Source organism: Lissotriton vulgaris, unplaced genomic scaffold (genome assembly GCF_964263255.1).
Source record: "Lissotriton vulgaris unplaced genomic scaffold, aLisVul1.2 SCAFFOLD_2061, whole genome shotgun sequence".
NCBI classification, from domain to species: domain Eukaryota; kingdom Metazoa; phylum Chordata; class Amphibia; order Caudata; family Salamandridae; genus Lissotriton; species Lissotriton vulgaris.
This window is the reverse complement of record NW_028247843.1, coordinates 96,744-168,832: the sequence shown is the minus strand read 5'-3', so window position 1 is coordinate 168,832 and position 72,089 is coordinate 96,744. Positions and strand designations below refer to the sequence as shown.

At 46.4% G+C, this 72,089-nt stretch overlaps 1 protein-coding gene across 1 annotated transcript; it reads left to right on the top strand.

Moving 5' to 3' along the window:
* Positions 1–15,106: 15,106 nt before the first annotated feature.
* On the top strand, positions 15,107–39,201 carry LOC147665011 (uncharacterized). Its single transcript, XM_086949819.1, has 2 exons — positions 15,107–15,228; positions 35,542–39,201. The coding sequence occupies exon 2, from the start codon at positions 35,552–35,554 to the stop codon at positions 36,575–36,577; it is 1,026 nt and encodes a 341-aa protein (XP_086805945.1). The 5' UTR covers positions 15,107–15,228; positions 35,542–35,551; the 3' UTR covers positions 36,578–39,201.
* Positions 39,202–72,089: the final 32,888 nt, after the last annotated feature.

The window sequence follows — 72,089 nt, the reverse complement described above, 5'->3', positions numbered from 1 at the left end:
CACTGTAATAATAATTACCTCTAGTCTACATACGTTGTTGCCTCGGGGGGAGCTAACTCTCATTTTATAAATCTCCAGTCTGCACTCTGCATGGAGTGCGTGTGCTGAATAATGGACAATTTGTCTTAACAAATGTTTTGACTATGTTAAATACATTCATTTAAATCAATCACATACCCTCCCGTTGGCTCCATCAGCCATCAGTGCAAAGGCAATACATTCCTGGGCAGGCTCTGTCTTAACGTAAACACTGAAGACGGACTGTAAAACAAGAGCTTTAACTGGGACAAAACATATAGCGATGACGGCATCAGGCAGGCCCTCAGAATACAACATTTTCCAGCTATCGCGACAAGAACTTTAGATTCTATTAAGGACACGGAGGTGAGGATCATGCTTCTCTATTTCTTTACTATTCAACAACAGCCAATGAGAAAAAAGTCAACATTACAGTAAACTACGTTTCCCATGAGGCTTTGAACCACGCCTCCTTCATTAACCAATAACAGCAGAGGTTAGCATACAAAATAACGAGGCACCATCTTGACTACCTCTTTCTTTGCCAAAAACAGTCTTTTAAATGTCCAAAAACAAAATAGTACTGGCTCTCAACGGAGAGCAGCAACAGCAGATCCAACTCTCAACAGAGAGCAGGTCCCAACATTCCTTGATACGACAGCTATCCTCCAACGATGAGAGTTCCATACCATGGATCATCGTTGCATTAATTCTTTTTGGAGTCAGTTCCTGAAACAGAAACAAGTTTGAAAATAGGGAACCCAAAAGGTTTGATATCTCGGGTGTGAAAAAAACATTGCATAGGTAATCCTTTAACAACATGGCAGTTGACATCTTACCTGTCCCAATGAGTGGGATAATCTTCACTTCCGTGTCCTTAATAGAATCAAAAATTCTTGTCACGATAGTTGGAGAATTTTATATTCTATGGCAGGACCGGAGGCTCAGATTATGCAGGTTCAAAGCTGACCAACAACAACAGAAGAAACTTGCGTAATAGGTTTATGAAAAAACACTTTAAACATTGAATTCGAAGACCAAAATGTCCTCTTAACAAGACCCAAAAATATATGCCTTAGCGTCTCTGCTGGAGTGCGCACCATAAACAGAAATGTCAATCCGTGCTTCAAACATAACCCACCAGACCCAACGTGCCAAGGTGTGCGCTGAAACTGGACGGAAAGATTTTTGTAATGCCAACAGCAATTGACCCAAGGGATTTGCTCTATGTATGTATGTATTTATTTCTTATATAGCGCAAACCTTTCACCCTACGGGTATCTTGGCGCTCAGATTGTCGCACAAAGCCCCCATTACAGTAACATGGTCAGAGAGAAAGAAAGGAACTGGACTTAGCTGCCTCTAGGAAACAGCCAGGTTTTTAAGCTTTTCCTAAACGAGGTCAATGTGTTAGACTGTCTAATCTGGAGTGGTAGCTCGTTCCAGAGTCGAGCTGCTGACACACTAAAAGCCCGGCCTCCCATCCTTGATCGCTTAAATCTGGACGTCACCGCTAGGTTTAGCGAAGAGGAGCGAAGCGTCCTCTTAAGCTGGTACCAGTTAAACCTGTTAGAAAGCGGCCTTGGGCCTGAATTGTGTAGTCCATTAAACACTATACACATAGATTTAAAGCGAATTCTTTCACAAATTGGCAACCAGTGTAGCTCTTTCAGAGCCAACGAAGTAGAAGAGCGACGCTCCCAGTTCAGGGCTAATTTAGACGCTGTAGACTGGACTCTTTGTAAGCTCTGAATGATATACTGCGGGGCTCCCAAATACAGAGCATTACAATAGTCCAGTCTACTAAGTATCAGACTTCTGACCACCAGGGGGTGAGTCTCACTCGGGAGAAAAGGTAGCACCTGTCGCAGCATTCGTAGGAGGACCATACAGACACTGATTGTCTTGTTGGCTTGGGCCTCCATCTGAAGGTTATCCTCCACCATAACCCCAAGGTTCGGTACCACCTTAACCGGAGTCAGGGGTTCTTCTTCCGATGTAAGTCTGTACTCCAGTGGTAGGTGGCAAGGTAGGGTGTTACCCGGACAGAACATTACCTCCGTTTTACCACCATTAAATTGAAGGTAGTTTTTCCTAAGCCAAACGGAGGTATGACGCATACGGTCGTGAAGGATCCTGTATGAACCAATGTGCGCTCCTCATATGCTTTCAAACATTTTAAAACACATATTTTGGCCTTGTGAGGAAAAGCAGGATACTCCACTGAGTGTGACATAGTCCTCCTAGAGATGATAAAAGACACACCCTGTGGAGAGAACATCCTTCCTGCCAAATCTAAAGCGTGCACATTAGAAACTATTTTACAGGAGATTAAACATAATAACATAGTAAGTTTAGAAGATAATTGTTTTAACAATAAATCTTTGTCATCTGGTCAAGACTCTGCTAAAGACAAAATCTTAGAAACATCCCATAACGTAGTGTATCTGGGACGAGGCGGACGAGCAACTCTGATGCCCTTCAGCAACTTACACACTAGAGGATGTACCCCCACAGGCTTACCATTGATGTGATTGTGTCCAGCCGACAGAGCTGACCTGAAATTATTAACAGACCTATAAGAAAGACCTGATTCGGCACATTCAGATAAAAAGTTCAATGATTCCTTCACATCAGATCTCATGGGATCCACCTGTCGTTGAAGGCACCAACCCACCCATCACTGCCATGATGCAGAATATCGTTTGCGGGTGGATGGAGCCCAAGCTTGTTGTATAAACTCGGCAGCCACTGATGAAACGCCCTCAATTCACTCGTGTCTCCTGAGAACGTCCAAACCATGAGTGATAACTGGTTCTGAGGGACCAGAGGATGAGGGGATCCCACTGGGTCCTGGAGGAGCATCGGAAACACAGATAGTTGAAATGGTAAGTCCACTGACAATTCCAACAGTGTTGGAAACCACGATTGAGTCTTACACAATGGTGCGACCAACACTACTGACGTCTCTTGTCAATGTACCTGACTTTGATGCAGCCCCCTCTCCTATAATATCCAGGGGCTGTAAAAAGGTAAGCCCAGACATTCGCAGTGGGCTGACTTTCATTGCCTGACCCAGGCCCTGCTCGTGCTCCGTACCTGGGACACCCAGCCAGAGAGTTTTAGCATTGGAAGACCAAGGCAATTTATTATAACTTTGAAAAGTAGAGGGGTGTAGCCCCAGTGCCCTAGAACAGAAACCGCCTCTGCCGGATGTAATGGATTGCAGGCCGAATACAGGGAGCATGTAATTCATCTGAAAACATTAGTCTCAAAGTCCAGCGTGAAGAGTCCAGAACTTCATAATTTCTCTTTTCTTGAAGAAGAGTGCACACTGATGCATGGCAAGAGTCTAGTCACTGGTGAGGCACCTCTTGGGGATCAGAAAATCTCTCTAGCAGAGGCCAGCAGAGCTCAGGCAGGTCCAGTTGGTGCTGGACAGTGGGGCAGTTGCAAGGAAGGTCTCTGGAAGCTTGTTATGTCCCTGGTGGTCAAACAGGAGGTCAGCCAACTGACCATTGGATTCACTTAGGAAGCCTGGGATCATTGAACCAGGTCCAGTCTTCCTTCGCAGAGAGCATGTTAAGCCTCCAGCAGCAGGGCACTCCTCTAGGGAACAAGGAAGGCCTCCAGCAGCAGGACCGCCCTCTGGGGAACAATGGAAATTTCATGCAGCAGGGCAGTCCTCTGGGAAACAAGGCAGTCCTTCCTCTGTAATGTCCGTAGGTCCATCAGTGTACTGAAGAGTTGTTCTGAGGTTTCAAAATGTATGCCTGGTGCCTCCCCCAAGAGAACCCTCCGATCCTCCTCAAAAAACCTGTTGTCGGTTCCCAGATTTAAAAAAGCAAAATGGGGAGGAAGAGCCTTTTCCACTCTGGCACCGAAATTGTGGAACAACCTTCCCCCCTGAGCTGTCTAACCAACCTTCCCTGAATACGTTTCGGAAGCTCTTGAAGACTTGGCTCTTCTCCCAGGCCTATCACTGAATCTTTATTCTGCTGTCCGTTTTTTTGTATCTGTAAATTGTCCAGTTATAGTTTATGTTTTAGTTTGCGCCTTGATGCCCTTGGGTTAAGTTTGCGCATTACAAATAATCATTCATTCATTCATTCACAAAAGACTTGTGATAGGTTTCTTTGTGTGTGCTGTAGCAAGTGTCTTTGAAGTGCAAGTGGGGTAGGGAACAGATCCACCCCCACCCATCCTGCCAGAATCAACTATCCTGCCCACATCTACACCCTATTGTCTTACTGTCTCAGAGGAACACATACAGCCTTACAGCAGGGTCATATGACCCAGGACACTGACATCAGGTGCCAAATAAGTAGGACAGGAAAATGACACCTTTCTCAAAGTGGCATTTTCAGAATCATTACCTAAAATCCAAATTTCCCTTTAAAGAGGATTTTAAATTACAGTTAATTTGAGACCACACATATAGTTTCTACCTATTCCCAATCAAAGGTTCAATGTGATAAGGTAACCCAATGTTGTCCTGTGGAAAAGTTAGGCCTTAGACTAATGAAAAATGAATTTAAGAGTTGTTCATTACTGGACATGTAAAACTTAAAAACACATGCCTACTTTTTAAATACAATGTACCCGCCCCCCTCCCATGGGCTGTCTAGGGCCGACTTTTAGGGGTGACATATGTTTTAAAAAGGAAGGTTTAGCCTGGAAAAGACAGGGTATTCTCTCGTAACCTGAATCTGGAAATCCATGTACTTCTTTAAACGGTATAATGTGCCTCAAACCAGAAGTAAAGGGCCCTTCCAACACCACCAAACCACCACAGGATTAAAACTTTAGTTGCAATTAACACATTATTTAATACACCCTTCAGGGGCTGAGGGTGGTTCAATTATTTTAACAAACCTATTCAAAGATGGCGCTGTGGCTTTGAGCACAACCGTGGCGGCCATCCTTGAATGGATTTGTTAAAATAATACAAATCTATTTAATGGCTGCAGCTCCCAACTTCGGAACTGGTGAACCAGGTTCGAATCCCAGCCTTGGATCACCATCCTGTAGTTTTGGGCAATTGACTTACTCTACCAGTGCCTAAACCTGTGTAAAGTAATCAGGTTCTCATGTAAAGCAGTCTAATTTCCTTGTGCCAAGCACAGGCTGTATAACACTGCAGTAGAAAAAAAAGTATAAGTGCGTAGGCAAGCTTATTCATAAGTGGCCATTTTGAAAGGAGCAAAAATACAATTTAAACTTGAAACCCTCAAATAGTGTGTTGGGCATAAAAAACTTTTAAAACAAATTAACAATTATTGGGAAGGGAGTGAAAAGCAGGAAGGAGCAGAGGAGCAACGGAGGAGCAGGGAGTAATATTACAAAAACTCCCAACATGGGGAGGGACGAAGAAAGCAACCAACGAGCTGGGGAGGCAGTGGGGGGGTCCCACACAAAGTGAGGGAGGCCAGGAAAAGAGAACGGCAAAGAGCACACTGGGGAGAGAGCAAGAAAACACAAGCACTTCACTACAGGGTCAAAAGGAAATGAAAAAACAGGTCCCAGAATTTAAACCAGGCCAGCAATGTGTCGGACTGACATGAACAGGAAAGAAGATATCCAATCGGGAGCAAGGACGTGAAACAGACAACACAGCCACCCAATTATGAGCAAAGGACTGACCCAAAGCCCGTTGTATGTATATTGGAAAGAATAGGTCTGACCATATCATATTTTGGGGCAGGTACATTGACGACTGCCTGTTAGTATGGTCAGGTACTCAATCAGAATTGGAACAGTTCAGTGGCTATCTCAACACCAACGACTATGGAATGCAATTCACTATGGAGCACAGTAACACTAACATCAACTTTCTAGATATCGAATTGTATATTAAAGAGGACAAACTTAACAGTTGTCTATATCGGAAAAGCACCTAGTGCAATTCTATCTTACATGCAGAGAGTCATCATCCCATACATCAAATCAGTTCCATCCCTTACGGTGAGTACATCAGAGCCAGACGCAACTGCAGTGATGAGGCTGAATTTCAAAAATGCATTAAGGATATGAAAACAAGATTTCAGAAGAGGGGGTATATGACAGCCCATCTCAATAAAGCTGAGAACAGAATCTCCAAAGTGAGAAGAGAAGACACCTTACAGACTAGGGACAGACAGAGCAAGAAGAACCAGACGATACGTATGGTCACTGATTTCAATGAGCTGAGCCACACCCTACACAAAAGTCTAAAGAAACATTGGGGTATACTCCTGTCAGACATCGCTCTGACCAGTTGCATTACTAGGCAACCACAGATCACTTTCAGACGGGGAAGAACTCTACGCAACAGACTCAGCCGTACGGTACCCAGAACTGGCAAAACTGACACTTGGCTTACCCCCCACTCCAGTGGTTTCCACAAATGTGGTTTCTGTGGTGTGTGCAGGTGGGCCAAACATAAGGTCAGAACATTTAATGGTTGCAACAACGGGAGTTATGAGATCAAATCCAATATTAACTGCACAACGAGGTTTGTAGTTTATGTAATTGAATGCAAATGTGGCAAACAATATGTGGGCAGCACCATCAGGCCTTTAAAAGAGAGAATTGGCGAGCATATTAGGGCCTTACACCAACAAGACGTGAGGTATCCGGTAGCCACACATGCAGCATCATGCATCTCACAAGGCCAACGAAAAGAATTCAGTGGATGTACCATGTTACTTTGGAATTGAACATATACAGCAGAGTCCGCGGGTGGCAATAGGGAATTGCACCTCAGGAGAACAGAAGCCATGTGGATCATGCGCTTGCACACAGTTGAGCATGGCCTGAACTTTGACTCAGAGATGCAACACTTTTTGGGGGGCTAGTTACCCCAAACAATGAACACATACGTATCTTATCTGTAAATACTACTGAAGAATATGTTTTGCCGTGCAATATGGTTGAACATTTTGGTACCATAAGAGGGGCAGGTACAGGTCACTATAGGTGATGTACATGATATCATTTAAGTCAAGCCCCTACATTGGTGAGTATATACGGCGAACTCCAGTATCGATTTTTACTTGCAATTGATCGATCTGACCTAGCCTTCAGACCATTTACATGGGCTTAGTTCTGCAATTACTCAGTAACAATATGTTGGGGAGTGCTTGCATACTTGCCTCATGGTGTAGAGTATATGCTGTAAACTCTCACACGGAATTTTAATGTATGGTCATGTAATGTACAAATTTGATTGAGCAATGATACAGTTATGCCTCACGATGTTTCAACACTAATGATCATGCGAATGTCACATTGATGGCTTCTTCAACCAACGCTTAATTCTTGCGTTCAGACGACTGGTACAGGTTCATTCCTGCAAATATCTTGCAACAATATGTTGGATAATGCGTGCCTATTTACCATAATGGTGTAGAGTATATGTTGTAAACTCTTACACGATTTCTTAACGTACAGTTTATGTTTTGGGACAGTAATAAGTGTGGAACAAGGAATGATACAGTCACACCTTATATTACTCAACTGGAATTTTGACTTTTCAATTGTGGGCATTACTCTGCTATTATTACGCTCATAACATATTTTATGTCTTGTTAATTTTTGTCGATTGCCCCAACATTCCTCTGGTGCATTACTTATTAACAGGGCAAAAGTCCTAAAAAAAGAAGTGGGGGGACGCTGTCACCGGAAGTGACGTCACGACAGGAAGTGACGCCATGAAAGGTGGCTTGCACCATCGGGCTCATTGCCTCCCCTCGCTCACCCCTTAGATGCGATTGCATCTAAGAAGTCAGCGCGTGAGCAGCGTGCTGTGAGCTCCGAGCTCCTTGTCCCAGAGAGGCCAAAGAGTGAAGTCCAGCTGTTTGGCAGGGGGGACGCCGTCCACACGGTAAAATAAGTGGGGGTACGCCATCCACCCGCGTGGTACCCCGACTCGAGCCCTACGTATTAGGAAATGCTCGAGGCACGATACCGTGAAAGGTTTTTTATTATTGGACTACTTTGCACACCACCGCGATTACATTTCTCCACGACGTGTTACTGACATTGGCACTCCTGTTCTTGTCCTTACGCTCGAATACCATTGGAAAGCACGGCCTAAGTGTTTGAGGCTACGTAATGCCAATATATTGACTTCTGGTTTGCCTCAACATCACCCCGGGATTGTACTGCAGACGCCAGGACGCCAACATCTTGACTGGGCAAAGTAAATTGCCGAGTTTCTGCCATGGGCTTATTTTCCCTGTCATCTAGCTGACGCAGCTTAGCACTTTATCCCGTACTTAAGTTCCCTCCCTTTGCCTTTACACCGCAGAGTATCGGAAGGCACATACACGTGCATCACCAGGACCGATCCGGGTTATTTGATCCTTTTCATGTAAGTTACACGATACCGTGCGCGCATAAATTTTAGTTACACGTGGTTAATTGTACTACATCTTTACAGAAATGTCCTTTGTGTATGTGCTTTGCCGCTCAGGTATCATTTGCAGTTGGGAATTTCCCCTTGACCGCTTTTACTGGCGTCTAGATCTACAGCATCTTTTGATTAGGTAAGGTACTTATACTAACAATATGTACCTTTTATTGTGATTTGGCAAGAACATGTGGGACACTGACTTTTGGCTCTTATTTGGAATCCCAGTGTCATGCGCGTGCTACACCGGATCCTCCTGATTCCCCTTTACAGACGATTTCGGGCCTGTTTGGAGACGGGGAAGTACCGGTCAAACAAGGAGCCGCCATCTTGGGAGGGTGCAGGGTCGGCGGGCTAGCTGTCAGGACTCCACCTGACCTAACTACTCCTTTATAAAATGGGTACACCTGCCCGGACGCGTGCAGCGGGCGCGCCAAAGGCAAGCCCGTCTGCGCCCGTCCGTGCCAGAACGCGACAGGAGGCGGGAGTCGCTGCCCTGTTTACTATGAGTGACCAAGCTCCTGAGTTCTATACTTGCTCAGGAGCAGCCCTGCGTGAAATAGGACTCAGCATACCCAGCGGACCTAGCCTGTGAGGTCAGTGTAATCTCTCATTTCCGGCCACGCTGGAGGGTCCTGTATCTTGCCTCTCATGCTGCATTCAAAGCCTACAGGGGGGGCTTCCCACAAGCGACCCATTAACAGAACCCCTACAACACCAGCTGAATCTTACCCATATTCTATGTAATGTCCGCTCTCTTGTAAAACACTCTATAGAGATCTGGGACCCTCTCCCCGGATTTATGCTTTTTTACAGAGACCTGCCTAAATCCCACTAATATACCGGCCATTAATCTCGCCATACCAATGGATTATAAATGTATCCAACTTGACAGAAGGGGAAAGTCAGGAGGTGGAATAGGAATTGCCTTTAAAAACCATCTTAAAGTACAATGGATATCTTCCATTAGCAATGATATAATGGAACTAGGCATCTTTAAAGTGTCAGTGTCCCCAACAATTTCCTGGGATGGGGCCTTGCTCTATCGACCACCTGGTCTCAAATCAAAATCTAATTTCTCCACGGCCCTGACAGAACTCATTGCCATGCAGGCCGTGGCTTTCAGCAATTTCATCCTTTTGGGAGACTTTAATTTTTATGGTGAGGAGGAAAAAAAACAGAGGTAATGAGGCTCTTCTCGAATTTGAGCGATATTGGTCTTAAACAGATGGTGTCCGGACCAACACATTCGGCTGGCCATACCCTGGACCTCATTTTTACCAACTCAGAACAACTGAGAGTATCACAGCCGCTTCCCCTTGTCTGGTCAGACTACTATATTATTTAATTTTCCCTTTGGCTTCAATCAGAACCAAAATATAGGACTAATCCTACGTATAAAACCGGGAAAAGCAAAAGGCCATGGCACAACCTAACTCTGGATAATTTTAACGAAACATTTATCCAATTCTCCCCCAGTATTGAGCTAAATGACCGAGACCCTTCAGCTATGTTATCTAGCTTTAATTCAGCCTTAACGAAAACATTCGATATAGTGATTCCATTAAAACGGTCAACCCCTCATTGAGGAGACCTTCGGCTCCCTGGTACTCAGATGAATTGAAATCCCTAAAATCCACGTGCAAAGAAAATGAGAGAAAATGGAGAAAGGAAAAATCACCCGAGGATAGGAAAGTTTATAAAGCATCCCTATCCAATTATCATCAATCAATAAAAACGGCCCGATGTTTATATTTACATACTCAAATCGAAAAATCCAGAAATTCCACTAAAGCTTTATTTGACATTGTAAAAGACTTTTCCTCTCCCTTAGCATGCAAACAAACACCCCCTGAATCCCAAATATTATGTGACTCTATAGCACACTATTTTTATGCCAAAATTGCCAAAATTTATGTTAACTTTCCTGCCACCGACATCAACAACTCCTGTCCAAACATTAACTTGGAAAACTCCTCCACTTCAACTGTAAGTTCTTTCAATCAGTTCAAGCCCATTTCACTTGCTGATATAAACAAATTATTGCGAACAGCAAAATCCGGCTCACCAATGGACCTATGTCCACCTAGTTTTATGGCTCCTTTATCTCCAACTTGCGCTCCCATTGTCCAAAACATCCTCAATGCCTCTATCTCTACCGGCCTTATTCCGAGCGCATGGAAAGAGGCCTCTGTGCGGCCCATCCTAAAAAAAGCCATCTGCAGATCCCCAGGGGTTAAGTAATTACAGGCCAATATCCCTGTTACCCCTACTGGGGAAACTGCTGGAGTCCACAATAAATACACAACTCAGTCAGTATTTGGAATCCAACGACATACTACATCCCTCCCAGGCGGGCTTTCGCACCGGCTTCAGCAAGAAACAGCCACTTTGGCTGTTACTGATTCGCTGAGATGTACCCTCGATGCCGGAGGATCCTCGATCCTGATCCTCTTAGATCTCTCCGCAGCTTTTGATACGATATCTCATCAGCGGCTAGCGGAGAGACTAATTGAGTGTGGCACCGGGGGCATAGCCTTACAGTGGCTGAGGAATTTCTTAATGGACAGATGGCAAACCACTGCACTTGGACCATTCGTCTAAAAAAAAAATTCCTGTTGTACAAAGGGGTGCCTCAGGGCTCTTGTATTAGCCCCACCCTCTTTAATATATAATTGGCCCTCTGGCCAAGATAGTCCAATTTTTCGGCTTTGAGATAGTCTCGCACGCCGATGACACGCAGCTACTATTTTCAATAGGCAAAAATATTACTGAGGAGAAACTACGCTTTTCGGGCGTTATGCTAGCAATCGCGAACTGGATGAAGGAGGGGTATCTGCAGCTCAACCCGGAAAAAATGGGGCTTATGCTCTTAGGTAAGGACACCCACTTTTGGACTCCTGACTGGTGGCCCCCCCCAATTGGGTGATGCACCAACGCTGTCCTCCTCAGTGAAAAGCCTGGGAATCCAGCTGGATGTTATGCTTAACATGAAAGATAATGTAAAAAATATCGCAGGATCATGTTACTATAACCTGCGTCTTCTATGTAAAATCATTCCTTATCTACCATTGGAACATCGTAGAACTGTAGTACAGGCAATAGTAGTGAGCAGGTTAGATTACGGAAACGCCCTGTTGGCTGAAGTAGGTGCTACCACTCTGGCAAAGTTGCAGGTAATACAGAACACCGCAGCCAGAATGGTTCTAAATTGTCCCCCTGGAACCCCATCCCTCCCCCTGCTCAGACAACTGCACTGGCTTCCGTTGCAAAAAAGATCTTTGTTCAAAATATGCTGTCTCTCCTTTAAAGCTCTTATAGGGGAGGGACCATCCTACCTTCAAAACAAACTGTCCAAACAATCACATGAATGCAATTTAAGATCTAATGCCTTAGCTCTCTTGAAGATCCCTCGTATTCGGTTAACCCGCACAGGTGGCAGAGCTTTCTCGTAAATAGCCCCCAAATACTGGAATTCATTACCAGTGGCCCTGCGAAAATCCAGCACCTATATGTCTTTCAGGAAACAATTAAAAACATTCTTGTTCTAAGCCTGCTTCTTCATAATATAGCTCTTTCTTTGTTCCCCTCTCTGAATTTCCATTGGTAAAGCGCTGATATGCCCCCGGGTGAGTCATGTGCTATATAAAAACTCATAACATAACATGCTAATTGCATGATGATGAAGTTTTATAGGGTTAACTTTGTCACCATGGAGATAATAGACCTATGACGTTGCCGTATCTAATGCGGTAAGGGTTTTAATTGGAGTTGTGTTTTACATCCCTCGTGGCTTCTCCTCTGCCCTAGTGATTGTGCTACATAACCCCCCTCCCCCTTTCCCCCCCCTTCATTGTTTACAGTACACGCCATCTTTGGCGTTTACCGGGAAAGTGTTTACATGCCACCGTACTGAGTGCATGTGCCCTGGCTTATTCCAAATCTCTTGACTTATCTACCCTCTTTGTCTCTCTCTATATAATTTTTGCAGCTCGTATTTCTTATCCTTGAAAAGTAATCATCTCACCGAGAACTATCATACCCTACCGGGTTGGAATTAACACGGCTTTGGGGTAAGGATATGCATTAATGTCTTAGTCTCTCCCTATACCCACCTCTACTTCGAGCTATTGAGTGACCCCTTGGCTTGTTTGTACAGCTAGGACAATTAAACCCCCCCCCCCCACCTTTTCCTTTTATCTCCATTTTTTGTCCCAGATATCACAGACTTTAAGTTCAGCCATAGAGGTACCCCGTTATTTCTGTACTTGTTTGGCCATTTCCTTTAGATATACCATTTGGCACTTTTTATCTTCTTAATACTCATTGTACACATGCACAAACTTGCCTTTCCTCACCCTAGATTCGGTGTCACTATTATGTAGGGCTTCTCCACTGAGTATACTTTTAAGAAAAACAGAAACACCAGCGCACATGACATCTAGTCACTGTAATCCCTGTGTATTCCGCACTCTTCTTCAATGTAAGATTCAATAACCCTTGAACTGTAATGTACCCAACGTATAATTCTATCTGTCCAAAGCTTCACCCGAGTAACAATTGACTTCCTTTAATGTTTACCCGGAGCCATGATAAGTTCCATCACAAACGCCAGAGTTTTCTTGCGCTATTATCTCCGCAGCCACAGTTTAAGTTCAAGGGTTATTGAATCTTACTAGTGTTGATAGACACATTACTGACCATATTGGAAATCTGCCTTGCGGAAGCCCGCAGGGGGCGAAACGCGCGTCGGCTGTGAAGCACTTTATTTTAAAAAAAAAGAAATAAAATCTTAAACTTGTCTACACCACGAGACTCAATTGGACTGAAAAGGAGTATCTGGGCAAAAACTGACATTGAGGAAGAGTGACTAGATGTGCGCTGGTGTTTCTGTTTTTCATGAATGTGACACTCTGTGACACCTTTGGTGGGCAGATTGTCTATGGTTAATGCTTAAGGTGGATAAGCATTTTGACATCAAGGCTGAACTCAATAGTGAACATATATAGATATATGGTATGTTTTATGTATAGGAAAGAGACAATTTGTGATGTGCAGATTTGATATAGCAAATCCGCCCTCTTTTGTAATGTGCATGGGTATACTTTTAACTTAATGCTGAGAATATTACCATCATGGAGGGGTGGTGAATTACTTTTGCATCAACTGTTCATGTTTGAACATTGTTCTGATGACTAAGAAATCATTGGGTAGTTCCCTTCACTATTTGTTGTGGGCTATTTGTCTTTTATTAATTGGTTTCCACGCGTGTTGGGTGATATCATTGGTTTGTTCTTTACTCTCCACTAATATGGGAAGATGTGGTTTGCAGACATTGTGATTCCTTGCCTTGTTCTCAGGTCATCGTTTGTATCATTCCCTGCCCTTTAGAGTCGGAGAACACTGTTTCTCTGATGAAACACGTGTCGGCTGGCTGTATGTCTTTTTGAGCGATGACCTATTAAAGAAATCAAGGACTTCAACGTAGGATTCCGTTGTTCGGAAAACGGCGACCGGGAATTACAGGAGGAGGGATGCCACGTATCTGAACAAACGCCAAGATTTCAATTGATACCTGCTGTATGCTTACGGAAGGTGGATCCCCTCCCGGTACCGACTTAATACCCACACGTATTAAGCGTCAATTAATAGAGCACCCGCTTACCCTGTGTGCTCGAAATCGACAGACGACCACACTTATAGTTTTTATGGAATACTTGACTCTGTAACTGATATACGTACGAATACCATTAAGAACCATTGATTCCTACCTAAAGCGAATCTTTATCCTCCGGACCTACATGCATGTAGGTTGTGCCACAAGCCCTGAAGAGTCGTTGTGATTCATTCCCACACGATGAAACACGTGTCGGCTGGTTGTGGACCCAATTAAACAACCCACGTTAAGAATATATCCGAAAAACTGCATCTGTCTACTTTTTGGCCACATATGTTTTATGTTTACCATTACATGACTACCAGTGTTATACCTTGTGTTTGTGTGCGAGAGTATTGCTGTCTTTATGTACTGTGAGAGTCCTTGCAGACTTTCCAATTGAACGGTTAAGGGCTTTTCCCGTTCACTCTTACGCACCATACCTTCACCTAACCATTGAGACACTCTCATCGTACATACTAGGTAGAGCGCCCTATTTATCTGAGATCCCCTAAAAAAAAACCTGGCAGCTGCATCAACGTAGGATTGGTTCCATTTGCTTTCACACTACGTCAACCCGATGTTTTAATAATAATGTATAATTGCGCGGGACTGCTGCTAAATATATTTTTGCTTGGAATTTCCTTCACAGATTAAGGGGTTGTAGGGTCTCCCCATCCCTGTTAGCACCATACCAAATTGTTTCTACCTTTACACTTAACGTCAATACTTGCAGAGCGCCACCACTTCCTGTCCACAAAAACCCTGTCTACTTTACCATTATCAAAACTCAACTGGAATAGGAATAGAACAAAGTAACCATCAACAAAATGCCACAGCTTTAAAGGACCGTCCTTTCAAGCAATGGCAAATGGTGAAAAACCAATGAAACTCAAACTGATTTTCTGAAATGATAGGACAGAACTCTGCTGCATTCTAGCCAAAGCTCTGTTTACGAATTAGGAAATTTGCTGTTGATTTAGGAAGCCATCCAAGGTCTGCCTGGGGGTGTCATCGCCTGCCTGGTTGCATTGAGGGTCACTGCAGAGTTAGCTTCAGTCGTGTTTACAGTCAGACGGAGATGACACAAAGCCAGCTCTAGACTAGGACAGACCCTGCAACAGCGCAAGCCACGAAATTATCGACGCAAAAACACGAGGCGGTAAGAACGGCGCATTATACGCTGAGCTATCAGCAGACGCTTTGATAGGATATTTTATCACTGCCTATTTAGATGTATGCATGCGCTACAAATACCACCAAGTATGTAGATTCATTTGATGTACCCACCTTATTTATTTATTTTATTTATTTAAATTTTATTCACTTTAGAGGTTTCATATATCGCTGGCTGGACCCGGAGGTATCAGAGTGCTTTACATGATAGAGCTAGTTATGGTAACAAAAACATTACAGCATCATGGAATAACATAAACATCAGAGCGCTTTACACGACAGAGCTAGTAACAGTAAAGCAAAATTACAGAGCTAGTAACAGTAAAGCAAAATTACAGAGCTAGTAACAGTAAAGCAAAATTACAGAGCTAGTAACAGTAAAGCAAAATTACAGAGCTAGTAACAGTAAAGCAAAATTACAGATATTACAACATTATGGAATAACAAAACATCAGAGCGCTTTACACGACAGAGCTAGTAACAGTAAAGCAAAATTACAGAGCTAGTAACAGTAAAGCAAAATTACAACATTATGGAATAACAAAACATCAGAGCGCTTTACACGACAGAGCTAGTAACAGTAAAGCAAAATTACAACATTATGGAATAACATAAACATCAGAGCGCTTTACACGACAGAGCTAGTAACAGTAAAGCAAAATTACAACATTATGGAATAACATAAACATCAGAGCGCTTTACACGACAGAGCTGGTAACAGTAGAGCAAAATTACAACATTATGGAATAACATAAACATCAGAGCGCTTTACACGACAGAGCTGGTAACAGTAAAGCAAAATTACAACATTATGGAATAACATAAACATCAGAGCGCTTTACACGACAGAGCTGGTAACAGTAAAGCAAAATTACAACATTGTGGAATAATATAAACATCAGAGCGCTTTACACGACAGAGCTAGTAACAGTAAAGCAAAATTACAACATTATGGAATAACATAAACATCAGAGCGCTTTACACGACGGAGCTGGTAACAGTAAAGCAAAATTACAACATTATGGAATAACATAAACATCAGAGCGCTTTACACGACGGAGCTGGTAACAGTAAAGCAAAATTACAACATTATGGAATAACATAAACATCAGAGCGCTTTACACGACGGAGCTGGTAACAGTAAAGCAAAATTACAACATTATGGAATAACATAAACATCAGAGCGCTTTACACGACAGAGCTAGTAACAGTAAAGCAAAATTACAACATTATGGAATAACATAAACATCAGAGCGCTTCACACGACAGAGCTAGTAACAGTAAAGCAAAATTATAACATTATGGAATAATATAAACATCAGAGCGCTTTACACGACAGAGCTAGTAACAGTAAAGCAAAATTACAACATTATGGAATAACATAAACATCAGAGCGCTTTACACGACAGAGCTAGTAACAGTAAAGCAAAATTACAACATTATGGAATAACATAAACATCAGAGCGCTTCACACGACAGAGCTAGTAACAGTAAAGCAAAATTACAACATTATGGAATAACATAAACATCAGAGCGCTTTACACGACAGAGCTAGTAACAGTAAAGCAAAATTACAACATTATGGAATAACATAAACATCAGAGCGCTTTACACGACAGAGCTAGTAACAGTAAAGCAAAATTACAACATTATGGAATAACATAAACATCAGAGCGCTTCACACGACAGAGCTAGTAACAGTAAAGCAAAATTACAACATTATGGAATAACATAAACATCAGAGCGCTTTACACGACAGAGCTAGTAACAGTAAAGCAAAATTACAACATTATGGAATAACATAAACATCAGAGCGCTTCACACGACAGAGCTAGTAACAGTAAAGCAAAATTACAACATTATGGAATAACATAAACATCAGAGCGCTTTACACGACAGAGCTAGTAACAGTAAAGCAAAATTACAACATTATGGAATAACATAAACATCAGAGCGCTTTACACGACAGAGCTAGTAACAGTAAAGCAAAATTACAACATTATGGAATAACATAAACATCAGAGCGCTTTACACGACAGAGCTAGTAACAGTAAAGCAAAATTAAAACATTATGGAATAACATAAACATCAGAGCGCTTCACACGACAGAGCTAGTAACAGTAAAGCAAAATTACAACATTATGGAATAACATAAACATCAGAGCGCTTTACACGACAGAGCTAGTAACAGTAAAGCAAAATTACAACATTATGGAATAACATGAACATCAGAGCGCTTTACACGACAGAGCTAGTAACAGTAAAGCAAAATTACAACATTATGGAATAACATAAACATCAGAGCGCTTTACACGACAGAGCTAGTAACAGTAAAGCAAAATTACAACATTATGGAATAACATAAACATCAGAGCGCTTCACACGACAGAGCTAGTAACAGTAAAGCAAAATTACAACATTATGGAATAATATAAACATCAGAGCGCTTTACACGACAGAGCTAGTAACAGTAAAGCAAAATTACAACATTATGGAATAATATAAACATCAGAGCGCTTTACACGACGGAGCTAGTAACAGTAAAGCAAAATTACAACATTATGGAATAACATAAACATCAGAGCGCTTTACACGACGGAGCTAGTAACAGTAAAGCAAAATTACAACATTATGGAATAACATAAACATCAGAGCGCTTTACACGACGGAGCTAGTAACAGTAAAGCAAAATTACAACATTATGGAATAACATAAACATCAGAGCGCTTTACACGACAGAGCCAGTAACAGTAAAGCAAAATTACAACATTATGGAATAACATAAACATCAGCGCGCTTTACACGACAGAGCTAGTAACAGTAAAGCAAAATTACAACATTATGGAATAACATAAACATCAGAGCGCTTTACACGACAGAGCTAGTAACAGTAAAGCAAAATTACAACATTATGGAATAATATAAACATCAGAGCGCTTTACACGACGGAGCTAGTAACAGTAAAGCAAAATTACAACATTATGGAATAACATAAACATCAGAGCGCTTTACACGACAGAGCTAGTAACAGTAAAGCAAAATTACAACATTATGGAATAACATAAACATCAGAGCGCTTTACACGACAGAGCTAGTAACAGTAAAGCAAAATTACAACATTATGGAATAACATAAACATCAGCGCGCTTTACACGACAGAGCTAGTAACAGTAAAGCAAAATTACAACATTATGGAATAACATAAACATCAGCGCGCTTTACACGACAGAGCTAGTAACAGTAAAGCAAAATTACAACATTATGGAATAACATAAACATCAGAGCGCTTCACACGACAGAGCTAGTAACAGTAAAGCAAAATTACAACATTATGGAATAACATAAACATCAGAGCGCTTCACACGACAGAGCTAGTAACAGTAAAGCAAAATTACAACATTATGGAATAATATAAACATCAGAGCGCTTTACACGACAGAGCTAGTAACAGTAAAGCAAAATTACAACATTATGGAATAACATAAACATCAGAGCGCTTTACACGACAGAGCTAGTAACAGTAAAGCAAAATTACAACATTATGGAATAACATAAACATCAGAGCGCTTTACACGACAGAGCTAGTAACAGTAAAGCAAAATTACAACATTATGGAATAATATAAACATCAGAGCGCTTTACACGACAGAGCTGGTAACAGTAAAGCAAAATTACAACATTATGGAATAACATAAACATCAGAGCGCTTTACACGACAGAGCTAGTAACAGTAAAGCAAAATTACAACATTATGGAATAACATAAACATCAGAGCGCTTTACACGACAGAGCTAGTAACAGTAAAGCAAAATTACAACATTATGGAATAACATAAACATCAGAGCGCTTTACACGACAGAGCTAGTAACAGTAAAGCAAAATTACAACATTATGGAATAACATAAACATCAGAGCGCTTTACACGACAGAGCTGGTAACAGTAAAGCAAAATTACAACATTATGGAATAACATAAACATCAGAGCGCTTTACACGACAGAGCTGGTAACAGTAAAGCAAAATTACAACATTATGGAATAACATAAACATCAGAGCGCTTTACACGACAGAGCTGGTAACAGTAAAGCAAAATTACAACATTATGGAATAACATAAACATCAGAGCGCTTTACACGACAGAGCTAGTAACAGTAAAGCAAAATTACAACATTATGGAATAACATAAACATCAGAGCGCTTTACACGACAGAGCTAGTAACAGTAAAGCAAAATTACAACATTATGGAATAACATAAACATCAGAGCGCTTTACACGACAGAGCTAGTAACAGTAAAGCAAAATTACAACATTATGGAATAACATAAACATCAGCGCGCTTTACACGACGGAGCTAGTAACAGTAAAGCAAAATTACAACATTATGGAATAACATAAACATCAGCGCGCTTTACACGACGGAGCTAGTAACAGTAAAGCAAAATTACAACATTATGGAATAACATAAACATCAGAGCGCTTTACACGACGGAGCTAGTAACAGTAAAGCAAAATTACAACATTATGGAATAATATAAACATCAGAGCGCTTTACACGACGGAGCTAGTAACAGTAAAGCAAAATTACAACATTATGGAATAACATAAACATCAGAGCGCTTTACACGACAGAGCTAGTAACAGTAAAGCAAAATTACAACATTATGGAATAACATAAACATCAGAGCGCTTTACACGACAGAGCTAGTAACAGTAAAGCAAAATTACAACATTATGGAATAACATAAACATCAGAGCGCTTTACACGACAGAGCTAGTAACAGTAAAGCAAAATTACAACATTATGGAATAACATAAACATCAGAGCGCTTTACACGACAGAGCTAGTAACAGTAAAGCAAAATTACAACATTATGGAATAACATAAACATCAGAGCGCTTTACACGACAGAGCTAGTAACAGTAAAGCAAAATTACAACATTATGGAATAACATAAACATCAGAGCGCTTTACACGACAGAGCTAGTAACAGTAAAGCAAAATTACAACATTATGGAATAACATAAACATCAGAGCGCTTCACACGACAGAGCTAGTAACAGTAAAGCAAAATTACAACATTATGGAATAACATAAACATCAGAGCGCTTTACACGACAGAGCTAGTAACAGTAAAGCAAAATTACAACATTATGGAATAACATAAACATCAGAGCGCTTTACACGACAGAGCTAGTAACAGTAAAGCAAAATTACAACATTATGGAATAACATAAACATCAGAGCGCTTTACACGACAGAGCTAGTAACAGTAAAGCAAAATTACAACATTATGGAATAACATAAACATCAGAGCGCTTTACACGACAGAGCTAGTAACAGTAAAGCAAAATTACAACATTATGGAATAACATAAACATCAGAGCGCTTCACACGACAGAGCTAGTAACAGTAAAGCAAAATTACAACATTATGGAATAACATAAACATCAGAGCGCTTCACACGACAGAGCTAGTAACAGTAAAGCAAAATTACAACATTATGGAATAACATAAACATCAGAGCGCTTTACACGACAGAGCTAGTAACAGTAAAGCAAAATTACAGAGCTAGTAACAGTAAAGCAAAATTACAGAGCTAGTAACAGTAAAGCAAAATTACAACATTATGGAATAACATAAACATCAGAGCGCTTTACACTACAGAGCTAGTAACAGTAAAGCAAAATTACAACATTATGGAATAACATAAACATCAGAGCGCTTTACACTACAGAGCTAGTAACAGTAAAGCAAAATTACAACATTATGGAATAACATAAACATCAGAGCGCTTTACACGACAGAGCTAGTAACAGTAAAGCAAAATTACAGAGCTAGTAACAGTAAAGCAAAATTACAGAGCTAGTAACAGTAAAGCAAAATTACAACATTATGGAATAACATAAACATCAGAGCGCTTTACACGACAGAGCTAGTAACAGTAAAGCAAAATTACAACATCATGGAACAACAGCAGGTAAAACAGAGAAAGAACGGCTTGAGATCATACATATCATGTAAACAGATTGTCAGAGCAACGAGTTAAATACCTAATAGATATGGCAGATCGAGTTTAAGGCGCAGGTAAAGGCCCCCAATAATTATTGAGGCGCTGAATTTTGATTTCTTTTTTAAAGCTGGAGTAGGAGGGGTTGCATCGTGGGTCTTTGGAGAGGGCATTCCAGATGTAAAGGGCATTTCCGGACAAGGAGCGGGATTGTGTGGACTTCTGTTTATAGCAGGGGTGGGACAAGGAGGAGAACGTTAGTGCTTCTCAGAGGTTGTGTGCTGCCGGCTTTGCAGAGTTTATTGGCGAGGTATGGGGAGCATGTTGGTGGGGGACTGTGTGTGTGATGCACGCAGTTTTGTAGGCAGATCTGCCTTCGGTGGGGAGCCATTTAAGAGTTTTGAGGGCTGGGGAAATGTGTTTGAACCGTTTACAGTCGGTGATGAGCCTGGCTGCAAGGTTGAGCACAGATTTGATATATATATAAAAACAGAAACATGGAACTCTGGATAGTTTTCAAGTTTAGGTGAGGAGCAGCTCCTGTATGGAGCACCCTCAACACCACCAACACCAACACTTATACTGGGTGTTCCCTTGACTCTGGACAAGCTAAATCGCTCCGAAGAGCAATAATGATAGCAAAACACACGCCAGGTGTTGCTTTTAATCCAGGTTGGCTTGGATGGTATTTTACCAATCCAAAGCTGTAATACTGTGCCTGGAGTGCTAAAAGGTTTTTGTCATTTTACAGCTCGGCAAGGACAGCACTGTGCTAGTTCTATGCTTAAAGACTTTGATTTAGAAAAGTCATAAGACTTTGTCCCTTTCTAGCTCGGCATGGATAACCCAGTGTAGTCAATGGATAATTATAGTTGGGATCGTGTTTCCATTTCCATTTTCTGTTTACTTTGGCGTCATTTGACAAATCTCCACAATGCTTTGCAAAACAGTGCTTCTGTTTGATTTCTTTGCATATAGGAAGTTTTGGGGGGATCCTTCAAGAGGAGGCCGAGAAAAAGGTGGGGTCCCAAAACCTAATTGTTCCCATTTATTTTTGCATAGGAACTTTAGATACAGTTACAGCTCAAAATACTGAACGGATATACACCAGATTTGAAGAAGACAGATCTTAGTCAAGAAAGAGTGCTTATTCTGATTTGGTGTAAATGTGTTCAGTCGTTTTTGACCAATTAATGCCTAAAAAACAAATATATCACACCATGGAGGATCCGTGTACCGACCATATTTCTTGGAGAGATCTGATTGACTGCCACCACATCAACAATGATGTGGTGGAAGCCATCTTAACACTCGGGTCTCAGTCCAGAGTCCTAAATAAAGGTGTAAAAAAGACAGAAGGGGTACGGTAGGTATACCCTAATCCCCTAGGCTTTGTAGTGACCGTGACTAGGGCCAAAATCGTTTTTTTGTTGTTGTTTTTTTTTGCTCTGGCAATTTTTTTTTAAAGCCCACATTACTGTCAAACTGCCCCTACCACTAGGGCCGGGGGGGGCCCAGGGAGAACGCAAAATATTTATTTCTTGGAGAGGGGTGCATGGCCCCCTTCCCCAGCCATTGTTAGCGCCAGGGACCCCATCCCCTGGGGCAGTGAGGGTAGTTGGAGGCGGGCTTTAGGGCTTGTGTTGCCCAGTGGCTCTCTTCTCCATGGATTCCCTCATGACCACCCCACACAGTGCCTCTCATCTCTCCATAGCTCCTCTCTTACATGCATTTAATTTGTTTTATAGCGCTACACATTCCAGGGTAGAGTGTCAGAGCTGTTTATGTCATACACACATTATACAGAGCAAATGAATCATACATTTGTAAATCAATGTATAGGAAATGTTACAGAAGACAATGATGATTACAAGGTGTAGGAGTCACATGTCATCCATACTAGTTAGCGGTATATTTTATTTGTGCTTGGTCTGGGGAAGCACAAACTCAGGATTTAAAACGGAGCACAGTGATTGGGGTTGGCTTTACTAATAAGAATTTATTTTTATCCAAACCAGTCCTTTTTTTAGTAACATTAAGAAAACAAAAGACTGGGGAAAACATGACTTTCTAATTTATACCATGCAGTTTGCATAAAGCTCCTTGATGACGGTTCATAGCTCACTGTGCTATATCAAGATTGTAACAACAATTAACAAAAGGATCTCTGTGACAAAGTATGTAACCCTCTGAGCTAGCCACATAATATACAGCTCTGTGATGTGCATGGTGCACGTTCTTTGCAGCAGGCACATTAACCTTCTGCGCTACCGTAGATGAATCAAAACTGCCACAAGCTAAGACTCCGCTCTCTTGCCAGCGGGAATAGTAATCACCAGAGTTATCTTGATATCTTTATTGCTGCTTGAAAACTGCTAGACAGAAAAGGAACTTTGTCGCAGGTGCTTTTAAACCCATTTCATATTCTCAGTACCAGGTGCAGCTGCACCAGTCGTACAGCACTAATGCCGGCCCTACATCCGACTGTCTGTTGTGTACAAATTAGCGGAACAAAGTGCACTGCAAGGCCCAGGAGGTGAAACTCTCTAGTTATCTCTCACCTCCTCTGCTGCCCGTGTATACCTCTGAGTGCGAGTGCCTTCACTGGTTGTATGACCCCCTCCATTGGGTCCGCTCTTATGTGGGCCCCTCAATGCGTATGCCATGGCGGGTTGTATGACCCTCGTCTCCATAGGGTCTGCTCCTCCTCTGCTCCTGGGTGGGCCCCTCAGTGCGTATGCCACGGCGGGTTGTATGATTCCTTCATAGGGTCCGCTCCTCCTCTGATCCTGGTATGGCCCCTCAGTGCGTATGCCACGGCGGGTTGTATGATCCCTCCATAGGGTCCGCTCCTCCTTTGCTCCTGGGTGGGCCCCTCAGTGCGTATGCCACGGCGGGTTGTATGATTCCTTCATAGGGTCCGCTCCTCCTCTGATCCTGGTATGGCCCCTCAGTGCGTATGCCACGGCGGGTTGTATGATCCCTCCATAGGGTCCGCTCCTCCTTTGCTCCTGGGTGGGCCCCTCAGTGCGTATGCCACGGCGGGTTGTATGATCCGTTCATAGGGTCCGCTCCTCCTCTGATCCTGGTATGGCCCCTCAGTGCGTATGCCACGGCGGGTTGTATGATCCCTCCATAGGGTCCGCTCCTCCTCTGCTCCTGGGGAACCCTCAATGCGTATGCCACGGCGGGTTGTATGATCCCTCCATAGGGTCCGCTCCTCCTCTGCTCCTGGGGAACCCTCAATGCGTATGCCACGGCAGGTTGTATGATCCCTCCATAGGGTCCGCTCCTCCTCTGCTCCTGGGGGGCCCCTCAGTCCGTATGCCACGGCAGGTTGTATGATCCCTCCATAGGGTCTGCTCCTCCTCTGCTCCTGGGGGGCCCCTCAGTCCGTATGCCACTGCGGGTTGTATGATCCCTCCATAGGGTCCACTCCTCCTCTGCTCCTGGGTGGGCCCCTCAGTCCGTATGCCACTGCGGGTTGTATGATCCCTCCATAGGGTCCGCTCCTCCTCTGCTCCTGGGGGGCCCCTCAGTCCCTATGCCACGGCGGGTTGTATGACCCTCGTCTCCATAGGGTCTGCTCCTCCTCTGCTCCTGGGTGGGCCCCTCAGTGCGTATGCCACTTTGGGTTGTATGATCCCTCCATAGGGTCCACTCCTCCTCTGCTCCTGGGTGGGCCCCTCAGTCCGTATGCCACTGCGGGTTGTATGATCCCTCCATAGGGTCCGCTCCTCCTCTGCTCCTGGGGGGCCCCTCAGTCCGTATGCCACGGCGGGTTGTATGACCCTCGTCTCCATAGGGTCTGCTCCTCCTCTGCTCATTGGTGGGCCCCTCAGTGCGTATGCCACTGCGGGTTGTATGATCCCTCCATAGGGTCTGCTCCTCCTCTGCTCCTGGGTGGGCCCCTAAGTGCGTATGCCACGGCGGGTTGTATGATCCCTCCATAGGGTCCGCTCCTCTTCTGCTCCTGGGTGGGCCCCTCAGTGAGTATGCCACGGCGGGTTGTATGATCCCTCCATAGGGTCCGCTCCTCCTCTGCTCCTGGGGAACCCTCAATGCGTATGCCACGGCGGGTTGTATGATCCCCACCATAGGGTCCGCTCCTCCTCTGTTCCTGGGTGGGCCCCTCAGTGCGTATGCCACGGCGGGTTGTATGATTCCTTCATAGGGTCCGCTCCTCCTCTGATCCTGGTATGGCCCCTCAGTGCGTATGCCACGGCGGGTTGTATGATCCCTCCATAGGGTCCGCACCTCCTTTGCTCCTGGGTGGGCCCCTCAGTGCGTATGCCACGGCGGGTTGTATGATCCCTTCATAGGGTCCGCTCCTCCTCTGCTCCTGGGTGGGCCCCTCAGTGAGTATGCCACGGCGGGCTGTATGATCCCTTCATAGGGTCCACTCCTCGTCTGCTCCTGGGTGGACCCCTCAGTGCGTATGCCACGGCGGGTTGTATGATCCCCACCATAGGGTCCGCTCCTCCTCTTATCCTGGTATGGCCCCTCAGTGCGTATGCCACGGCGGGTTGTATGATCCCTCCATAGGGTCCGCTCCTCCTCTGCTCCTGGGAAACCCTCAATGCGTATGCCACGGCGGGTTGTATGATCCCCACCATAGGGTCCGCTCCTCCTCTGCTCCTGGGTGGGCCCCTCAGTGCGTATGCCACGGCGGGTTGTATGATTCCTTCATAGGGTCCGCTCCTCCTCTGATCCTGGTATGGCCCCTCAGTGCGTATGCCACGGCGGGTTGTATGATCCCTCCATAGGGTCCGCTCCTCCTCTGCTCCTGGGGAACCCTCAATGCGTATGCCACGGCGGGTTGTATGATCCCCACCATAGGGTCCGCTCCTCCTCTGCTCCTGGGTGGGCCCCTCAGTGCGTATGCCACGGGGGGTTGTATGACCCCCTCCATAGGGTCCGCTCCTCCTCTGCTCCTGGGGTGCCCCTCAGTCCGTATGCCACGGCAGGTTGTATGATCCCTCCATAGGGTCCGCTCCTCCTCTGCTCCTGGGGGGCCCCTCAGTCCGTATGCCACTGCGGGTTGTATGATCCCTCCATAGGGTCCGATCCTCCTCTGCTCCTGGGGGGCCGCTCAGTCCATATGCCACGGCGGGTTGTATGATCCCCTCCATAGGGTCCGCTCCTCCTCTGCTCCTTGGTGGGCCCCTCAGTGAGTATGCCACGGCGGGTTGTATGATCCCCTCCATAGGGTCCGCTCCTCCTCTGCTCCTGGGGGGCCCCTCAGTCCGTATGCCACGGCGGGTTGTATGATCCCTCCATAGGGTCCACTCGTCCTCTGCTCCTGGGGGGCCCCTCAGTCCGTATGCCACGGCGGGTCGTATGATCCCCTCCATAGGGTCCGCTCCTCCTCTGCTCCTGGGTGGGCCCCTCAGTGAGTATGCCACGGCGGGTTGTATGATCCCTCCATAGGGTCCGCTCCTCCTCTGCTCCTGGGGGGCCCCTCAGTCCGTATGCCACTGCGGGTTGTATGATCCCTCCATAGGGTCCGCTCCACCTCTGCTCCTGGGGGGCCCCTCAGTCCGTATGCCACGGCGGGGTGTATGATCCCTCCATAGGGTCCACTCTTCCTCTGCTCCTGGGGGGCCCCTCAGTCCGTATGCCATGGCGGGTTGTATGATCCCTCCATAGGGTCCGCTCCTCCTCTGCTCCTGGGGGGCCCCTCAGTCCGTATGCCACGGCGGGTTGTATGATCCCTCCATAGGGTCCGCTCCTCCTCTGCTCCTGGGGGGCCCCTCAGTCCGTATGCCACGGCGAGTTGTATGATCCCTCCATAGGGTCCACTCCTCCTCTGCTCCTGGGGGGCCCCTCAGTCCGTATGCCACGGCGGGTTGTATGATCCCTCCATAGGGTCCACTCCTCCTCTGCTCCTGGGGGGCCCCTCAGTCCGTATGCCACGGCGGGTTGTATGATCCCTCCATAGGGTCCGCTCCTCCTCTGCTCCTGGCGGGCCCCTCAGTCCGTATGCCACGGCGGGTTGCATAATGTCCTCTCCTATGTCATGTCCCGTCCTATAATGGTAGACCCTCGCTCACTGCATGGTAGACCCATCGGAGCATGTACCGTGGCTGGTTGTATCATTCCACTTCCTATGGCATGCCCCCGCGGCATCTGGGAGGACTCTTCAGGGTTGTACCCTACTGTTCCTGGGCGGATTCGTCAGGGCATATTCCATGGCTGGTTGCCTTGTGCCCAATCAGTGCATGTCTTATAATGGGTGTGTCTCTCCCTCCTATTAAAGTCCATCAGAGCACATCCATGGCTGACAGTGTAATGCCCATTCCTATGGGTTGATCCTTGACAGACCCTGTGTGGACTCCAAAGCATATATGGTGGTCGATAAAGAGTGAGTCTCCCAAGGGTAGCCCCGTTCAGAGCTCTATGCCACATCTCAGGTGGGCGGCTGAGGTCACCTAACGTGGAATGTTATTGGCTTTCGTGTCAACGGACCCATTAAGTCTACATGCTTCACATGTTCAGGGAAACCCTTCCTTTGGTCCCCCTGGAGCGGCATTGCTGGGGACGTCCGGTGATTTAATGATTTATGACAAAGGGATCATTGGCGGGATCGACAATGGGAAACTCGATCATACATTCTTCTAAGGTAGCAAGGAAGAGGGAACCTGCATGGGTGGGGTGTCCGGTGACATTGCAGATGGCTGCTCCCTTGGGGTAAGACGTATCCACCATGGTGAGTTGAGCAGAGATCAATTGTCTATATGGAAAAATTGTAGCATCAAATGTCTGGCGGACAGGAGGAAGGGGAGAGGAGTTGGCCAAATGGCTAGGGCGGTCAACCTCGAATCTTGGGAACTGGGTTCAAGTCTCGGCAATGACGCTGAACAACCTGTGATTCTGCGCTAATCACTTAATCTCCCCATGCCTAACAAAAATGAATGTGTCCTCATGTAATAAACTAGTGCTATTTAAAGCGCTCAGATACCCGATTCGGGTCAAGTTTGTGCTATATAAAACTCTGTCATTTAATAAATTTTGAAGTCTTGCAGCACATATGGTCTACCAGGTAGACAGCTCTGGAGATACATACAATTGAAGAGCACCTTGCGTGTGACTCTCGGGAGGCCCCCTAAATAATCATGACTTCCCAGATACAGAAATGCATACCCTCATGGAAGAACTTTGGGATCACCGTTTCAGGAATTTGTACCTTCCTTACTGACAGTGTATATTCTACTGGGCTGCGGCGATAGTGGGAACTGACTTGACAGAGGGTGCTTAGCCCCTTGTGCCGCCAGTGCATCACTTTTAATATGGAAAAAAGGGACGTATCGGCAACGCCAGGTTCTTGTATATAAGCCCCTAGATTTGGAATGCGGAGTGTGAGACGTTGATTATAGCCGGGTTGTGGATGAAATACAGTCATATTAGGAACATACGCAGGTGGCACTGGACCCCGGCCCGACTCCAGAAGGCTCGGCTGAGTGTACACTCCCAGGGCTGGCGGTGTGGGGAAGAGGGGGGTGTACTACATACACTGTGGGAATGCGAGATGGTGTAAGAATACTAGTGGCAAATACAAGCCACTCTAGAGACGGACTTGAGGGAGACCCTGCGGTTTCAGGGAGGGCAGGTAGTTCTTAAGCACAATTTCTTAGCTCTGCCCACACTGTTGTTTCATGTAAAGCGCTGATTATCCACCACACTGGCGATGACGAAAGTGGGGATTATGAGAGTGTGGAAGACCATAGAGGCACCAACCCATAGGCAATGGTCGGTAGATACGTATGAAACAACGCCGTTTGAGAAAATAATATACAGACTCAATGACAACTTGCAGACGTTTGCAGAAGCGTGGGGTACCTTCCTATACAAATAATGTAGGAGTGATGGGGGAGGTGGTGGATGAGAGAAGGGTTCAATTAGAGTCTCATGTGGGTGGTGGCGTAATGAGAGAGGTGAAGCGGTGAGGGGATTTGTTTCTTGGTCAAGTTCATTGGTTTCCAGTAGGATTTGTTTTGGGGGGGGATGGGTGTGTATTTGGTGGCTGGTTTCTTGGCTGAATTGCATTGTATGATATTTGCTGCACCACAAAACTTAATGAAGAATTTTTTATCAAGGGCTGCAACTTTCTATGCTCCATATTCAATGTGTGTTTAAACTGGCACTAAGCAAGCACCCACAGATGTTATGTACTCACACGTGATTACATTTATTCTCCTACTTTTTTTTTACTCCAAGGCAAAAGCACAATTACAAGCTTGCCAAACACACGTGACACCAAAACACTTTCTACACAGACCAGACTCCACTCACATATTGTCTGTCCGTACACTGACATTTAATAAAAACCATACAATATCGAAAGTACTTATACTCCCTGTAGATTCAAATTTTTTGCTACAGATTTCATGAGAAAATATACAGTGTTACTGACTTTCTAAATAAAAACAAAACATAGAATCCTTTTAAAACCCATCCAAGAACCTTACCTAACATATTAAAACCAAAATACATGGGGGAGGAGCTACTCTAGCAACCAAGATGGCAGCTTAGGCTCCCGGCTCCTCCGACCTCCGTATCCTGCCAGAAGATCCTGTCGATAATCCTGATTTAACACCCGACCTCCATGTAGATGAACCAATGCTCACTCCGATGGTGCAATTCCGAAAACTTAATTTGCTTGGGTGACGGAGCGCGTCGAGTTGAAGTTTGCGGCCTAATCCAGCAGGAGAGCCGGGGCCTCGAGTTTTGATCTGGCCGTGTTGTAGTTGAACAACATCGGCCGTGAGTGGCAGTCAGGGTCCGGTCCACCGTAGTGGAGGTTTTTTCTTTGCCCGATCTCGACAGCGCTAATTTTGCCTGACCAACATTGAGGGAGGAGTGACGTGGCATGACAGTGGCCGGGGGTGGAGGTCCTTGACCCGCGGACCCGGTGTGGCCCGGCCGGAGTTCGGTGGGTCGGGGTCTTCGCTTGGGAAGCGAGATACATATTGTTGCTGCAGGAATCGATCAGTCCCCTCCGACGCCGTCCGTTCCGCTCCTGTCTGTTACCCCCGAGGAAGCCGGCTCCCCGGGGGAGGTGAACGGGATCGTTGCTGAGCGTGGAGAAATGGACCGGAGGGAGAGTGAGCCGTCGCTAAAAACGATATTGGCAGCCATCGGGTCATTTCATTCACATGTGGATGCCCTGATTCACAAAATGATGACGGGCTTATTGGTGATGGAGTGCGTGGAACCGGACCCTGTTACATCTCAGGTATTACCACAACCTACGATTTCAAGTACGACCATCTTGATTCTGAATGAGGACCCCGTGCGACAAGAATTGCAGCAGCCCTTGGTCGGTTTCCTGGAAAATCCTGAACCCAGTGTTTTGAACATATTGGCATACCTACCATCATCGCAGACTTTGGGAGAATCGATTTGCGTCCCCTTCCCGGAAAATCCTGTGGGTGATTGTCCTTGGACTTCTGTTCCATCCTTTCGCTCTTTGGTGACTTTCCGATCTTGGAGAAAACTACATTGGGACTATCCGTCCATGAAGGAGTGTTCCTGTGCTGCTGAAGTTCTTGGCCACTTGCTAATTTTGAATTGTATTGTACTGCATTTATTCAGACTCTTTTTTCACTTTGATTCTCCTGCTGAAGTAATGGGAGGAGTTCCCATAATGGTTCGGAAGGGCCGGGGCTGAGAGTGATCGACTGTAGTTGGTATTACGACCTCAATGGATGTAGAATTTGTGGCTGTTTGTCTCGCGGGAGGTTGGGCGGTGCATTACGGGTCCCCCTAATTTATCTTTTGGTGATTATAGATATTATTGACTTTTCATCATAGGGGGTGCTGGTCTCTGGCAGGGGAGAGGGGACCGGGAGCTTATATGGAAATGCCCTCCCTCGCAGTTTCTCTTTCTACTTTTAGAACCTAGTTAGTTGGGGCGACAGGCACACTGCTAGTGGGGGTTAGGCGATAGCCGTTGCAGGGGTGCAGGGTGGGGGATGGGTTTTTTGTTTGATTTTTGTTATCGCTCATTTGGTTTCCCTTTTTTTCAATCTCTATTTAGTTTTTCCTTTACTAGTAACATTGACGATATATCCTGAATCAGTTTTTTCAATTCTAGTGCCTGATTGCCATGATTCTTCTGCTGTTTTGATTTTATGGGTGGGAGGGTCTTGAGGGTCGCATTTAAACTGCTTATCGATTGTAATGTATTCATTAGCGCTGGCCCCTCAGGGATTCTTCTATTGCTCCACGTCTATCCTGCTATCGTTCCTGTTCACCCTATTATCAACATATGTATGTATGGCACCGGATATATCTATTCCTTTTTTCTTGTTTTAAAATAATAAAAAGATTTATTAAAAAAAAAAAATTACATGGTCCGATTTAAATTTTGCAGAGAAACTGAGCTTCCATCAGTCCCAGTATTGGAGCCAATGGTGCTATTGCTGCAACCACTTCTTATTTGTGAATCATACTGTGAGTTATCAAGTCCTTCTGTTTGGAGTTAGTTTGAATGCTTCTGTTTTTGTTTAGCTGGAATGGACCTGTGGGTTGGCTGACAGAAGGAGACGGTATAGATGGCTGATGTTGGCTACTGGGAGGGTTGTGGGTTTGATCTTTGACACAATTGTGGTTTTTGACAGGGTAGAAGTTGCTTGGTTCCAGTTTATAGTGCAGACTACATTGATTTAAGCTGCCATTATGAAGTTTGGCTTTATTTCAGAAAGGTGTGTGTTAGATAAGCGGGACTTGTGCATTTTGATGAAGGGCAAGTTAGTGGTGTTGTCATCAAGATCGAAGGTATGGTTTCAGTTTTAATTAGGTAAAACAGCAATAGCAAACATATATTTTCAATTAAGAGTACACATATATTCTAGGTGTAAATACAAATGGTCTACAACATAATATAGAAAAATATATATTTATTTTATTTTCATTTCTTTTTTATATTGATTCATGATATAGCTCATTCTTTTCTTTTTCCGCTGTGTAAATACAACAATTATATAAAATTATGCATGTATATCCACATTTCTTATTCAAAAATTGTATACATGTATATTCAGCTCAAATCAGAGAGATATGATGATTAGTAAGCAATAGTTTTATAGAAACAACAGATAATTTGATGACAGCAAGTGGCAGAATAGGAACTACGCGCGTTTCGGCACTGCTGCCTTCATCAGGAAACCGTCTATTCGCACAACTATTAAGTGAAAAAGAGATAGAAAGTGCAAAACAATTAATTATTAGTTTACACAAACAATCATGGCACCTAGATCATTTACTGTACATACTATTCACATTGGTCAATTTATATTTACAATATATAGACGGCATTAATTTCTCACAAAATTTTTGTTGACTCTACAACTTATGATTGAACCTGTTATCTCACCATTGATCTCATTACTCTTTATCTGCATGTTGTTGCTTTATTACATCAAAGTCATTTGTAATTCATGTTCAGGCTATTATTCAAATGTATTCGGACCGGAAAAAATGCATCGGGGAACATTGTTCAGTTTTAATGCTTGTAGCCATCGTAAAAGCGTTTACAGACTAAAGGGTATCAAACAATGTGGTGACAGTATGTAGTTTGGTATCCCTGGATAGGATCATACATGCTCATGAGTAGCTTTCATTTGAGATTATGGCAATGCGAGAGAGTATGTTTGTCCCCCTAAGAGCCTTTTATGCTCTTTTAGACTAAGAAGAAAAAATATTGGCCCTCATTTACAAAAAAACGCCGGAGCATCACTTTTTACAATGCACCAGTGGCGCAGGCCTCTCAATCATATCTGTGAGGCGACGCAAAGCCACCCTGTGTGGCTCTGCATGGCCACATAGATATGGAGTAAGGCATGGTTGCTCCCACTCATGGAATTTGACATTGCCCCAGAATTACAAAATCACGTAAACTCGCGACAACGCCAAAAATGTATGCCTCCCAAGAGCAGGCGTAACGAGGAAAAATGTTTACATTTCTCCTTTTTTTCCCTCTTTTCCCATGTGCTGCATTCTGCAGCACACATAGCATGAGGCCTCTCTGGATTGTTTTTTGTGCAAGAAGGTGCCCCCCCAGGCAATTCTTTGTAAATGATGCCCATATTGTTTTCGTCCAAAAGTGGTATGTGCTTTATAAAAAAGAGATGGTCAATGGTAATGGTCCCACGTCTGAGATCGTTTTGGAGAACAATAACTTATGTGCTGAAAAGTCAACATTGTACACTGTAAAAAAAAAGAGTGGATTCATATCAAGGGAGACAAAGCACATTAAAAAGTAAATACACATTGAAGTATACAATTACATTTAATTGCAAAGTCACATTTCAATCAATCAGTAGATTTGTAGAGCACTACTTGTCACCCGCAGGAGTAACCAGGCGCTGGTACAGGGTCCAGTTGATTACTGAATAGCCAGGTCTTCAGGGAATTTCGGAACTCTGATAGAGATGGGAGTTCCGTAGATGAAAGGGTAGCGCATTCCAGGTCTTCGCTACTAGGTAGGAGAAGGAGCGACCTCTGTGTCTGCTATGTTGGATGCAGGGGTGAGGGTTAGAAAAAGGAATGCAGAGCGGAGGTGTCTGGAGGGCTGATGGAAGTGGTTCAAGTAGTGTTTTATTGTGATTTTGTATTCAAATATATGAGCAAATTATTTTACCGATATAAGATTACATTTGGATTACTTATAATTGTATTGCTCTTCCTTTTCAAAACTGGTGGAGTGGAATGTTTGAGTGCTCCATGGTGTGTGAGTTGAGAAACTGGCATCTTTTCTGTACAGGGAGCCAGTGGATGGTCCTTGAGGTAGGGGGTGGTGTGGGTTCATCTAGGGAGATCCAAGACAAGTCTGGCTGTGGTGTTCTGTATGGTCTGTAGTCATCAGAGGAGGTGAGATGCCTTCCCTGCATAGATGTAGGTGCCAAATCACCCGTGCAGCAACATAAACATGCGTGTGGAACCCTTTAGGATCAAAATCACCCCCTGGTGGAACATTAGATTGAGCGCTCCAAACTTGTAATAGTGCACATTATATTTTTTGAGTGTACAAGCAATTTTAGGTGAAATGTTACTCTACTAAGAACCATGGGAGTATCACATTTAGACACTATGGGCCCAATTCACAAACAGCCTCTGCACTCATGGCGAAGGCTCCAAAGTCATGGCGGGATCTTCACACTTGTGGTGGGCCCTGCCAGTTTCTGCTGGAGCGAGCTCCTGATTTACACCTTCTCAATTCCTGTGCCCTTAGCTGCCATCAGTTGGGATTCTCCTGACGTTTTGAGCTCTCCGCAACTGCAAACTGGCCCACTTGTGCCAAATTCCTGCCACCTGCGCTAAGCAACAACTTGTAGCTCCGGTGGACCTGACTCTTCATGCAACAAATACTGCCAGCAACAACCGGCAATGCAACATCCGCACTCTCTAGTTCTGCTGATTGGATTTTTGGCATTTTGATGTCCAATAAAATATAAAGTTTTACTCTATTTTTCCAAATTAGTGCTGGAGTTTTCTTGTATTGTGTTTTCACTTTATTATTGTTTTTGAGCTGGATAAATACTCCTCTAAGTTCAGTTTTATTGCCAAGTTGCAAGAGGGTTAAGCACAAATTAATTTAGTAACTTGTGGGGTTCATCCTGACAGGGATTCTGGCTGTTGCTGGAGTAGGCCTCACATCCCCCTTAAATAATAACCCAATTTCTCACAACACACATGATCAAAGATGGTAGTGCCTTCCAGGGTTACATATCATCTCCTGCACCTACTTTCATAACTTCCTTGCTCCCACCTTACATCTTTGCACCTTTTGTATTTCTTAGTTTTCTGCTTTTTTGTGGAAGTCAGTGCTATTCCTGAAATGTTGTAATTTCATGTAGGGGTCCCTAGCAGGGGTAAAGGTTTTCTTCTTTGTTGTTCTATTTATGCTTGGTACTTGTTTAGGAACTCTATGTGGTCACCCAAGGAGCCATGGAGTAGGGTGAGCCCTCAGTTACAGTGAACCGGTCACATAGGGAGCCTTTGATCCAATAGTCTTTTACCACAACCTGGACTCAGGCTATCTTGTTGCTCATATGCAGGTGTTTGCTCTCGTCCCAAGGTCACACCATGAGAGCATGGCGTGATTGTGCTGAGAGCCACAATATTTGCATTCTATCAGCAATGTTCTAGGGGACAGGCCCTTCCCATTGCTCCACCACCCCCATTGGATATATCTGCACCAACATTTGAGCTTGTTTCTTTTTCTGTGACTGCTTTGCTTTCTCTTTCATTATTACCATACTTTTTACAACTGTGTTTGTGTTTTTTAGGTTATTCAGAATGGAGAAGATGCATCCCTACTTTCTGCTTTCCCTTGTAGCAGCTGTAAGTCTTGGACTTCCAGGATCTGAAAAGGACCACTTCTCCTCCAAGTATGACCTGCTTTGCACAGAGTTCAATCAGGAATATTCTTACTGCTGGTGCAACACGCTGAATGGGTGGGATTACTGCTCATTTGAGCAGAACAGCGCGCATGACAAGCAGCGGTGCAAGCCCGACCACACTTGTGCTAAGCATGGGAAAGGATACTCCTGGTGTCACACCGACAATGGAAAGTGGGGATACTGTGGGCAAGTTGCACAAAAGGGTGGCTTACAAGACCAGGCTAAGATTGTATCCCACATGACATCCAGGTTCATGCCCTGTCTGAATAGTTGTGGCAGGGCAATGGGGAAAGACTACTTCTGGTGCTACACCTCGGAAGGCTGGGATTACTGCTCCCCGATGCCACAGGTCACGACCAGGAACCAGCAGTGCCGTGCCGACTTCCCGTGTGGTCTACATGGGGAAAGTTACTACTGGTGCTACACAATAGCTGCCAAATGGGACTATTGTGGGCCTTTCCAGTCTGCAGAGTGCACTTACAAGGAAGCTGATTCTTGGAAGACTACAACTCAAGGCTCAGTACCTCAGCTGGTGTGTACTGAACATAGTGACACCACAACCACGCAAACATATTTCATGGCAGAGCCTGCGTCTGTCTGGACCACTGGAGACCCTCACTACCACGAAGCAGCAGTGGTGCTCCTCTCCCGCTGGAACAGCAGCCTCATGATACGCAAGAGCAGTCCAGAGGTGGTGACCAGCGAGCACTTGAATCTCGTCATGAAAGGCATGTCCACTCACGATGGGGAGTCGTACTACCACTTCCAAATACAGAAAGCAGTCTCGTCAAGTGAAAGTGGGCCCATTGCTGAAGTGCTCATCCCAGAAAGTAAGGCGGTCCCAGAGAGGTACATCCGCAGGGCATTCATGGATAGTTTCGCGCGGAAGTCCAGGATCCGCCTCAGCGTTGCGCAGTACTGAAGAGTTAGGCTGGAGTGAACCCCGCCTGAGGAGGCTGGACTTCGTCACATGACTCTTGGTCGATAGCCTATATGTACTGGCCAGCGACTTTAATGATATATCAGAACCAATCAAACACCACTAGAGTGAATTCAACCCTTCTGTTTCCGAGTCTTTCATATCACAACAAATCAATTCTCATTCAATGAAGATCTGTAAATCAATGTCCGTCTCTTCGAGGTCTTATTTAGGAAACGCCTTACCCTCAGTGGTTATAATGTATCCAAAGGTCCTAGAATTTATTGCTAATCTCTTCCAAAAACAGTAGAATCTTAAAACTGATGACTCCAAACTCAAGACATCATCTACACAAAATGAGAGGACTTTTTGTTAACAAGAAAAGACATCTCTAGAGCAATCTAATACATGACAGTTTATCTGATTACATTTTAAAGAGTATCACTGAAGAATAAATAATAATCTAGGGCAAACCTAGAAATAAGAGATGATTTGAATTGGCTTTAAGAGAGTTAACTCTGAAAGAGTTTACAGTCTAGACCAGGCATACATATAACAGATTATCCAATTAGACTTTAAGGGATTTTGCAGATGAAGAAATTGCAGGCTAGCAAGGCCCACAAGTGGCAGATCACACAAGTATATTTTAAGGGGTTTCACTGAGAAAGAAATGACAGTCTGGAAAAAGCCTGTGAATGACACATTATCGGGTAAAACTTTGTGGGGTTTAAATGAAGAAGAGATTACAGCCTAGAGAAAGCCTGCGAATGACAGATTATGCCCATAGACTTCAAGGGTTATCTCTGGGGATGGGATCACAATATAGAGTAAGCCTACGAATTAAATATTATAGAAATAGACTTTAATGGGTTTCACTGAGGAAGAGATTGCTGTCTAGAGCAAGTCTACAGATAGCAGGTTATCCAAATGAATTTAGTAGTTTCACTGAAGAAAGAAAAAAATCTATGGATTGTACATTTTTTACTTTAGAGGACAACATTTCAGCAGTCTAGGTGGTTGGAAAATGAACCAAAAATTAATCACAGGACTTGTTTGCTTTCATGCGTTTGTTTTCATGCGCTAATGTTCCATATCCCCGACTATCGCCGGATTTCATTTCGCCTACGTGCTGCGTATTGATAATTACGCGCTAACACGGCAAAATAATCCGGCGATAGCCGGCGATATGGAAATGTGCGATTTGCGTTATATAACGCACATCTAGATAATATGCCCCCTGGTGTACAGAGACAGGTCATGGGGGCATCACTCACATGCGGCACATCTCTTAGGGCAGGAATCACCATTCAGTTGCAGTTGGATCATTACCAGGGCACCTCAGGTGTGACTCTTGAGGATGGCGCAGATGGCCTTGTAATAGGCAGAGAGTGGCAGAGCAGTTTTTCAACCCATAAGAAAAACAGTACTTCCACCAAGAGCTTCTAGACCTTTCCAGCTGTCAGACCTCGATTTAGGACAGAGTATTGAGGAAAAACTTGCTTCTCAATGAGGTCATTGTCAGTGGGTTGGATTGCAACACTCTGGTTTAGGGCCACTCCACTCACAGATAGCGGCTCTTTGAGTGGGGCTCATAGCAACTTTCTACATTCCTAAGTAGTGCTTAATTTGAGGCAGTGGTTTCCGGTGCTCGGCACCAGCACTTAATTGTCAACATTGGCACTTCTGAGAGTCTGCCACAGTTGTTTATTAATTCAATATGAATTAAAAATGATTATTACCAACTGCCGAAGCCGTTCTTATGGCTTTGGGGTCTTGCAATAGTCTGCATTGTCTCAACTGTTGAAGTGTGATGGTTAGTGGTTGTGTTGTTACTGTAGTTGGCAGCGCTGACAGTAGCAGTGTGCAGTGCAGGAGGTAGTGACCTCCTGATGAGAGCCAAGGCGCTTATTGTTTTACAGATTAAGTACTGTTCCTGGCCTCCTCAGGCCATTGAAAGACAAGGATTCCTCTGCAATCCTACAGATTATCCCTAGTTCCTAAAAGAACAGAGAATGATGGTCCCGGATTGACAGGTGCAAGTGGGGGAGGGGCAGGGCTTTAAGTGGGTTGGGTCTGTCCGGGTCTCAGCACCAGCAGTTATTTTCAGGTGGCCTTGAAACGGGTCTCTATCAGGCACTTTTTTCGGGCATGCTGTTTCCCTGCGAGAGGCCCCATGAGTTTAAGATTTCACTTGGGGTCTCTCGCACCTATCTTTTAAACTGAAGAGGCTGCCTGCAGCGGCCCCTCCCGGACCTCGCACAGACTGTGGACAGGCCCATTGCATTCTGAGACTACAGCTGATTAGCACCTATAGAATGACAATGGTCCGAATTGTAGTGACAGCATGTGGGGTGCCTTCTCCTGCATCTACTAGGGCAAGGCATTCTGCTTTTGTCTTGGCGCCATGCTGGAGAAAATAAAAATAAAATAACTGACAGCGTTTTCGCTGTAAATGTAAAAGTCAGATTTTAACTTTTAAATAAAAAAATACTATTTAATGTTTGTTACATTAGCACAAACCTTGATTGCAGAAAGGGCCTGATGTCGCTTTGCAAAGCTGCGCACATACTGAAAAACTGTGGAGGGCACGATTGTCTCAACCTTATATAAACTTATTTTGACTTGTATTTATGTTGGTTGTCTATTTACTTACTTATATTTTATTGTGCCAACTCCTCTGATGTCTGTAAAATGTATTTTTTTGTCCTGAATTTTGACCCTTTGTCCTGAATTTCTACACTGACCGTCCTGAATATACACTTGTGCTAGTTGGTCACCCTATGTGTATGCTGTAATGGCATTAAGATTGCATAACGTATACATCTCTCACACCAAAAGGGCCCTTGGTTTCATGCTTCATCATAGGGGTCTTCGCGTCCCTCTACGGAACGCGGCGTGCTGCTAACCAACAAATACGCGGGAGCACTGAATTAATCACTGTGTGTGGTGTGCGAAGGTAGTGAGTGGTAGGGTCAGGAGTGATGGAATAAGTGAATAATAAAAAATATCTGGCATGTGAGGACTGGAAAGAATTTTAATATACATCTGTGCTGGTACTGTTAAAATAGTGTGGTAGAGGTTTTGTGTATTTAATGGACATAACCTCTTGGGGCCATCAACATGTTTCGAAGCATAAAGCTTCTTCTTCAGGACGGGTGCACAGATCCCTACTCTACTCACATGCGACAGTCCAATACCGACTCTACATAAATAATATTATGTTTTGAACATAGTCAAATGTGCCTACTATGGTAGTTGGCCATGAACAAGGAAATGCCTTCAATGTCAATCTGAAAAAGAACGCAAAAGTACACACGGTATATTAAATGGTGACACTATTGATGTGGAGATCGTGACCTGCAAAGGTGAATTAACACAGTGTCTAGACGTAATAGTCAAACTATCAGTTTCAGTGCAGTGCCCTGTAAAATAGGAACAAATATTGGACAAACCAACATTTAACAAAAAACACACACTCTATGTTATTTCCATTGGTCGCTGTAAGTTTCTCTAATAATAATGCATACAGGTAAGTGGAAAAAAGGAGTAGATGGAATGCATACTTGCTAGAATGAAGCCTGTGGCATCATGAGCCTGCAAAAACGGAGGGGACCCAGTGATTGTTAGCATTCTGAAAGGAATAAATGTAAAAATGTAGCGCTGTGGGAGGTACTCCCTGGGTTTGGGGGATGGTGATCCTTGTTGTGTCCTGTAGTAGGGAAGTGGCTGCCCTAGGGGTATCAATCTGGGACCTACACTCCGGGGCATCTAACCCTGACTAGGCCTAACACGTGGCCCTAGAATTAACTCAGTCAGACACTGGGAATAACTTGGTTGCTCGGTCTGCGCGCATCTGAATGCGTGCGTGCGTGCAAGACCTCTTTTTATTATAGGGAGTCACATGACTAGCGCGCCACATGCCCAGGGCGTCGGGGGCGTGCCTCCAGGATCATAACAATCCTGTTGGGAAAAAAAACGTCTGTGCCATACTTACATGAGTAGTGGTACTACCTGCTACAAACGTCCCTTCTGCGGCTCCGAGGTGAATGAGGAATCGGGAGGGACCGATATTTATACCATCACTAATTGCCAAATTGGTTCCCGCCACTACACGGGCGTACGTGACGAACAGAATGTGCCCACAGTTTGCCCAAGTTCCGGTGTATCACAAAACAGGTTCGGGATCAGGAGCAGTGATGGCCAGCCTCCAAAACACACCCTGTGCGGCTGCGCTAGACGTCGGCAACTGCCCGTGAGGGCATGCGTGCTGGGGGCAGTGTCACACCACGTGCTCCCCACCATTGTAGGGAACACATCAAACTCCTGACCTTATTTCCTGTATTTTCACCTATCTTATATGGGTGGATTCCATTTGTTTATTAACTATAGCAGGGGAGATCGAATCCGCCCCTTGTATCCTTGTGGACATGTTCCCTCTCCACTCCCTCCTTTGTTATGTATAACTTATACATCCACCTGTAAATCTCTTAATGTCTCTTCTGCTGCATGCCAGGCGTGATTGAACATTCATACATGCATGCATGTTTGTTTATTTTTTTAAAAATTTTATTTGTCAGTTTTTTAAATTATACAAACATTAAACATCCCCCCAATAGGCATCAAAACAGCACATACACACATCGACTGACTCATTAAGGCACTGTTTGTTGACTTGAGACCACACCAAGACACATAGTTACCCAAAAGACATTGCAGAATAACATACAGAAGCTAGCATCCTTCGAGTACTGGACCAGTCCCTACACTACACCCCACATCCTTTGTGTCTCAGGGGGCGTCCCCGGCTTCCTCCTCAGTTCCCGAGCCCAGTGGCGAGAATAACTCTCCACTCGTCCCTTCTGATTCGCTGTGGGAAGTGTGTCCCTGGACCCCTATCGTAACACACATGGCTCGCCAGTCCAGCAGGTCCTCTTGTCATTTCTCGTCCCTCCTACAGCTCTGCATATGCGTCTCCTCCGCTAGGGACCATTCCCGCACCTCCCTAAGCCACGTGGGAATCTCCGGGGCCCTCTGGCCCATCCAAGTAATAGCCACCCTACGTCTGGCCAGCAGCAGCATCAATTGCATCAATCTGTAGGACAATTTATTTTTCTTTGGCCGAAGTACCAGTGCTAACAGGCAGTGCAAAGGTGTTAATGTAATACGGAGCCCCGTTGTGGCCAGTATGTGTTCCACTACGCCCAACCAAAAGCTCTGGATTAGTGGGTGGTCCCAAGCCAAGTGCACAAACCCCGCCCCCGCGCCACATCTGGGACAATCATCTCTCCTGTCTGGGGAGTAACGCTTCAGGAAGATCGGAGTGAGATAGGTGCGGTGCAGGAAATTAAAATGTATCAATTTAAAGCGTGCATTACATGATACCTTCTTTGTAAGGGCCCCTATTTGCTTGCGCTGTCCCTGGTCCACTGGGGCGCCCAAATCCACCTCCCAGGCCGCACACGCCAGTGGTACTGGCGGAGCAAAGTCCCTACGCATGGCTGCGTACAGCAGGGACATAAGTCCACGTCCCCTGCTACAAGACAGCAAAATATCCAAGGTTTGAGCCATCTGGAGAACCTCTGGATACTGTGCCCACAGCGACCGCACCACTTCCCACAGCCCCTGGAAATGCAGGTACTGCCCTCTACAGAGGCCAAAGGCCTCCTCCGCTTGTTCTTAGGTCAAAAAGGTCTCGGTGGGATATAGGTCAGCCAGGGACTCACTGCACCCCTACCGCCAGGCCCGAAAGGACATATGTTGTTCCATTGTCACCATCGGCACCAGGATCCAAAGCGGCAGGTCCCTGTGGAAGGGCGCCGTCCGCAGCACCCTCTCAACGAAGCGGTGCCAAACACTCGCCGTATGTCTCACGACGTAGGGCAAAGTCTCACTTGATCCCCAACCCCGCATCAACGCCACTTGAAGCTCCTGTACCGTCGCTCTGCCCGCCAATAGCTGCGTTTCCCAAACGTCCGCATCCGCAAACCATCTGGCAGCTGGTAGCAGCTGCGCAGCATAATAGTACAAGTCAAAGCGCCGGGCCTCCAGACCTCCCTCTTCGTAGGATCGCACCACTGTGTGAAGGGCAACTCTACTACACCGGTCTCCCAGATTAGGGACGTAAGGAGCGTGTTCAGAGTCTGAAAGACCCTAGGGGGAAGGGGACATAGCCTGTTTTGTAGTATATAAAGTGTCCTAGGGAGCATCACCTTCTATGCGACGGCTTGCTGGCCCATAAGAGACAACGGGAGGGTGTTCCAAAAGGACACAGAGTGCCGCAGAGACTTAAGCACCCTATCAATATTGCAGGCCAGGGAACGCGCCTCCGTCGGCGCCACCTGGATCCCTAAATAGCGAAAACTATCCGTTTCCCATCGAAGCACGAGCACCGGCAAATCCTCCCGGGGCACCATTCCCAGTCCTGACAACGGATAAATCAGGGACTTGCTTCTGTTGAGTCTCAGTCCCGAGGCATCCCCGAACCGATCCAACTGATGGAGCAACACAGGGAGCGCCTCCCTCGGGCCCTCAGATAAAACAAGGCATCATCTGCATACAAGGAGACAATATTACATGTGTCCCCCACTTGTATGCCCCACTGTGACATCTCCAGACGGATCCGGATGGCTAAAGGCTCAATTGCTAGAGCAAAGAGTAGTGGCAAGAGGAGACACCCCTGTCGTGTACCCCGCCCCAACTGCCACTCCTCCGATCGGGCCGTTCCCAATCTCACCTGAGCCCGGGGAGAGTTATATAAAATACGGATCCAACGGCAAAAGTTAGGGCCCAGACCCAACATCCGGAGTACTTCTTGCAAATAACCCCAGTCTACTGTATCGAACGCCTTGGCAAGGTAATAGACACGAGCACCATCTGATCATCCAACCCCTGGACCTCATGTATAATGTGATTCAAGCGCCTTAGGTTGATGGTGGTGTTACGCCCTGGAATAAAGCTGCATTGGTCCGGATGGACCAACTGCGCCATATGCGGGGCCAACCGGGTGGCCAATAGCTTAGTCAAAATGTTCACGTCTGTATTGATCATGGTGATTGGGCGATACGAGGAAGGGTCGAGCTTGTCCCTGCCCGGTTTAAGGAACATGCAAATCTCCCCACTGGACATGCTCAGCGGGAGAGACATGGTCTCAAAGACTTCGGCATAGATCTGCACCAGGAGACGCGACAACGTGTCTCCAAAACGTGATAAAACTCCGGCGGGAATCCATCACTACCCGGTGATTTCGCACACGGCAGGCGGGCCAGGGCTGCCCGCACCTCCCCCACCATCAGTGCCACATCCAATTCCTCCTGGTCCGCTGCGGAGATGGATGGGAGGGTCATCCCCTGCAGATAAGGGGAGCCTCGGAGATGTCTGGGTCCGCAGTGCATACCTACTGGAGGTAGGATCTGAGGGTCTCAAGAATCGCGCATTCCGAGTGGACCACAGCCCGTGGGCATCCCGTAGAGCCACAATACATTCCGGGGTTTGCTCCAGGCCAACAGCCGCCCCGATTTCCCCCCTTATCTATGGAGCTGCTGCCTATATTGGCCTAGGGTATACTTGTCAAGTCGGTCCAGAATATTATGGACCTTCCCAAGGGCCGCTTGCTCTTCCACCCGCTGTAGGTTGTCGGAAGACTCAGCAGTCTGGACATTTAAGAGCACCTCCTCTGCCGCCTGCAAGTCCTGAAGAAGCTGCTTCCGGACTCCATACGCAAGTCCCATACAGGCACCCCTCACCACCGCCTTTAGGGACTCCCATTTAGTGGCCAGCACCAGGCCCCCTACCTCCCAATTAAGGTCTACATAGTCCTTTAGGGCCATCTCAACATGTGCCTTCCCCACCAAATCGCGGAGGATGTCCACCGGAAACCTCCAAGTACGTGGTCGGGAAACCGGGGCTCCCCATTGCACCCGGTATGCCACTGGGGAGTGGTCAGATTGAAAGCGCGCCTGGTGTGTCACTTCCATGGACATGTTAATCTCCGCGTTAGCGATCAAAACTCTATCATGTCGACTATATGTATTATGAGTGGGAGAAAAAAAGGTATAAACCGGCAACGTCGGGTTGGTCTGTTGCCAGATATCCACAGCCCCTATGTTCTCCATGACCTCCTGAACCTGGGCAGTCATTCGGGGTTTCGTGCCCTCCCGTGGTGGAGACCTATCAAGGACCGGGTCCAGAACACAATTAAAGTCCCCCAACCAGAAAATTGGAGCCCCCAGGTCATCGATCAGGACATTCTGTAGAACCGGAAAAAAGCCTGGATCATCAACATTAGGTGCATATGTGTTCAAGAGGGCAATATTCCTGCCATCTAATTTAGCTCTGAGGAGCAAATATCTGCCCTGAATGTCTGTTTCTACGTACTGGACTGCGAACAGGACCCCGGGCGCTACCCAAATCAACATCCCTCTAGCATACAAAAAGAAAGAGGAGTGGAACACCTGGCCCGCCATTTTCTACCCAGCTTCTGCGCCCCCTCGTCAGTAAGATGGGTTTCCTGAAGGCATGCAATCAAGACCCCGTGCCTACGAAGCCAAGACACAACTCTGTATCATTTAGTGCAAGTACCTAGCCCTCTCACATTCCAGCTCACAAACTTGTATCCCATTGTCAACGATGTGTCCGCTTTCCCCCAGATCTCCACCCACAGTGTCCCTCCAGCCCTGTGCCCGAAGTGTCATACATGCGATGCATACAACATTCTCTTTCAACATCCCCCTCCAACCCCACCCCCACCCAGGAGCAATATACTAGCAACAACCAAACCCACCGATATGCCCTTCCCATGCTGGTGCCAGGACGTGCACAGCCTCCCCATCCGCCAACCTGGCTAAACCTACCCACAGAGAAAAAACGGAAAAGAACAACCCCCCCCCCCACTCAGCTCCCCGCAAGGCCGCCAACAGGACATAATTACAGTAATCCGGCCATTACAGTGAAGGGGCCCATTATTCGTCCAACCCCACAAACCCTGACCCACTCCCTCCACCCCTGAAACCCAGAACCATTTAGAGCCCCCTCCAATCAATAGCCCCCTTACTGTCTGACAGCTGTCAACCACCATGTCCAGAGTCCAGCAAGCCATGCAGTGCCAGTTCCCCTCCTCACGATAGTCCATCTGGCACCTGCCCCTGTGCTCCAGCCGTCTCCGGAATCGTAGCACTGGTAGGGGAAACAACATCCATGGTGGGCTGCAACATGTCCGGCACAAGAACCTCCCCAGGAGAGGGAGACTCAGATGCCGCTGGCAAATGGTCAGACTCCATCAAATCCAGGCAGAGGGATCCATCCTCACCCACCGTGACTCGGTTGCCCTCTTCTACCTGTACGGGACCAACGCCGTCGCCTCCTGCTACGTCTCCTTTGCGGTCTTGCCCCCATGTGCTGCGGGCACCTCCGCGTTCTCCTGGAGGGAGGGCATCCCCCCTAATCTCGATCCACTCCCAGACTTCCTCTGGGGCTTCGAAAAAGTGCGCCTTTCCCTGGGATATAACCTTTAACCTAGCTGGGTGAAGCAGCATATACTGTAGGTGCATCTCCTGGAGCTTTTGTTTGACTGCCAGGAAGGACTTCCGCTGCTCCTGGACCAATTGGGTGTAGTCCGGAAAGATGGACACCTGTGCATTTTCAAACGTGAGATCTGTAGGCTCCCTTGCTGCTCTAAGGATGCAGTCTCTGTCACGGTAGTTTATGATCTTGGCAATGAGGGCTCGCGGAGGAGCATGTGCCTCGGCGGTGGGACCAACGATCTGTGGGCTCGTTCAATCCCAAATACGTCTGACAGGCCTCCAGGGCACAATGCAGTACGAATCCAGTGCTCTAGAAAGCGTTCCGGGTTGTCCGCCTCCGCCCGTTCTGGAATACCCAGCACTCGTATGTTACTGCGGTGCGCTCTCCCTTCCATATCCTCTGCTCTCCTCTCAAGGGCCTCGGTAGTGGCAGTAAGTTGCGTTTGTTTGAGGGACGCCACCTCCCATGCAATTGGGTGATATTCCTCTCCGCATCCGTAACCTTGTCGGCCACTTTACACAGGTCAGTCCGTAGGAGATTCACTTTGATGGACACCGTCTCGATATGACGCTCCAAGGCTGAGTGGGACCCCTGCATTGCTTTTAACAGTTCCGCACGGGAGGGCTCCTCAGGCGCCGGGTCCCCCTCATCCTGCCCCGACTGGCGCGTGATCCTCTGCGAGGGGAGTCACTGCGTAGTGTACTGCGTAATGGTGTTGGGCTGCGTAGCCCTGAGCATTCTGTCCTTTCGCATAGTGGACATCGAAAAAATCCCTTTCGGGCTTCCCTGGTGACCGAGGAAACCCCACTAGCTCCACGCCACAATAAGTTCAGATGAATGTCCCACACGTACAATTTGCCAAACTCTGACTCACCCTCTATCCGCCTCAGGCCACCTCCGCGGCCCACTCACGCCTCCGATGCCCGTCTTGGGATGCTCTCGATGACAGGCCCCCCATCAACGCTACCCCCAGGCAGGCCCGCTCCAGACACTCTCCAGTCAACAAGAGGATCCAGCAGATCCCCTTGGCAATCCAGGGTATGCAGCAGAAGCCCCTGCACCTGCACCTGCTCTGCAGCCCATTCAGGGCCTCAGCATGTTCGGCTGGCTCTCAAAACCTCCCCCGCCGTAGTGTCAGGTCCCAGCGGGTAGTGGAAAGTTCTGCTCCAAGACTTCTGTATAGAATCAAGGCAGGTTCCAATCACTCGCTTTCTGCCTGTCATTGGAGGCAGAGAGTAGCTCTATCTAGACGCAAAGAAACATTTCCTGATTGTGCCACTGACTAGTTGCTTTAACGCTCTAGTCTTTCTTTGGTGGCCATTTTGTGCGCTCGTGCCTTTCTCTCGGCGCACTTCAACGGTCATTTTCCTGAGGAATGGACGCTTCTTTTTGAGCGCGTCTTTTCGATTTAGCCCTGGTCCTTCCCGTTCAAGTTTTGAGAAAGTCTTTGTCCCTCAGCATCCCCTTAGCGCTAAAGACCTTAGTTTAGTCTGTTAGCGCGTTACCTTTCCCGGTCCTGAAATTCCTCTTCAGCAGCTGCGCAGTTACCTTTCCTCAAGGACCTGGTAGGACGATACTTCTTTTGAGACATTAGTCTGCTAGAGGGAGGTAAGAATTCTGTTCTACGCTGTGCCAGTTCAGTATCCAGTATTCTCCTGTGAACCTTCAGTGCGAGTGTATTCCAAGGCACTCCGAACTAGCATTTGAATTCGTAAATCGTCTGAGGCAGATGAACTACAGCGTATGTGATTTGCTAAACGCCTGAGGCAGACATCTACTGCGTTTGTGATTTACTAAGACTTTCTTGAGCTAGAGACTCATTTGTAGAGTATGATCAGGCAGCATTTGTTCTTCATCCTTCCTGAGCCTAGATGACATCAAGTATAGTACTGTATATTCTGATATGCATATTAATTATACAGTATTATACCACCGTGAATTCTGCAGCTGTGGTTGATACTCCTAGAACTGCCTAAACTCAACTCTTAGCTGGATTCAATCATACCTATCTGGACTACTACCTTCCAGACTCATTTATAGAGAGGGGCTAAAGTCCGCACACATTCAGGTACTTGATATTAGATATAAATGGAGAGTTAGGTGATAGAGCCAGAGTGTAGTGGGGAACTTTTAGTAATGTTTTGCTTACTTTTACAGGAGATGATCTTTCTGAATGAAGAGTAAAAGAAGATTATTTGTGTGGCAGTCTCTCTGTTTGTTATCCACTTCCCCTTTCCCTTTCATTCCTGGGCTCAGAGTTCTCTGGGTTCAGGGGTGTAGGGGAGTTGGGAAATTCTCACCTAGCAAGAACCTTCTGGTCACCTGCTCCCACGGATTCAAAGGAATTCAGGTACGCTCTCAGACACGTAGCCACTGGCAGGAGCTGTACAACAGGCCATCCGGGGCATCACAGCAACGGATCACAACTGCATCTTCCTGATTGCAGGCTTCTCGAAGAATCTCCTCCAGTTGTTCACCACTCACATAGTCCCGCACAGAAGGGTCATAGGGCTCACCCACGTGCCAGCTATCGGGTTCCCCTACCTTAGTATACGGTTCCAATATCTGGGCTCCCCACCGTCCAAGATCGCTGCGGCTCCTACGCCAACCAGCATCTCCCAGGATAAATCGCCCTGTAAGGGCCGGCCCGCGAGGCCCCGGTCACCGTCTCAGCCTCTCCACGCCACGTGAGGCTCCAGGCGGTATCAGGAGATGTCCTCCCCTCCGGGGCCCCGACCAACAGCGGGCCCCGGGGTTCCATGCACCAGCCTCTGGGGGCCCCGATGGCAGCGGGCCCCCCGTGTCAAGCCACCTCCATGCGTGGGGCGGCCGCGAACTCCAGCTGCAGGCACAGCCCCCGCAGGCTGCTCTCACCTCTGCGGGGCCCCAGCCAGCGTGGGCCCCGATCCGCTCAAACACACACGTGGCGACTGTAGGCCCCGATGCCAGCGGGTCCCCTGTCACTCGTCCGCCGCCCTCCGCAGGTGCAGTCACAGTCCCTGGCCACAGCTCCCGGAGGTCCCGACTTCAAAATCGTGCAGAGTGCACCCTCCTCTGCCGGACACAGCTCACCCAGGACCCGGTCCGCCGCCGTCTCTTACTTCTACTTCACCCAGGGGGGCCCGATGTCAGTGGGCATCCCGGTTCCTGTCTGCCCGCAACTCGTGACCACAGGCCCCAGACCCCGGCCTCAAGTAGGAGCGGCCTCGTCCCCGGACCGGACAGGACGCCCCCTCGGCTCCGGGCGATTACAAGCAAGGTCGTCCAACACGGGGCCCCGGTGGCTAGGGGCCCCGGTACAACTCTGGCGCCCCGGTCACTGCAGGAGGCCCTGATGGCAGTGAGTCCTCCCGCATCAGGATAACTCCGTCACACGGGGCTAGGCCTCAGTCCCCGGCCTCAGGTACCTGCGGCTCCGCCCCCGGACAGTCCAGGCCGAGTTCTCCGCCGTTCCGCCTGCCAGCCGCCTCAGACTGGGACAGGGGAGAGCCTAGTGCAGTCCGGGCTCATGGACATCCCAATATTTCGCCGATGAGCACGTGAAGGATCTTAATTACAAGATCAAAGCGGTGGTCTGCAGGGAGCCGAAGGAGCTCACGTCCTGTCGGCCATGCTGCTTGGCCATGCCCCCATGCATGTTTATTTTTTAATGAAGACTACAGTATCGCCTCTGACGTTCACTGTTGCTTTGCAGAAATGGGTTAAAATGTTGCTTGACATCATGTAGCGCTCAAAACATATTAGACTTTTATGCCCATGCTTACGTGACATGCACTGGGCGAAGATTATTTGTTGGCCGCTTTTACTGGAAAATAGACTCGTTCCCATTCAAGTGAAGGGTGGAGAGTGCTGTGACAACTCTTCCGGAGACATATCAGAATATGAAGCAGGAAGACACAGAGGAGAAATCTAGAGTTGTGAATTCACCTGCTTACCTGCATTACAGCGGAGGAGGTTTTAAATGGAAGAAACGTACAAAACAAAAAACGTTTTTTAGTTTCAAGAAATGAGAGATCTCTCTCGGAAAGCAGAAATGTTGGAATTTCAGTCTTTCATTAACTGAAAACAGACCTTATTTTCAAAACAATACTAACCACACCTGATTGTCACTTTAAAACTGAACAACTCAGCAATATATGAAATAAAGAAATGACTTTGAGGTAGATTGAAATACTGTTAAAAGCTCTTTTCACAATTCTATGTGTGATTATATCTCATTTATTAAGGACATTTTTATAGCACTCATATAACCAAGAAACCACTACAGAACACTAAGGAAAATTGAACAACAAAGACCACAAACCACTGTGAGCCTCAGATGAAAAACAGCCCTTGTGCGAAACTCCCAAACTTCCTGAGGGTGTCACAAACAAGTGTACTCTGTGCGGGACCAGTGGTCGAAGTGGGCAGGATCGACAGGGTACACTGTGCCCCTACTTCTTCAATTTTATTCAGTCCGTTCCCCTACTTTTTATTTTAGATATGCGTCCCAGGACGGACAAAATAGCCCGGCCAGTGACCAAGAGACTCGCTAGGGCTGATGACGGCATCGGGGGCACTAGAGGAAGGGTTCAGTCTGTATATATATATATATATTACCTACTGGCGGTCGCCAGTAGGTATATATAGTTAGGATTTTTTCTCTATGGAACTTTTGAAAATTCTATGTCTAATAACTTTGCCGTTTGTGGACGGAATCGGCTGAAATTTTCAGGAAAATGGGGCATTTTGTTTCTGAGCAGCCCCTGAAAATTTTGGGGGGTTTCGTCAAGGGGGGGTGAGAAAAAAGGGGGGTCCCAAAACGCATTTTTAACATTGAGTTTTCCATAGGGCGTTTGGCCTCACTTGTAGCTCGAACGGCTGAATGGATTTGCACGAAACTTGGCAAAATTGTAGGGACTGTTAGCCCGATGTGCCTTTGCTGGGTCTCAATATATGTGCTCCAGTGGATTTTGGGAAATTAACGTTTTAAAAAACAGATATATCTGTGGACAGCGTCCCGGGTAGCGCTCCGGTTCGCGAACTTTTCGCGTAACGGAGCTTTGCAAAGCGAAGCTGATTGGCTCTCCGGTGTCTGTCAACATTCTAAACAGCCCGGAGCGGCCGCCATCTTGTCTCTCGGTAGGATCGAGAGACAAGAAGAGGAGAAAAACGAAGGGGGAATTTAATGAAAGGGGGCAAGGTAGACCCTTCTTGACCCCTAGGAATGATGTTGGGGTTATTATTATTAAATGGTCCCGTGGGGCAAATAAAAAAAAATTGATTTTTTTGCGGTAGAAGCGCTTTCCGGTTCACGAACCGGGTAGCGAATCGGGACGCGAAACGGGAATTCGCCATTTTGTGTTTCGTTTTAATTAAATTACAAGATGGAGGAAAAACAATGTGAGAAATGTGTATAAGGGGGTACGGGAGACGTATCCTGACCCCCTATGTTTTCTGAGGGTGGCTGAGGATGCTCATATATGTTGATACTTGTCTTCCAGCGGCTGCGCGTGAGCGTTTTTTTTTTTTTTTTTGCTGCGTGACGTCTGTTAACGTTCGATTCGAAGGAAATCAAGAAGTGTTGACCGCCATTTTGACACTGCGAGTAAATATATTGTTAAAAATAATTGTATAATTTAATCCGTATTGATAAACATTGTCTGCTCAATCTTGCTTTTTTTCCAATGCCACACTTTTGTCGTGCGCGGCAGCCATTTTAGATGCCTTGACCAGACCCACTCTCTGCACGCCGCCGATCGTGACGTCTGTTAACGTTCGATTCGAAGGAAATCAGGAAGTGTTGACCGCCATTTTGACACTGCGAGTAAATATATTGTTAAAAATAATTGTTATAATTTAATCCGTATTGATAAACATTGTCTGCGCAATCTTGCTTTTTTTCCAATGCCACACTTTTGTCGTGCACGGCAGCCATTTTAGATGCCTTGACCAGACGCACTCTCTGCACGCCGCCGATCCTCAGCATGGCTCCCCATCCTCGCAAGCATCTCCCCCACGCACTGGTCACCCCCGCTCTCTGTCTTATGCATGGGCCATAAACCTCCACCCATTTGCGCTGCTCTTCCCTGAGAATCACACCCTGTGCCCGCCCGACACCTCCCTTTTACCCTATTCACTACCGCACCCTTTGACACTCCTCTTCCTTTGTGTCTGATTGTCCAGGCCTGTCCCAGGCTATCACCTAGCCCTGTGGATGTAGTTTATTGCCCCAACTGTAAAGAATCACCCCTCTTCAAAGGAGTTACAGTAGATCAAGGCCCCCACCTTATGAGATCCGTCACACCACACGCGTTCCTACTATCTGATAACGATCCTGTATTCTGTTTGGGGAGGGGATTCTCACTGTAAGGGTGTGTGGGACCGAGCCTGAAGCAGAAGATTCCAGGGATGCCTTTTTGTACATCAAAGTCTTCACAATTATGTGTCACATTAAAAATATATAGCACTTCAACAACGTTAAAAACATTTTTTTAAACAAAAGCAACAATGGTCAGTAGCGGTCTGTTGTGCGAATAGTCCGAAGGCAGCACAACGCGCCGAGATCTGGACGGCACCCAGGTGATGTACTTGCCGCACTAGTCTTGGCATCCTACAATGCTGCAGCGAAAAACGGCGTGGGGCGCCCCGGGGGTGGGGGAGGCGTTGTGAACGGGCCTCCCCAGGTGGAGGCTCATCTGCTGTAGTGGGGCGCCCCTTCAACGTTTCACTTGCCATTCAGCGGTTTTCCGCCCGCTTTTGCTGCACTGTGCCTCGTCAGTAGCGGTCTGTTGTGCGAATAGTCCGAAGGCCGCACAACGCGCCGAGATCTGGACGGCACCCAGGTGATGTGCTTTACTTGCCGCACTGGTCTTGGCATCCTACAATGCTGCACCGAAAAACGGCGTGGGGCGCCCCAGGGGGTGGGGGTGGGGGTAGGCGGCGTGAACGGGCCTCCCCAGGTGGAGGCTTGTCTGCTGTAGTGGGGCACCCTTTTACCGTTTCAGTCACCAATCAGCAGTTTTCCGCCCGCTTTTGCTGCACTGTGCCTCATCCGCCATTCAGCTGTTTACCGCCCGCTCTTGCGGCTACAGCGTCTCGTCCACCATCCAGTAGAATTGCGCCCACTCTTGCTGGCTGCCACAGGACTCTTAAAATGGCGGCCGGCTCTTCGGATTTGGGCCTGGTCCACTAAAATGGCCCTGGGACACATTTGAACTCGGACATTTGCCTGCTAGGGCTTGGGCCCCATTCTCGAAAGCGTCCCCTCAGCCTTGAAGATTCTACAAAAGTCATCGGGCCCCTGACTCCCGCAGGCTTCCGGTGGGGAGCGGCTGCCATGATTGCTTGCGGAATGGCCACGACGGAGCTATGAGATGGTGGTGCTCTCATGCTGACGCCAGCTTCAGTCTGAAACATCCAGAAACACTGTAGACTATCAATTCGATGAGTTCCGGTCGAGCCCCAACGTGACCCGGTAGGGAAGAACTTGCCCTCCCCTTTTTTGAGTGATGGTTCTTGTTGCCTGTCCCCTCTGTTGTCATCTAACGGAACCTTTTTGGATTGCCGAGTGAGAAAAAAAAAGGTGGGGCTTTCATCGTTTGGGAAAAAAAAATGTTTCAATCCAATGAAAAGTGTTATTTTTAGGTCATATGATCAAGCATTTCATCATTAGGAAACCAAAAGTAAAATGAACCAATGAAAAGTTTTATAAACAAGTCACATGACCTGTTATGCGGCTTTGGGCTATAAAAAGCCTTCAAAATCCGTTGGCCTGTGAGGCGGCGTCAGTAGCGGACCGATGTGCGAATAGGCCGAAGGCAGCACAACGCGTCGAGATCCGGATGGCACCGAGGTGGTGTCCAGCAAGTTGCCGCACTGGTGTGGCTATCCTACAATGCTGCGCCGAAAGACGGCGTGGGGTGCCCGGGGGGGGGGGGGGGGGGGTTGGCGGCGCAAAAGGGCCTCTCCCCCCTCCCTAGGTAGAGGCACCTCATGTGCAGTGCGGCGCCCTTTGCCGTTTCACTCGCCGTTCAGCAGATTTCCTCCCGCTCTTGCGGTACAGCGACTCACCCGCCATCCAGCTGAGTTTCTCCAACTCTTGCGGTACAGCGACTCACCCGCCATCCAGCTGAGTTCCGCCCGCTCTTGCGGTACAGCGACTCACCCGCCATCCAGCTGAGTTTCGGTTACTCTTGCGGTACAGTGACTCGAATGCGCCGAGATCCGGGTGGCACCGAGGTGGTGTCCAGCAAGTTGCCACACTGGTGTGGCTATCCTACAGTGCTGCGCCGAAAGATGGCGTGGGGTGCCCGGGGGGGGGGGCGTATTAAACGGCCCTCTCCCGCCTCCCCAGGTGGAGGCACCTCATGTGCAGTGCGGCGCCCTTTGCCGTATCACTCGCCGTTCAGCAGAGTTGCGGCCGCACTTGCTGCTACAGTAGGCCGAAGGCAGCACAACGCGTCGAGATCCGGATGGCACCGAGGTGGTGTCCAGCAAGTTTCACTGGTGTGGCCATCCTACAATGCTGCGCCGAAAGACGGCTTGGGGTGCCCGGGGGGGGGTGGCTTAAACGGGCCTCCCCCGCCTCCCCAGGTGGAGGCACCTCATCTGCAGTGGGGCGCCTCTTAGCGTTTCACCCGCCATCCAGCTGAGTTCCGCCCGCTCTTGCAGCACAGTGCCTCACCCCCCATCCAGCTGAGTTCCGCCCGCTCTTGCGGTACAGTGACTCACCCGCCATCTAGCTGAATTGCGGTTACTCTTGTGGTGCAGCGATAGCCGGCTGCAACAGGACTCTCAAAATGGTGGCCAGCTCTTTGGATTTGGGCCTGGTCCACTAAAATGGCCCTGGGACACCTTGGAACTCGGACGCTTGCCTGCTAGGGCATGGGCCCCATTCACGAAAGCGTCCCCTCTTTTGACTGATTGTTCTTGTTGCCTATTTCTTCTGTTGTCATTTATTGGAACCTTTTTGGACTGCCGAAAGGTGTTTGGTCCGACCGCTGGTTGGTGGAGACATTTTGACTATATCCTGGACCTGCCCGGCCTCGCACAAAATGGCGCCGGTATAAATGGGACTCGTAACTCCTTGTTGTGTACTGGTTGCCCAACCTTGATATCACGAGATAAGTATGCAGTTTTGAAGCACATGGCGGGCGGGGATGAGAATTGATTGAACATTTGGACATCCCTATTGATATTAAGTTCTGATGTGTTATTGATTACTGTACTATTGAAAGTTCTAATTAAGGTCACCTATGATACTTGCCCGCAAATGTATATCTAGATAATTTTATTGTAACTGACCCTGTCGTATTTTAATTATAAAATGTACGTCCACCGATTCCGCAACTGTTAGACACCTTAGTTCTTGCAACCTAATGGCCCGCTCGTTACGTTCTTCTACAGTGTAAATGTCCCCTCATCATGTACGATTCCAGTTTGCTCCGTGGCCGGCCCACGTGGTTATAGGCCCGTATTTGTATACTGACATTTTCACAATAAAGGTTTTTCAAACAAAACATGGTAGTACTACCTTTTCTGGTATAGTTTTGAATAATAGCCACTGTTTTCGAATGAGTAAAAGGCAAGTGAAATAAAGCAGCCCGATTACATGACGACTAAAAGGTATAATACGCAGGAACGCAGCAAAGATAAATGGTCAAGGGCTGTTGTTTTTTCCACTCCTGCAACATAAAGTGATCGATAAGAATCCGATATTCATGCCTATCAGCGACTAAGACAGCAGGCCGAGTCGCTTTTGCTCAACGGCTCCCTCATGGGACGAAGAAACGCCCTTTTTCTCGAAAAAGGAATATTTTACTTGCAAGACAGTTGTAAATTTCCAGGGAAAATACATTAGCCTGGAACATTGTTAGTGATAAACTGTAAATGCATCTGGGTCCTTTGCTTTACAAGTCAGAGTGAGAAAAAAAAAGGTGGGGCTTTCATCATTTGGGGAAAAAAAATGTTCGAAAGCAATGAAAAGTGTTATTTTTAGGTCATATTACCAAGCTTTTCATCATTAGAATAACAAAAGTAAAATGAACCAATGAAAAGTTTTATTAACAAGTCACATGACCTGTTATGCTTACGTTATGAACTTATGACGCATTACGCGACAATGCAGGTCCAGAATATAGTCAAAATGTCTCCACCAACCAGCGGTCGGAACACAACCCCTTTCAGCAGACCAAAAAGTTCTGTTAAATGACAAGAGAAGGGACAGGCAACAAGAACTATCAATCAAAGAGGGGAGGGCAAGTTCTTCTCTACCGGGTCACGTTGAGGCTCCACCGGAACTGATCGAATTGGTAGTCTACAGTGTTTCTGGATGTTTCAGATTGAAGCTGGCGTCAGCATGAGAGCACCCCGTGGCTACGTCGTGGCCATTCAGCGAGCGATCATGGCAGTCGCTCGCCACCGGAAGTCTGCGGGAGTCGTGGGCCCCGGTGACTTTTGTAAAATCTTCAAGGCTGAGGGGACGCTTTCGAGAATGGGCCCCAAGCCCTAGCAGACAAGCGTCCGAGTTCCAAGGTGTCCCAGGGCCATTTTAGTGTACCAGGCCCAAATCCGAAGAGCCGGCCGCCATTTTGAGAGTCCTGTGGCAGCCGCCTATCGCTGCACCGCAAGAGTGGGCGCAACTCAACTAGATGGTGAGCGAGACGCTGTAGCCGCAAGAGCGGGCGCAACTCAGCTGGTTGCGTGAATCGCTGGGGTGTACCTGAGAAACCTCCACCTGGGGATGTGGGGGAGGCTTGTTCGCGCCGCCTCTCCCTTCTAGTGCATCCCACGCCGTCTCCTGGCGCAGGAATATTTTATGGTCGGACTAGGGCACCGCAGGACGTGTCTTCAGGTCAAACGGATTGTGGGACAATGTTCAGAATGGAAGAGTCACCAAAAGGCAAAAAGTTCCGCTTGACCACGGGAGCCGGCCGCCTATGTCGGGGGTGATCTCAGGCCACACCAGGGCAACAAGACTTGGGGAGGGGGTCCGCGCCATCACACCGCCCCTCGGGGGCCTCAATGCAGTCAGGTCATCAAACAGCCCCCACTTACTTTGAGAATAGTGAAGCTGCAGTAGTTGCAAATAAACTTCAGACAGTGTTACAAGCGCTGCTCGGAACACTCAACTATGGCACCCAACATCCAGGACTTATGCCATTTGTGCAAGGCAGTGACATCGAAGTAACTCGGGGACCAAGGAACATACCATATCCAGAGTCCTTCCCACAGCGTCTGCCTTCCTTGTTACCTAGTTATGGTTCTTTCACTCCCACTCCAGGCTTTTAGTCTGTGGATGGAAACAATGAACCTACACTCACGTATGAAAATGTTACTATTGATGCTTGACTGAGGCCAAGGAGATCAGAGTGCATGAGTCTCATGCTCAATCGATTGAGCTAGCCGGATCAGGCACCAAAAAGGTGGTGGTGGGGGTGGCGGCATCAGCAAGGCATCCTCACACACAACTTGTCGGACATCAGCTCTGGATGTACTGGGGACGAGTCTTGGCACATGGTGTCGTCCCCGGGCAATTTGCACAACGGTTCTCCACCCCTAGGCAGCCAGCTATGCTACTTCGACAGGAATAGTGATGGATGTTGCAGCAGGCTGCCATGTAAATAGTTATTTAATAAAACGTTTTACCCTGTTACTTTGCTGGTGTGTGGTATATATTTATAATATTTGCATAGGGTTTGTCGTTATTTTGAGCGGGGTGGGTGGCGGAGCCGAGCTGTCTTGCAGCCATCATGGTGTCAAGCTCAGTTCATGTCACTAGTTTCGTATTTTTCATGAGGGGTTGTTCCTAATGTTTCTATTTTAGCAAGGTCAAAAAGAGATCCCATTAGTGGCCTACTGATTTTGCTTGATTCCTTTTGTTTTTTTAAACGATTTTTCACTATCTGCAAAGACTAAACAGAGTATTGCGACTCTGTGCTTGTTTGTAAATAGAGAATGAACCAAAGAGAACCAATTCTAAAACAGTAAATGCTTGGATAATAATCAATGGAATGGAGAGAGAAGCAGGCACGACGGTTTACAACGGGGGCAAAGGCCTGCGTTACCTACCCTTCACTATCTGCAAAGAGAGAATACTCCTAAAAGAAAAGAGGAGGGGGGGGCAGCGTTTAAAGCACATCAGCGTGCATAAACACAAAAATGTTTTTATCTATCACGTACTTGACATTTTAAAGCTTTTCATATTTGCTATTAAAAAACCATTGAAATTCACTGAAAAAACCATAGGTTATAGACCATATATAGTTAGGAATTAGCATTTACAAAACCTTGAAAATTCACTGAAAAAACCATTGGTTATAGACCATATATAGTTAGGGATTAGCATTTACAAAACCTTAATTTACTCGCACAAAACCATTGAAATTCGCATATATAGTTAGTTGCACTAACTATATATCGCGCAACCGCAATCCACTGCTGATGATGTCACATATTACATCATTCATGACATGGTCAGTGACATCACTGATGACAACATCCAGTGGGGCGCTCACACTCTTTCCACGCCCTGCTTCAGTGCATTGGAGGCGAAAGGTGGGCTTGGAGACTACAGTCCATTATAATTTACAGACTCTGAACCGGTACCCCTGTCTGGGCGGTACTGACACCACCTAATTGCTCGCTAAAGTCTCCTCTCTGGATTGGCACCCATTTTGATTCCTCCTGTTGTTTCTGTTTGTATGCTTACAACAACAACAACAACAAAGGAGTTTATAAAGCGCCTGGTGACGCCATCTCGGCGTGTCCCCGCGCTGTGGAAAGAAGTCAGGTGCATAGATGGAGTTACAGGGAGAACAGGTGAGTTTTTAAGCTTTTCCTGAAAGCAGTCTCCGAGTCCGCTAGTCTAATCTCCATAGGGAGAGCATTCCATTCTTTGGCGGCCATAACCCGAAAAGAGTGGCCACCCATTCTAGCCTTCCTGATACGGGGTACTGTGAGCAAGCCAGTTCCCCTGGAGCGAAGAGTTCTATTGGGCTCATAGGGAATGGCTAAGTCTTTCATGTAGGAAGGAGCTTTTTGGGAGATGATCCTATAGCATATTAATAATGCTTTAAAAAGAATTCTCTTTTTTATGGGTAGCCAGTGGAGGGTATCTAGAGATGGTTTGGAAGGGGCTCTCTTGGGAAGCCTAAGGACTAGACGTGCTGCTGTGTTCTGCAGGACTTGAAGTCTCCTGATGTTTTTTTGCGATGTTCCGAGCAGAAGCACATTCCCATAGTCTATTCTGGAAGTCACGAGCGCTTGGGTCATAGTGCGCCTTGCTTCAAGAGGGAGGAGATCCAGGGTGCGGTTAAGGGTCTTTAAGACCCCGTAGCATTTACCGACCACCCTGTTCACGTGGCAGTCGTAGGAGAGTTTAGGGTCAACCCAAATCCCCAGATTTTTGGCTGCTTCACAGGGGGTGGGTAGCGGTCCCAGACAAGAAGGCCACCACTCCTTGGTCCAGCTAGAATCCCTACCTCCCATAACTAGAACCTCTGTTTTCGAGCCATTAAGCTTCAGGCAGTGTTGGGTCATCCAAACCGCCAGAGCTTGCATGCAGGATTTAAAGTTGTCTGGAGAAACAGAGGGAGCTTGGGATAGGGAGATGAGAAGTTGGGTATCGTCGGCATATGAGACTAATTCAATGCCGAACGATTGAACAACTTCAGCCAGAGGGGCCATATACAGATTGAAGAGGGTGGGGCTCAGGGCAGAGCCCTGAGGCACCCCCTGTTCCAAGGCAATGCTGTCAGAGAGAGAAGCACCTCTCTGAAGAGAAGCACCTCACCTCTGCTTATGTTTGTGCGTATGACAGGGTGTGCCTGTATTTGAGTGTCTTTGTATTAGAACATGGGATTGTATGTGTGCTTGTGCGTGTGGATGTTTCTGTATGCGTACTTGTATGCGCCCTCTGTTCACGTATGTGAGTGTGTGCTTGCACATGTCTGTGCGTGTGATGGTGTGTGTACATGTATTTTGCGTGTACGTCCTTGGGTATTTTTGTTCTGGGAGCATGTGATTATTTGCGTGCCTGTGTTTTTGATAGTTTCCATATGTGTGCTTGTGTGTGTGTGCCTGTCTGCGTGTATGAGAGTGTGAGTGCATTTGTATGTGCTTGTCTGTGCATGTGACGATGTTTGTATGTGCATGTATTTGGGTGTTTTTGTATTTCAGCATGGGATTTTATGTGTGCTTGTGTTCTTGGATGTTTTCTGTCTATGTGCTTGTGTGTGTGCATCAATATGAATATTAGAGTCTTTGCTCACAATTGTGTGTGCTTTTTCATGTTTGTGCATGTGATGGTGTGTGCACGCTGGACTTGTTATTCTCTGCGGCCGCTGTCCTGGATTTTGACTTTAACTGCCAGATACTTGACCTTAGGATGGCTACCAGTGTACCAGTGTACAGTACTGTCCCCTGCCTGACCCAAGATGGCCTCCATAATGGCCCCCTACATGTTGTTTTTCTTTCCCGGGACAACAATTGGACATTGACCAGACCCTGAACCTATCCCCTAACCTGCCTTCACATCAGGACTTGGAATCGCGGAACTTACCCCAGACTGTGGAGACCTATCGATTTGGTTGATGCCCGGTGGAGCTACCATAAAGCTAAAGAGGAGATGGGTTGTGGAATCCCCCTGACCCCACCCCACTGTTTCCTACCCAGACGGACCTTGGGGCAGTTTTTCCCCTCGTATCTACGTCCTATCTTCCTCCTACCCCTTTACCCTATCCCCTTACTCTTCCTTGCTCCATTCACCTGTCCCCTATGTTCTTTAAATGTTTTTCTTGATACTTACGTAACTTTTAACTGATGTAAATTGCAACATTATTGTTCCTCATGTAAGGCGCTCTAATTCCCTCCGGTCTAGCCACCGCTATATAATAACTCATTAATTAAATTTGCTCCCATTTGATATTCTTTCTCTCTTTATCTACCTCCCTAGCTCCAAGCTCCTATCCCCTCTCCCTTGAATCTTCTCTCATCTTGCTTGCTAGTCTGCCTAGCCCCCTGTCCTTTGTGCCCTTTGACTAAGCGCTCCTTCTCCCCTTGTTAGGGTAAAATCCAATATTTATACTCTGTAGTCTCAGCGAACCTGCTGAGAGAGTCCACTGCACCAAGGGAGCCACTCACAGCTGAGGTATGGTATGGCACCCCTTGCCAAAGCACTCCCTCTCCCCTTTTTGGGGAAGGATCCAGAATGTAGGCCATGGAGTCTCAGAGACCCCTATGAGGGAGTCCACAGCGTAAAGGGAGCCTCCCGCAACTGAGATAGGGAAGTGTTACCACTTCCCCTGGGATCGCAGCTTACTGGACTTTGGACGTTGCTTTGACTCGTCTACCAGTTTGTGTTCCCCGTTGCCCCTCCCCTCATCTTCCCATGCTTGTCCTTCACCCTCACCTCCTCTTTCCCGTCTTATATACCTGTCTTCTTCCCCAGCTCCTTTCCCCTCCCCTGTATCTTTCCCTCTGCCTGCTTTTCCCCTTACATATTTGTGCTGATTGTTTATCTCGACCATACAAGTAACTATGTTGCCATGCTCGTAACGATGTAACCTGTAACCATGTTCTGATGCTCCTGTAAAGCGCTCTGATACCTCCAGGTCTAGCCAGCGCTATATAAAACCTTTTAAATAAATAAATAAATACATTTGTGGCTATTCAAGGACGGGTGGGCACAGAAGGAAAAGGGCTGTGGTTTCCTTCTTGCCCAGAGCAGTCAAGGACAGTGTCCACTTCTCCTGCTCCACCGCTAGCAGCCACCCCCTCTATTTCTCCTATTCTCTACCTTTTTGTCGTGCTCCAGGTCACTTTCTGAAAACCGTGACTTTTCTTTCCTCTGTTTTCCTTCATTCGTTCCCCTGCAAAATGGATCGCAGAAAAGAGGAAACACTTTTGCTGCAAATGTCTTTTTTTGTCATTTTTCTATGCAGCCTCGAGAGGAGAGAGAAAAAAAGGTTTAACATTTGAACAATAAATACATAACTAAATAAAGCAAGAGATAGTGGTCGCAAATTGGCCTGATTGATTTTATTCACCCCCAAACACATTAGCAGCACTTTACAGCATTTGCCAATGAAGAGCTACTTTTCTTTTCTCATCTTTCTTTGAACAGCATTTTTCCCCAAGTGGGGAAGTGTGCTATTCATGGAGGTACTGCAATACCTGCTTGATGAGTAGATTGGAAAACGTTTAATGTGATCCATATCAGTTGTTTTCCCTATTTAAGTTCATAGAATGTGTACCACAGCCCTGTGTTCAGGGATGAGGTCTTTTTAAACCATACTGCCTATGTTTTGTAAGGATATAAGCAATGGACACTGAAACGGGTCCCTTCCGGGCCCTGTAGTCTTGGCCTTAACTTGTCTGGCAAAAACGCTCAGTGATTTCTGAATAATGAGTGTAAAAGTGTTAAGTTGTATTCCCTATGAGTGTTTGCTTTTTCCAGAATGTTTTTACTTTTTTCAGCCAGCGTATTACTCTTGTCTAGTTTATACTTTGAATTCTAGGTGTTTATTGAGGGGCACAATTTGGTTGTAGCTGAAGGCAGTGCGACTTTCTCTCAGTGGGGCAGTATGGTGTCCAGTGGGGGAGAGTATGCGGCACTTCTTTGGCCAGAGATGCCGAATTTGTAACTGGGGAACCAGGTTCAGCCTTTATGACCAAACCACCAGACCACTCTCCTGAGAGAGCACATTCCCCTACTAGACCTTAAAAGCCCTGGTGTCTTAGCATCAGCAGGTGGACCCCAGGGGTGGCAAGTGTGGGTTAATCTTCAAGGCAATCCATACTGAAGTTCACCTCCAGTCTTGTCGGCAGGCATACGAAGAAGCACACCCTAGAGCGACAGTGACTCTGTCCCTGAGGTCACAGGACCCTTTATGCTGGTCCGCCTCACCCATTGGAACCTCCATTGGCCTTGTTTCAGCAGTAGTAGCTGCAACTCATCAGGGCTCGGCAATTTAGGATTTGCACACACACCACAATAAGTTCACAAACGTAACAGTCTCTGTGCTACATGCACAAGCACATTTAACATGTGTTGCCTGCTTTGAAGTCGCTGAAATTATGAAGCAATTGAGGAGAAAATTATGCTGCACTGTTAACTAAATTATGCAGCAATAAAAAGGCTGCAGCGTAATGCAGTATATTTCCTGTGAGCTCATCATGAGCATGGAAGGGATTAAGTGGGCCGGGTCTGTCCTGGTCTGAGCACCAGCAGTTTTTTTAAGTGGCCCTCGAAACAGCTTTCTATCGGGCTCTATTTTCGGGCCTCGCAGAGGTAGTTCGTTCTGGTTTTTTTTCTTGCACCAAACTTATTTTGCTGTAGCTTGAATTGCCAGGCTAGATCCTGAGGCCGCTGACCTATGTGCACGCTGTAGATCCTTTTAATGCAGATTTTCATCATATGATGCAGTACTGTTGGGAAGTATCAAAATTTAGTCCTCTCTTTAATTAATGACTTTTCAAGCACCTATCTCCGAGTCATTCTGAGTAAATCTTTGTTTGTTGGGTAAGTTACCTAGAACTAAGCATAATAAAACTAGCATTGGCATAGCCAATAGGTCTCGCCATGGAGAACCACGCCTACAGGTAGTCACAGGTGACTCACGGTCCCGCCCCCAGGAATGGCGGAGTGTACCTGACAGCGCTCTCACTGCTCCGATGGAAGGCGATTGAAGAAGTTTTCGGGCGGCGCCTCTTCCTTTTTTCTGCAGGCATGTTTGGCAAGTTAGGAGGCTGCATACGGCGGTACATGGTGTCAAGCTCAGTTCATGTCACTAGTTTCGTATTTTTCATGAGGGGTTGTTCCTAATGTTTCTATTTTAGCAAGGTCAAAAAGAGATCCCATTAGTGGCCTACTGATTTTGCTTGATTCCTTTTGTTTTTTTAAACGATTTTTCACTATCTGCAAAGACTAAACAGAGTATTGCGACTCTGTGCTTGTTTGTAAATAGAGAATGAACCAAAGAGAACCAATTCTAAAACAGTAAATGCTTGGATAATAATCAATGGAATGGAGAGAGAAGCAGGCACGACGGTTTACAACGGGGGCAAAGGCCTGCGTTACCTACCCTTCACTATCTGCAAAGAGAGAATACTCCTAAAAGAAAAGAGGAGGGGGGGGCAGCGTTTAAAGCACATCAGCGTGCATAAACACAAAAATGTTTTTATCTATCACGTACTTGACATTTTAAAGCTTTTCATATTTGCTATTAAAAAACCATTGAAATTCACTGAAAAAACCATAGGTTATAGACCATATATAGTTAGGAATTAGCATTTACAAAACCTTGAAAATTCACTGAAAAAACCATTGGTTATAGACCATATATAGTTAGGGATTAGCATTTACAAAACCTTAATTTACTCGCACAAAACCATTGAAATTCGCATATATAGTTAGTTGCACTAACTATATATCGCGCAACCGCAATCCACTGCTGATGATGTCACATATTACATCATTCATGACATGGTCAGTGACATCACTGATGACAACATCCAGTGGGGCGCTCACACTCTTTCCACGCCCTGCTTCAGTGCATTGGAGGCGAAAGGTGGGCTTGGAGACTACAGTCCATTATAATTTACAGACTCTGAACCGGTACCCCTGTCTGGGCGGTACTGACACCACCTAATTGCTCGCTAAAGTCTCCTCTCTGGATTGGCACCCATTTTGATTCCTCCTGTTGTTTCTGTTTGTATGCTTATGTTTGTGCGTATGACAGGGTGTGCCTGTATTTGAGTGTCTTTGTATTAGAACATGGGATTGTATGTGTGCTTGTGCGTGTGGATGTTTCTGTATGCGTACTTGTATGCGCCCTCTGTTCACGTATGTGAGTGTGTGCTTGCACATGTCTGTGCGTGTGATGGTGTGTGTACATGTATTTTGCGTGTACGTCCTTGGGTATTTTTGTTCTGGGAGCATGTGATTATTTGCGTGCCTGTGTTTTTGATAGTTTCCATATGTGTGCTTGTGTGTGTGTGCCTGTCTGCGTGTATGAGAGTGTGAGTGCATTTGTATGTGCTTGTCTGTGCATGTGACGATGTTTGTATGTGCATGTATTTGGGTGTTTTTGTATTTCAGCATGGGATTTTATGTGTGCTTGTGTTCTTGGATGTTTTCTGTCTATGTGCTTGTGTGTGTGCATCAATATGAATATTAGAGTCTTTGCTCACAATTGTGTGTGCTTTTTCATGTTTGTGCATGTGATGGTGTGTGCACGCTGGACTTGTTATTCTCTGCGGCCGCTGTCCTGGATTTTGACTTTAACTGCCAGATACTTGACCTTAGGATGGCTACCAGTGTACCAGTGTACAGTACTGTCCCCTGCCTGACCCAAGATGGCCTCCATAATGGCCCCCTACATGTTGTTTTTCTTTCCCGGGACAACAATTGGACATTGACCAGACCCTGAACCTATCCCCTAACCTGCCTTCACATCAGGACTTGGAATCGCGGAACTTACCCCAGACTGTGGAGACCTATCGATTTGGTTGATGCCCGGTGGAGCTACCATAAAGCTAAAGAGGAGATGGGTTGTGGAATCCCCCTGACCCCACCCCACTGTTTCCTACCCAGACGGACCTTGGGGCAGTTTTTCCCCTCGTATCTACGTCCTATCTTCCTCCTACCCCTTTACCCTATCCCCTTACTCTTCCTTGCTCCATTCACCTGTCCCCTATGTTCTTTAAATGTTTTTCTTGATACTTACGTAACTTTTAACTGATGTAAATTGCAACATTATTGTTCCTCATGTAAGGCGCTCTAATTCCCTCCGGTCTAGCCACCGCTATATAATAACTCATTAATTAAATTTGCTCCCATTTGATATTCTTTCTCTCTTTATCTACCTCCCTAGCTCCAAGCTCCTATCCCCTCTCCCTTGAATCTTCTCTCATCTTGCTTGCTAGTCTGCCTAGCCCCCTGTCCTTTGTGCCCTTTGACTAAGCGCTCCTTCTCCCCTTGTTAGGGTAAAATCCAATATTTATACTCTGTAGTCTCAGCGAACCTGCTGAGAGAGTCCACTGCACCAAGGGAGCCACTCACAGCTGAGGTATGGTATGGCACCCCTTGCCAAAGCACTCCCTCTCCCCTTTTTGGGGAAGGATCCAGAATGTAGGCCATGGAGTCTCAGAGACCCCTATGAGGGAGTCCACAGCGTAAAGGGAGCCTCCCGCAACTGAGATAGGGAAGTGTTACCACTTCCCCTGGGATCGCAGCTTACTGGACTTTGGACGTTGCTTTGACTCGTCTACCAGTTTGTGTTCCCCGTTGCCCCTCCCCTCATCTTCCCATGCTTGTCCTTCACCCTCACCTCCTCTTTCCCGTCTTATATACCTGTCTTCTTCCCCAGCTCCTTTCCCCTCCCCTGTATCTTTCCCTCTGCCTGCTTTTCCCCTTACATATTTGTGCTGATTGTTTATCTCGACCATACAAGTAACTATGTTGCCATGCTCGTAACGATGTAACCTGTAACCATGTTCTGATGCTCCTGTAAAGCGCTCTGATACCTCCAGGTCTAGCCAGCGCTATATAAAACCTTTTAAATAAATAAATAAATACATTTGTGGCTATTCAAGGACGGGTGGGCACAGAAGGAAAAGGGCTGTGGTTTCCTTCTTGCCCAGAGCAGTCAAGGACAGTGTCCACTTCTCCTGCTCCACCGCTAGCAGCCACCCCCTCTATTTCTCCTATTCTCTACCTTTTTGTCGTGCTCCAGGTCACTTTCTGAAAACCGTGACTTTTCTTTCCTCTGTTTTCCTTCATTCGTTCCCCTGCAAAATGGATCGCAGAAAAGAGGAAACACTTTTGCTGCAAATGTCTTTTTTTGTCATTTTTCTATGCAGCCTCGAGAGGAGAGAGAAAAAAAGGTTTAACATTTGAACAATAAATACATAACTAAATAAAGCAAGAGATAGTGGTCGCAAATTGGCCTGATTGATTTTATTCACCCCCAAACACATTAGCAGCACTTTACAGCATTTGCCAATGAAGAGCTACTTTTCTTTTCTCATCTTTCTTTGAACAGCATTTTTCCCCAAGTGGGGAAGTGTGCTATTCATGGAGGTACTGCAATACCTGCTTGATGAGTAGATTGGAAAACGTTTAATGTGATCCATATCAGTTGTTTTCCCTATTTAAGTTCATAGAATGTGTACCACAGCCCTGTGTTCAGGGATGAGGTCTTTTTAAACCATACTGCCTATGTTTTGTAAGGATATAAGCAATGGACACTGAAACGGGTCCCTTCCGGGCCCTGTAGTCTTGGCCTTAACTTGTCTGGCAAAAACGCTCAGTGATTTCTGAATAATGAGTGTAAAAGTGTTAAGTTGTATTCCCTATGAGTGTTTGCTTTTTCCAGAATGTTTTTACTTTTTTCAGCCAGCGTATTACTCTTGTCTAGTTTATACTTTGAATTCTAGGTGTTTATTGAGGGGCACAATTTGGTTGTAGCTGAAGGCAGTGCGACTTTCTCTCAGTGGGGCAGTATGGTGTCCAGTGGGGGAGAGTATGCGGCACTTCTTTGGCCAGAGATGCCGAATTTGTAACTGGGGAACCAGGTTCAGCCTTTATGACCAAACCACCAGACCACTCTCCTGAGAGAGCACATTCCCCTACTAGACCTTAAAAGCCCTGGTGTCTTAGCATCAGCAGGTGGACCCCAGGGGTGGCAAGTGTGGGTTAATCTTCAAGGCAATCCATACTGAAGTTCACCTCCAGTCTTGTCGGCAGGCATACGAAGAAGCACACCCTAGAGCGACAGTGACTCTGTCCCTGAGGTCACAGGACCCTTTATGCTGGTCCGCCTCACCCATTGGAACCTCCATTGGCCTTGTTTCAGCAGTAGTAGCTGCAACTCATCAGGGCTCGGCAATTTAGGATTTGCACACACACCACAATAAGTTCACAAACGTAACAGTCTCTGTGCTACATGCACAAGCACATTTAACATGTGTTGCCTGCTTTGAAGTCGCTGAAATTATGAAGCAATTGAGGAGAAAATTATGCTGCACTGTTAACTAAATTATGCAGCAATAAAAAGGCTGCAGCGTAATGCAGTATATTTCCTGTGAGCTCATCATGAGCATGGAAGGGATTAAGTGGGCCGGGTCTGTCCTGGTCTGAGCACCAGCAGTTTTTTTAAGTGGCCCTCGAAACAGCTTTCTATCGGGCTCTATTTTCGGGCCTCGCAGAGGTAGTTCGTTCTGGTTTTTTTTCTTGCACCAAACTTATTTTGCTGTAGCTTGAATTGCCAGGCTAGATCCTGAGGCCGCTGACCTATGTGCACGCTGTAGATCCTTTTAATGCAGATTTTCATCATATGATGCAGTACTGTTGGGAAGTATCAAAATTTAGTCCTCTCTTTAATTAATGACTTTTCAAGCACCTATCTCCGAGTCATTCTGAGTAAATCTTTGTTTGTTGGGTAAGTTACCTAGAACTAAGCATAATAAAACTAGCATTGGCATAGCCAATAGGTCTCGCCATGGAGAACCACGCCTACAGGTAGTCACAGGTGACTCACGGTCCCGCCCCCAGGAATGGCGGAGTGTACCTGACAGCGCTCTCACTGCTCCGATGGAAGGCGATTGAAGAAGTTTTCGGGCGGCGCCTCTTCCTTTTTTCTGCAGGCATGTTTGGCAAGTTAGGAGGCTGCATACGGCGGTTTTGTGGAGCGAAGGCGATGGAAGAAGTTTTCGGGCGGCGCCTCTTGTTTTCTCTTGCAGGCATGTTTGGCATGTGAGGAGGCTGCATACGAAGGTTTTTGCGGAGCAGGTCTGACAGAGAGCGATAAGGCATTGAAAAGCCCAGTGGAGCCCTGCGAAAATTCTGTGAAAATCCATCACATTGTTGCAGAGGTGGTGTCCGGCGCCTGAAATGGAGGAGGCGGAGGAGGTGGAGGTGAGGAGGTTGCGGGCAGTGGCAGACTTTCAAGCAAAATTCAGTAGGCAAGGCAAGGCAAGACCTACTTAATTTTTTACAGCCAGGGCTGCGGAGGTCAGAATTTGAGGTGGAGGTAGTTGAGGTTAAAAGCTGGTTGAAAGAAGTGGATTCAGACTGAGGTGAGAGACGGTCTGTGGCTTAACGACAGAGCAGACCAAGCAGTACAAGCTGTCAATATGCCAGAGACTCCAGAGATGGGGAAGCTGCTGAATACTCGCTTTGCCAAAGCTGGACTGGAAAGCACCCCCCCCCCCTCACATTATGGATTCTACAGTTGAGAGTTCCGAGGGAGAAGTGGAGGACGAGAGCCCGGACGCAACCACTCAGCAGCCAGTACTGCCAGAAGAGAATACCAGTAGAGATCCAATCGCCAATAAAGATCCAATCACCGCAACCACCGTAACCACCATCTGCTCACCAATAAATATACATGAAGAAGGTGATTTGGACAAGGAATTGGATATGCAGAAGAAAGGGACTACAAAGGGGGTTAAGCAATTCCCACTGTTTCTGAAAAAGGTCTCCTCTCCTAGCTCTAAATAGGGTACTCAGAACACTAAGAGCACTAAAAATGACAAAGAAAATGGTGGTGAGGTAGTGAGACAAGAGAGTCCAAGTTCAAGTCCACAAGGTGTACTAGACAATACAGATTGTGTTGTCCATACTGCTTCACCTAACCTGCCGGCCTCCCGCAATCTGGATAAAGAGACTGTCCGCATTCCTACTAACCAGGGCGAGATGCCCTTGGTCAATCTGTTGAATTCAGGGAACGATCAACTCAGTGAGCAACAGGCCGACCCTAGGAAGAATCATGGGTCTGCCCCAACAACTTTAGTCCAGCAACTATCCCGCCAGCAAGAGGACGCAGCAGTAGAGGATTTAAGAACTCCCCCTTTTGTCTTGCCTTCGCCTCCCCCTCTGCCTTTGTCTACCCTTAATGCCAATGCTGATCCTAATATATTAGTGGACTCTTGGGGAGACTTCCAAATAAGTTTTAAAGATATGTTGAACTTGATCTTAGACAAGGTTCGGGACTTCAAAAAAGGGCCCAGAAAGCGAAATTGGCCTCCCTCAGCCTATGTTTGGAGAAAATAGAAACACAATGGGGAGTCTCCCAATTAAGCTTCAAGAGTCTGAGGAGAGAATCTCTGCCTTAGAAGATCAACTGTCTTCTGTTATGAGAGAGGTCAAAGTGGCTACTAAAAGTAAACAGGCATTGGAAAGCAAAATGGAAGAGTTGGAGAACCACTCTCGAAGATCAAATCTCCGCTTGGTGGGGGTACCCGAGGTTCTGGAAGGGTCTCAAACCCTGAGCTGGGTCAATACCTTCATCAAACAAAGGGTCATTCCTGACTTTCAAGGGGACCTCACGATTACGAGAGCTCATCGTGTCCTGGCTCAATCTTTCCCTAATTCAACACTCCCGCGTACGATTTTGATCGACTTCGCAGATTTTCGCATCAAAGAGGCAGTTCTAACGAAAGCCATTCAACAAAGGTTATTCCCTGTTAATGAGACTATCAAATGTCGAATTTTCTCAGATATGTCTGCTTCTGCGGCTCGCCGCAGGAAAGAATATGTTAAAATGCTGCAATTATTTAAGGCAAAGGGGGCACAAGCATCAATTGCTCAGCAATCCAAGCTGAGAGTCCTAGTGAATGGGAAGTTTTTTATGTTCGCAGATGTAGGTGAAGCACAGGGGCTTCTGGATGAGATCTCTCTGAATGCAAAAGGCTAGAATAGTTAAGTACTAGGGTGATATTTATACTAAGTCTGCTGACAGGATTCTTGGGATGGTAGTAAAAGTGATATAGTCCCCCCTTCTAGAGATGTATGAAACAGATAATCCTTGTCTAGGTATTAGTTCGGGGAGACTGAACAGTAGGTTAAGTTACTGGAATTGGATGATAACTATCAAGGGGAGCAGGTAGCCCACATTTCTGGGGGGACTGGAGGTGAGATCACCAGGGTGTAAAAACATGACACCCGAATTGAGAGGGGGGAGGGGAAAGTGGAAAATGTGGTGGGGTGTGAAGACCACTTTTCTGGGGGGTGGGTGCTGCACAAAAGGGGTCGGGGTGGGGAGTGATTGGAAAAAGGGGAAACATGAAGCTGGTTGTTTGCTAATAATTTATTGCTTTTTCTCATCAGTTTTGTTGGGAGAGTCACTAGTGTTCTTATATGGCTAATATGTTAACTTTGAAAATTGTTTCTTTTAATGTAAACAGGCTTAATAACAAAAGAAAGATGCGTGCTATTAAAGCATGGTTAAAAACGGAAAATCCAGGGGTAATTCTTTTACAGGAAACCCATATCTCGACTATAAAAATCTCTGACTTTTCCATGTTTAGAACATGAGCAGCTAATAGGGGGTTTTCATCTTCTTCGGCCTCCCATAGAGGGACCGCTATATTTATAAATAAGAATTTACAAGCAGAGTATATTAACTCCGGCAATGATCCATCGGAGAGGTGGTATTGGGCCTTCTACTCGTTTAGATCAAAACAGTGTCCTCTCACATTTGTGAGCTTTTATGCACTGGCAGAGGATAATGCGAACGCCTATGAGGAACTTTGTCTAGCATTGGCTAGGATCCCAGGAGATCTAATTGTAGGAGGGGATTTTCATATTTTGATGAATCCGCGAATAGATTCCACAGTACATGGGAAGAGGCAGACAAAGCCAAGATCTTTTAAAGTCTTGAAGAATTATGAAGCCATATTAAACTTACAAGATCCATGGCGATTGGCATTTCCGGCTCAAAGGAAATATACGTGTGGCTCTGGTCGGTTTTGTTCTTCCTTCCGTATTGATTTCTTCTTGATCTCTCAGGGGTTAGATTTTTTTCAACAACATTTTTTTGTTAACGCATTTTCAGACCATGCTACGTTGACATTGGAAATCCATCTGGGGGCAGGCTTAAGGCTACCAAAACGCTTGGTCTTTAATAAGCAATATTTCAACAATAAGGAGTGGGTGAAGTTTATGGATATAGAGATCAGACAATTTTTACATCAGAACACTCTGTCTCCTTCCCCTCATATAGTTTGGGAC

Coding starts and splice junctions, on each gene's coding strand:
- LOC147665011 (XM_086949819.1), top strand. CDS start 35,552: ATGGAGAAGATGCATCCCTACTTTCTGCTTTCCCTTGTAGCAGCTGTA.